The following is a 72,089-nucleotide window of genomic DNA, read 5'->3' as shown; positions in this document are numbered from 1 at the left end:
AGTGTGACAGGGCTTGGCTGACCATAGTGCACAGGGTGGAGTTGGCAAGGCACCCATGGCTGTACTTTCCAGGGTGAAATTGAGTCTGGAAGAGGAGGAGAAGGAATCTGGTGGTAGGAAAGTGTATGAGAATGCCCATTTCCAAATGAAAAACTTGCTTCCAAAAAATGAGTGAGCTAAATGGAATTATTAGCAGAAGGAGCATAGATGACAGCTGTATCTGGAGGTTCTGGGGTGTGGGGTGGGTGAAGATGGCTCCATGCTGCTGTCCTTGGAGTGGTTCTCCCTCATGAAGGAAATACTGCCGTGCTTGCGGAGATCTTACCACAGTGGGTTTAATAGCCGTGAGCCAAGGTGCAGAATTTATACAATATTGAAAAGGAAACTTCTGGGATTTATTCAGGTGCATGCCAGATGTTGCACTGGCAGTGGCCCCTCAAGGAGTGACTCTTGGAAATCAACTGCAGACCCTGGAATCCCACACTCTTTTCCCCAGTTAACCCTTAGAAAACCTCAGGGGCCAATCCTGAGATCATCCTTAGTCAAGAGGCACTGGTCATCATAGTATTTATCCAGTGTTGCTACATGCAGAGCTGTGGCCAAGGTACAACAGGCAACGTGTTGGAATTAGCATAAGTATCTCCGTGTTGTAATCAATTTGTTCACTTTTGAAGTAAGCCCTATATATGGGATATATGGTTGGTGACAACATGAATATTGAAATTCATTTGACTATTTGTAAGGTCTTCTATTTGGAAAAATGTCAAATGTACCCCTGTGTTTTTAAAGTTTGATGTGTGTGGCTGGGGAGCTGGGACTGGAGGCTCACAGGGGGCAGGAACCATGCTTTAAGCCTCCTCTACTCTATCCTACTCAAAGGGCCCAGCGATGGATGCACACAGCAGGCATCTAATGGATGTTTTCTGTTGTGAAGTTCCTTAGGGGATCTCATGGACTGCATGGCTTTTTTCATGTCATGTGACAACTCTGGGGCTCGGGTTCTTATCTGTAAAATGACTTTCCAGAGATGAAGTCTTCCCTTTCCTCTCTATGAAACACACATTAAATCCAAATCTGTCCTACGAAGGCAGCCACCACTGAAGGCAGACTGGGAGGGAGCACAGCTGGACTGGCCGTGAGCAGCTCGTCCACTTTGGCACAGCTGGCCTAGAGTGCTCCTTCTGTGCTGTCCTCATTTTATTTGGATGTGAGTCATTCAGCATGGTCCCCGTCCAGCCAAAATTACTACAAGGCAGGGATCCACTTGAAAACTAGCATCACTGACCACAGGAGAGGACATGGCACTATGACCTCAGCAAAGCCCCCGAACCTTAATGTTTTGGATAATGTTTGGAACAAGTATTTGCCTTCAAGAGATACATAGGCCAGAATAAAGTTCAGAGGATGCTCAGGTATTTGAAATAGCAAGTAAAATAATCATTAGAATTGGAAAACCAAAAAAGGATTCTGTAACCAAAGAAAATTCTTTACCATGTAACATTTATCAAGGCAAAGCTATCTGAGGCTGGAAAGTTCTGGTATGTTGTGGCATAAAGCCCTTGTGGCAAAATCAGAGTGTATCACATCTATGGTTTTGTCTGTCCAGAACAGCACTTCTTGTCTTTCAGGTAAAATGTTTACTCCTCCTGTTTACTTGTTTGCTGAGGTTGGAACTATCAACCATCATTCTCTGATACCCTGCACCCCGGTGGGCACCTGACCCAGGCTGACCCAGTCAGAGTTCTCTATGAGGATTGTAGCTGGAATCAATGTGGAGGGTCCTGTTTCCTCACTGGTCCCAGTATTGTGAAGAGGCAAGCCCCACGGTTCCAGAAGAAGCCATTACCCCAGCTTCACTCTGACAGTCGGCCAGGGAAAACGAGGCAAGCACCAGAGAGAAGCGGATGCAGGAAGCAGAGGACCAGTCCCTGGTCATTCTTAGGGCCAGCTCCACATCCCTACCTACACTGCTTAGGGCTTTGGTTTCTGTTTTCATCTCTCCTATTTTTAAAGTCTCTTTCTTTTAATTGCAAATGAAAGGCTGCAGATGTAGTGCATTTATAAGAGAAAGCAGCCTTAGTATGTACGTTTGTACACACCTTCCTCAGAGGTGCTGGAGCAGGTGCTTGCGATTTATTGTGTTCCTCAGTGTCTAGTTTGTTCTGCCTCTGGCACAACTTGTGACTCTGACCTAGGAAGGCTGGAGGAGAAAAGTTAAGTGGGTTTGCTTAGGGAGAAAAGAATGGTGAACACTTTTTTTGTGAACGAAAATTTTTTTGAAAAGGAGTTTGGAGAAAAGAGATTTTATTCCGGTGTACAGTTTGCAAACTGGGGACATGCAGCCTTCAGTGTAAAAACTAAGATGTGTATCAGAGAGCAAAGGGAGAGCTCTGGTTTTCTAGTGAAAGTTTCTGCCCAAGTTCCCAATCAGGTTCACCTATGCAAATAAACCTTGATTGGTCAATGCAACTGAGTCCTGATTGGTTGAGGCAGCTGAATCATGATTGGTTGAGGAAGGGCTCAGCCTCAATCAAGTCCCAAAGCTGAACATAAGTGTCGGTTTTCAGGGAACTCAAAATGTGTGTGTGTGACTTCTAGTCAGCAAATAGCTACTTGGCTTTATTTTAAATTTGGGCCCAGTTAGCCCTTTGGAATCCATCTTTATGGATTAGCTCTTTCAGGTTCACATTTAGTCACATCTTCTAATGAAACAAACGGTCTCTAGAACATATGCATTTGAGCACTCCAATACTCGAGTATCCAAGGAAGGTGAACCAACCCAGGAGTCCTGTAAATAGCCATCCTTCCAGGTCAGCACATATTGGAGGTGCAGCTTCAGAAGAAGGCTAGAACTGCCTTTACCCAGAACAGTGAGTGAGCTTTGATAAAAATGAAGAAATCATGACAAGAGAAAATATTGCCTCGATTGTGTCAGATTAACCAAAACCATTAATGTCAGAACTTGATGGAACAATCACCCATCATTTTAAGCAAAACGTGAGTCTACTTTGGTGGCTTCCCCATAGGCCCAGAGGGTGCTGAATGCGGATCTTATCATTCATGTCCTTGAACAGGGAGCATTTCTTGTAAGATTTCCAACTGGCAGATATGGAGGGGAAGAGGACATTCAGCAAATTATCTCCAAGAAACTAAGGACAGAAGTGATCCACCCACACCTGATTCTTAGCCCTTAATCTCCTAGATTCCTGAGATCTGAATCAATAAATATTTGAGGCTATGGTCATTTTTTAGAACTTTTGTTTAAGCAACTTGTTTAAAGTTCAAGAAAGAAGCAAAGAGAATATTTCCCTGTTAATGAGAATTCATATTAAAGATTTTGAAGGCTTTCCACTGCTTACAGAGTAAACTCAGGACATTTCAGGAGGACCTGAGAGGTCTTCCATGGTGCTGCTTCTTACAATCCCCAGCTGTATCTTCTTGTTAAATTTTATCTGTTTCCTGTTCTGCCCCTACCTCCTTTTGAGGGTTTACACTTTAGAATACAGCAAAATAGGAAAATTCTCTGCTGATAGTTGAAATATGAAGTAGTATAAGCACTTCAGAGGGCAATTTGGCTATCATCTAGTAAAGTTCAACTTTATGAGATACTCTAAGACTTACCCATTTCTCTTCCAAAAATAAGCCTGAGAGAAACCTCCACCTTGAACAAGGAGGAAAGTATGAGAATGACCACTGAAGCTTTTAAAAAGTACTCTAAAATACAATCAATTCTGGCTCTTGGTCAAACTCAGCCTGATGCCTGGGGGCATATTTTAACTACTACACTGTTGTTAAAATAAATACACTAAATATACTTATTTTAGCATAGATGAATTTCTAACATCTAATGTTGGGAAATAAAAGCAAGTTGAAAATATTATGAATAAAATAATTCCTTATTCATGTAAACTTTAAAAAATAGAAAGCAACACCATATACAATGGTTACATACACATGTTATAAATTTTAAAATATGATTTGAAAAGATGTGAACCACCTTCAAGACAGAGGTCAGAGGTCTTTTGGGGTGAGAGAAGCCAGTGAGATGAGGGAAAGTTACTGTATCAGCTAACATTGTACTTTTTTAATGTTCTAAACAAATATGGCACCATTATTTTGAATATTAGTTTGAAAAATGTAAATGGTGTTATGAGTGTTTGTAATAATCAAAAAACTATTTAAAATTTTTGAAACATTTGATAATTCTAAAAAAACTGTAAAAGAACTAAATAGATTTAATATAACATCAAATAGAAAAAGGCAGTGGTTGCAATATTAATATAAAAATATAGAATTAAGCCGGGCGCGGTGGCTCAAGCCTGTAATCCCAGCACTTTGGGAGGCCGAGGCGGGTGGATCACGAGGTCAGGAGATCGAGACCATCCTGGCTAACATGGTGAAACCCCGTCTCTAATAAAAATACAAAAAACTAGCCGGGCGAGGTGGCGGGCGCCTGTAGTCCCAGCTACTCGGAGGCTGAGGCGGGAGAATGGCGTGAACCCGGGAGGCGGAGCTTGCAGTGAGCCGAGATTGCGCCACCGCACTCCAGCCTGGGTGACACAGCGAGACTCCGTCTCAAAAAAAAAAAAAAAAAAAAAAAAAAATATAGAATTAAAAGTTTAAATGCTAAATGGAAAAACACTTTCATTTTGTTTCCACCTCCTATTTTAATTTGTATCTTCTCTGGCTAGAATTTTATTAGTTCTTTAACCTTTTATTATATTGTATGTGTTTTTATATATCAGCTCAAATCCTTTGTAGAATGAGGCAAAGTATAAATGAACAAACAAGACATCCAACCCTTTTCATATCGGAATAATTGAAGCAAGTCTGATGTTAGTCCTAATGCTTTTGAAGTGTGTTATGTAACTTCTACTATCATTTTGGTTGTTTGAATGATATAGAAAGGATCATTGTCCATCCTGGCTAATGGATAAATCTTTCCAGACACTTAGGATACAGTCAGCAAACCTTTTATCTAAAAATGGTAAATGTTTAGGCTTTACCAGCAGGAAGGTCTCTGTGCAACTTGATGCTGCTGTTGTAGTAGGAAAGTGGCCATAGATAATATGTAAAAGGATGGCTGTGGCTGTTTACTAATATAGCTTTATTTACAAAACCAGGCATCAGGCTGAGTTTGACCAAGAGCCAGAATTTGCCACCTCTGACTTAGCACACAGGACCCTCCAAGGGATTTTACAAGCCATTCTGAGGAATATTTTGGGTCTTGTGCTCAAGGAAATGGCTTCTTCAAGGACTGCACAAGATAAATTATAGCCTCAGTTCTTTGCTTTACATGGGCAAGAGCTTTGACCTCCAAAACTGGGTGAAATGAGACATTTGCTTGTATTTATTTCTATGTTAAGCAACTCTTCATATGTATAATTTTCATTTTCCCCATTGAGAAAAGTATATCATAATTTCCAGAGAATTCAAACTTTCTTTTCAGTTTTTAAATCTGTGACTTGGATACATCTCAGAGAAATTCTGCCCAAGAACCAATGGAGACCAAGCTGGAGATGAGAAGACACATCAACAGTGATTTACCCAAGATGGGATTTATTTAGTAATACCAACTGCCAGTCCTTCCCATACAGACTCCTATGGGGCAGACAGATAGGAAGACAGCAAGCCACTCACGAACGTGAATAGAAGGGGAGAAATGCTCGTTCATTCCTTGTTTCTTTCATTCATCTGGCCAATATTTACTGAGCACTTACTGTGGTCCAAACCATGTTGGGCATTGAGGACATGAAGCAAAAAAGACAGTAATTGTCTTTCCCTTATAGGATTTACACCAGTATCTCTGCTCTGGAGATTTGGATAGAGAGTGTCAAATATGAAAATATGCCAGGGGGCTCATTTAGCTAGCAGTTTTTACCCAGATTAATGGCTGATCAGAAAAGAAAGGCCAAAGTACAATTCGGCTAGCATACACATAAGCCAGAAACGTAACAATTCAAAGTCATCTGGTGGACATGAACACCAAAATGTGAGGATTCGAGCATACTAACTAAATTGTTAATCTTAGTGTAGAAACTCCTTCTATCTGGAATTCAAGGAGAACTTTTACTTAAATGTTAGTAGCAGTACTTTTATGATTATTGCTTAATGTATTAGTATACCAGCTGACCTCAGGCAATTTGGTCACGCAAAACTCTTCAGGCTTTGTTTTGTTTTGTTTTGTTTTGTTTTTGTGGTAGAAAATGGCAGCTTTTAAAGAGGTGAGAGGTGGATGAGTATTGACTTCTCTCCCTACAACTTGGCTAGTAGGCTCTAAGGAGAGCTAATTTCCAAGAAAACGCTGACACACATCCAGCTCTTTTCAATTAAGGAGTTATTATCAAGCAAGCACAGAAGCAGCTCATACAACTTGTTCTGTGAGCTCACTGAAGTCTCAGCCTTCCGTCCTGTTAGGTGCTCAGACCTTGCTTGGAAGGTCACTTGAGGTAGCCACCCACAATTCCACAGAGGGGCTTCTGCTAACCGTGTGGGCAGCTTCACGCAGGCAGAGCCCTGGGGATTCCTGACTGGACATAGAACCACAAAAAGATCAAGCTTCAGGCAAAATCACCAAATATCATTGATCCTTTGGTTGTTTTTACCCTGTTATAATACAGGGGAGTATTTCCATAATATTTTAGCCAACCCACATACTTTGATTATCTTCAGTTTCACCAAAAGAGGACACTTTTTGAGCATGTATCAGCTTATTAATAAGCCACAAGTTTCACCCAAATCTGCATGCTAATCAGACAAGCCACAGTTAGATATAGATAACAGAAGCTCGGCAATACTTGTTCCAGCAAAGGGGTTTCCTCTCTCACCTGAGGCAAGTGTGCCTGCCTGGTTGAATTCTGTGAGGGCCTGAGTTTTAGCTCAACCCAAGTAACAGGCATGTAATCCCACAGTGTCTGTGCTGCTGCAGCATTTAAAGTAAATTGCAGATGATAAAATAGTCAAGGAAACACTATTATTACTTATTAATAATAAAATTAGTATTAGTTACTATTATGGATTACTATTTATGTTTTAGCTACTTATTTACATAAGTACTGATAACTTGGGGAAAATTGTATTTTATTTTAAGTGAAAGTGAGAAGATAGGGCATAATAGTAACCAAATGAAAGGAAATAACCATTAAGAAACCCTTCACACAGAGTTAGATAGATAGATTGGTAGATAGATTGATTTACTGATAGATGATAGACAGATAGATCTCACTAAGTAAATATGGGTCCTAGGCAGGGTAGTTTGCAGTGGCTGTATCTAAAATATGACAGCACTAAATATTAATAGAGGTATCATCTTCATAGGTCTACTGGGAACAATGGAAAATCTGAACCTAAAGCCACCTCCTGTTAGTCAATCTTTGTCCTATAGCAAAATCTGAAAAAGCATAACCAGACAAATAAATAGTGTGATGAGTTCTTGTTGTGTGTTCAATGCTTTGCCTCCACCACCTCATCAGTCTGTTCCACAGCTTCGCATGGCTGGCAGGCACCTCGGTGCCCACGGAGGAGTTGGGCAGGTACTGAGCAATCTGCCAGGCCATCCAGTTGGTGAACGGCTGAGCTGGATTACAACCTGGTCCATGTGACCCTAAGCCCACAGTCTTTCTACTCTACAACACTGAGTTTCTGATGATTCTTGGCAAGTAAGAGGACCGTCAAGCTCACCCAGCTTTTCCGAGGCCATGTGTGGGTGTTGACCATGACATGCATGTTTCTGTGATGCGTATTGTTCCTGTAGATGTTCCAGGTGTGTTTGCAGGTCCCCTTACCATGTGAACTGGTCCCAAGGCCAGCTCCATGTCCTCCCAGAGTCATGGGTATTTGAACTTAGAATATGGTAAACCCTCAACGTTTCTTAAGAGATCAGTCAATTAGCAAGTTTGCCATAGATCTTTTTGTTCTCTCTCCTTAAATTCTCGTTTCTAAGCCCTTTCTCACAGGGAATGAGCTCATTATTTCTGGGAAGATTGAAATTTACTATTTTTTATTACGAACTTTCTCAACTTCCTTTATTTCCAGTTCAGATTCTATTATTACTGACCCCTTCTTTGCCTGCCATATTTGAGGATTAAGTACCTCTTTCTTTGTCATAGTGAACTCTTTGCCTTTGAACTCAGCTTTCTTTCCTTTTAAGAACCATGGTCTATTTGTATTAGCATTTATTCTTCAATCTTCATTTTTCTTTTGGATCCTTCTCCTTGACCCTCAAAAGATGATGGCCCCTGATATAAAGCAGGATTCTTTCTACCCTGTGACTTCCTTCCCTGTTTTCCCCTCTCTAGTCTTTCTGTCCCTACACATTTTGCTGTCACCCTTCCTGAGGGCTGGTGCTGCATCTCACTTACTCTTGATCCTCCACCCTCCCATCCCTGCTCAGGTAATCAAATTTAGACTGAAGATACTCAATAGGCAACTTTGCTTTTGTGCTTCCTTGAATTTAGCTTTTGTGTTATATCAACTTTTAAAAGTGGGTTTGGACAGCTCCAAAAGGGATGGCATATGTATGGCTTGTTCACTGCTGTAGAGTCAGCATATAGTAAATGTGTGGTCAACTTTTGTTGAATAACATTGTATTCTTGTAATTTTCTATTTGTGTGTTTCCCCTATCTTTGCATTATGAGTTTCTTGAATATGGGGGCAATATTTTATTTACCTGTATATTTCCAGCACTTGGCAACCACAACCCACCAGGTGCCCGGGGAGCTCTATACATGTATATTAAGAACTCTATATGCCCTTTTAGATGTGTTGATTTCCACCTATACATTAGTCTAGTTGCTGCTTCAAAAAAGAAATTCGCTTGGCAAAACTTGTTGTTAATGAACACATATTGAGTCTTATACAAAAGTACTTTCTTTACTGATACACTATTTGTTTTAAAAAAAAAATCACATTATAAAGGCATCCTTCTAAATGACTCCTAATATTCTCTCACAAAAATACACCATCACGGGTGCAGCAAACCACTATGTCATGTGTATACCTACGTAACAAACCTGCACATTCTGAACATGTATTCCAGAACGTAAAGTATAATGAAAAAATACACTATCACTAATTTAATGCCTATTGTTGAGCATTGAGATTGCTTTAAATTTCTCTTGGTTTTAAAATCACAGTCATGAATATCCTTTACATAAATCCTTGACAATCTCTGATTGTTTCTTTAGAATACACTGCTTAAGGGTGACTTATTTCATCAAGGAGCACTAAAGTTTTAAGGATAGAAACATTGTATCAATTTACATTCTCATCAGCAGAGAATGAGAATGTGCATTAGAATGTACCTTTACTTTGGTTTATTTTTAATCACTAGTGTAATAATTCGTTGATTTTAAATAAGCAATTTTATTATTTTAATCAGCAGAAATTGTTGAATAAAAGACCGGATAAGAAATGAAAAGAAAAATCATCAAAGTCAGACTGAAAAACAACTAAACTGTTCCAAATATGTGAATAGTTGGTATTGGGAAACAGTATTCCCTGATTGCTTTTCTCATTTGGTTCAACTGCTGCTGGTGGTGATTGCTTTTCTCATTTGGTTCAACTGCTGCACATGGCTCCTGGAGAGCAGAACTTTCCTGCTTTACTCTCTTCTGAATTCACAACACTGACATCATACTTGACAACTGGTAGGCACTCAGTAAGTACTTGTTTAGTGAATGAATTAATGAAGGAGAGTAATAAGGAGGCCTGTGTCCCTTCTTCCTCTCTCTAGATCCCAGTCTGGGCCCTGGGAATCACAGACAGGGAGAGTCAGACATCATGTTTTGTGCTTTCAAAGCTGCTTATAAACCTGAAGTGTGGCCGACTGCTCTTCCCTGTGGCCAGCTCAGGCCATGAGTGGGCATCATCACAGAGGAGGCCACAGGACACTTGCTCCAGTGTGTGGTGGCTGAGCCTGCATAGGAATGCAGAGCACCTGGAGTCGTGCCTGCAGGGACACATGGTGTACATTTAAAATTAGAAATAAAGAGCTAAACATGTACTATAAATTAAACAACAACAACAATTTGAGCACCAGACAGAATTTCTGTCTGGTGACAGAAAATAATTTCTATTACAGAAATTTATAGACAAGAGGAATCTGTGTACTGGAGAAGAGGAACTGAGATTGATCCCAGAAATATGGCCTGGTACACAGTAGATAATGTACACATACACACACAGACACACACACGTACACACATACACACTTGCACATGCGTGTACACATGCTGAATCAATGGCTGCCTAAGTGATGGATGAATGGTAATGTCTAGATAGAAACACAGAAGGAGAATCACACAGTCCTCACCCACAAAGGGCAGAGTCTTGATGCTGGGTGCTTTTACAGTCACCCCTCAAATGGAAGTTAAATGTTGCACTGCTAGTCTGAGTCAAGATCAAGACTGAAATCACCATGGCAGCATTTCCATCCCCACCACCACTAACCATCACAGACACATTCACGGCCACGCTACTGTAGATTCATCCATGCATCCCATGGCATGACAGGTGCCTGGGGGTGGCCGCATAGACCAGCAGCCCCACCACCAGCCCCGGCTAGATCTCTCCACTCCTCCGTGCTTCCAGCTCCAGCTGTCTTGCTGCCACGGTACTGGGCAGTCCCACCTGGAAGTCATTTTCACTGAGGGATGAGGGGAGGGGTGGGGCTGGCCATGTTGTCTTAAGACGCACATCCCATGGGACACTTGGGGTTGGCTTCTGCCATAAGCCCTCTTCCCACTCTGTACAACACTATCCACTGGCATTCAGTTTGAGGAGCTAGGACCTTTTACCTCTCTCTCTCTCTCTCTCTCTCTCTCTCTTTAGTGTGATGTGCCTTTCAGCCCCTCCTGGCTGGGTTAATGGGGGCGTATGTTACCTCAGGACCTTGGAGAGAATGGCACTACAGAGAAGATCACAGGGAACAGACGAGGACCTCATACACAACGCCTGTGTTTGTGTTTCTCATTTGGCATGGTTCTGGGCTACTACTGCAGGCAGAATGGAGTGCATTTTCTGTTGTGGTTGTCAGATATGAGCTGAATACTAGGAACAGAGGAGAGAAAGAAACATCTTATCTTCTTGCAGACAAATCACACCAGAGGGGGATCTAGGCAGCTGCTACCTTTTCTTTGTTTTTCAAATTACTTAATCAAATTTATGTTAAATTTCTTTAAATTCATTCCATTTAAAGCTTCCAAAGCAGGTTGAAAAAGGGAAATTTGTGCGGGAAAGGGCCTTGAATTGAGTTAGAAATGGGAAAATGTGTCCCAGGCCCCCACCCTAAGCTTACTTGAGATGGGTGGATTTCAAATGCATTCCCAGAAGCAAACCTTTGGAAAAATCCATGCTCTGCAAACAGGTCTCCTAGACACAGCTCTGACACTGACCATCTTCCACCTGGCAAATAACATGTTCTGAAGGTTTCTGGGCACCACTTCCATGGATGGCTGTAAGGGAAGGGAAGCAACAGCAGTAACAGAGGACTCCAGCAAATGGGAAGAGGGAATATGAGATGCCTTGACCTTGGAGCTCACAAAGCATGTTGAGAATGTAAGAAGCAGAGAAGGAATCAGAAGATGTGAATCACATAGGAAAGGGAGATGTAGACATGAGGCTAGAAGTGGAGTAGGCTTCTGAAAAATGTCAGCTGTGGTGTTGGTGAAATGAGGCGGGCCTAGGAGCAGCAGAGCCTCCAACTGAAATGTATCCTGGGCTACAGCTGTCAATCATAGGTCCACATTACTGCAGTGGCACCAATGAAGTGAAAGAAGAGGGAAAAGCACCACGTGCCATGATTGGCCACGATTATTTGTCTCTATTGAGACAAGAACAACCACAACACAGGACTGGGTGAGAATTCACCAAGATGATCCAGGCAAAACACTAAAGTCAATACCTAACTCACAAACTCCTCCAGCAATTTCCAAGCACAGTGTCAGTGTCCGAGCACTCATTCATTTATTCACTCAACAAGCAGTTACTCATGGCCCATTGTGTGCCAGGCACCATTTGAATTAGCTGGGCAGTGTATTGGACTGAATGTTTGTGTCCTTTCAAATTTCATATGTTGAAATCCTAACTCTCAATGTGCTAGTATTCAAAGGTGAGGCCTTTGGGAGGTGATGATGTCATGTGGTGGTTAATACTAAGTGTCAACTTGATTGGATTGAAGGATGCAAAGTGTTGTTTCTGGGTGTGTCTGTAAAGGTGTTGCTAGAGGAGATTAACATTTGAGTCAGTAGACTGGGAGACACAGGCCTACCCTCAATCTGGGTGGACGCCATCCAATCAACTGGCAGTGCAGCTAGAAAAAAGCAGGTGGAAGAAGGTGGAATACACTGGCTTGCTGAGTCTTCTGGTTTTGGTCTTTCTCCCATGTTGGATGCTTCATGCCCTTGAACATCAGACTCCAGATTCTTTGGCCTTTGGACTCTTGGACTTATACCAGTGGTTTGCGAGGGGCTCTTGGGGCTTTGGCCACAGATGGCTTTGCACTGTTGGCTTCCCTACTTTTGAGGCTTTGGGGCTTGGACTCAGCCACTACTGGCTTCCTCGCTCCTCAGCTTGCAGACGGCCTATCATGAGACTCCACCTTGTGATCATGTGAGTCAATTCTCCCTAATAAACTCTCCTTCATATATGCATATATCATTAGTTCTGTCCTTCTGAAGAACCCTGACTAATACAGGTCATGAGAATAGAGCCCCCATGAGTGGGGTTAGTGCCTTTATGAGACCAGAATGAAATTGGATCCTTATCTTATCCATGTATGTGATAAAGGGCTAATACCCAAAATTTATAAGAAACTCTTATAACTCAACTGCAGAAAATAAAATAGCTTGATTAAAAATGGACCAAAGTCAAGACCATCTTGGCTAACATGGTGAAACCCCATCTCTACTAAAAATACAAAAACATTAGCCAAGAGTGGTGGCAGACACCTGTAGTCCCAGCTACTCGGGAGGCTGAGACAGGAGAATGGCATGAACCTGGGAGGCGGAGCTTGCAGTGAGCTGGGATTGCACTACTGCACTCCAGCCTGGGTGACAGAGTAAGACTCCATTTCGAAAACAACACCACCAACAACAAAAAGCAAAAATAGACCAAGGACCCAAACAGACATTTCTCCAAAAAAGACACAAAAACAGCCAACAAGTATATGAAAAGGTGTTCAAGATTACTAATCATAAGGGAAATGCAAATTAAAATCACTATGAGATATTATGTCATATCTCTGACTATCTTTGAAATAGCCAAGTTGTAAGAATGGCTATTATCAGAAAGACAAGAGGTAATAAATGTTGGCCAGGGTATGGATAAAGCCCCAGTACATGGCTGGTGGAAGTGTGGATTGGTACAGCCATTATGGAAAACAGCATAGAGGTTCCTAAAGAAATTAAAAACAGAGCTGCCATAATACCCAGCAAGCCCTCTTCTGGGTATATATCCAAAGGAGACGACATCACCATCTTCTAAGGGTATCAACATTCCCATGTTTATTGCAGCATTATGTACACAACCTAAATGCCCATCAATAGAGGAATGGATAAGGAAAATGTGATATATATACACACATAGGGATATTATTCAGCCTTTAAAAAGGAGATCCTGCCATTTCCCACAACATAGATGGACCTGGAGGACATTGTGCCAAGTAAAATAAGCCAGACACAGAAAGAAAAATATGGCATGATCTCACTTATAGATGGAATATTTTTTAAAGGCTCAAATACACAGAGAATGAAACAGTAGTTACCACAGGTGGTGGTAGGAGCCGGGTGGGGGTAGAGGAAATGGGAAGATATAAGTGAAAAGATATAAAATAGCAGATATGTAACATGGCATGTCTCAGGACCTAATGCACATCCTGGGGACTAAAGTTAATAACACTGCATTGCATTAGAGATTTTTGTTAAGTAAGTAGATTTTTGCTGCTCTTGCCACAAAAAAGTAACTGAGATGACATGTTAAACTACTTCACTATTGTAACCATTTTACTGCCCCTATCCCATAACATCATGTTCTAAGCCCCAAATATGCACAACAAAATTTATTTAGAAGAAGCAGCAGCAGCAGTGGCCAGAGAGCTAGCTAGCTAACTTTCTTTGTGCCATGGAAGATACAGTGAGAAATTGGCAGTTTGCTTCCTGGGAGAGGGCCCTCAACAGAACTGGACCAAATAAAACATACATGTCAGGAAATAAAATGTGCTATGAATGAAAGTGAAGTAGAAGGGAGAAGAAGTGGTGGGAAGCTCTACAGGACAGGTCATCTGAGATGCCACAGGGCAGTGCCATTTGTGCAGAGACCAGCATGAATGGAGGGGCTCCTAGAGATGGAGGATTCCAGGCAGAGGGAGCAGCCCTGCAAAGTCCCGGGGGAGGCAAGTCTGATGTCCTTCAGGAGTGGCAGGGGGGCAGGTCCTGGGGAAGTGGAGGGAGACAAGGTCTGAGAAGTCAGTGTGGCTTCTCAGAGGTTGATGTGATATTTAGGGACCTGGTGGCCACTGTAAGGACATTCGGTTTTATTCTATAGCGAAGCTGGAAGTTATTGAAAAGTTTGGGCTGTGATATCACATATCCTGACTTCTGTTTTCAGAGGAGCAGTTTGGCTGCTGCATGGACATCAACATGCAGGTGGGTGAGGGGACCTGGAGGGAGAAGCAGAGGCACCTGCCATTGTCCAGGCAAAGGTGGTAAAAGTGATGGCACCTGGTGAAAGCAGGCAGCATTTCCTGCTGTATTTTGGATGAGGAGGGCGAGGGAAAATGTTAAAGAGACCCTCAGAAGTGGAAAATGCTGGGCATGGTGGCTTACGCCTGTAATCCCAGCACTTTGGAAAGCGGAAGCGGGCAGATCACCTGAGGTCAGGAGTTTGAGACCAGCCTGGCCAACACTGCAAAACCCCGTCTCTACTAAAAATACAACAATTATCTGGGTGTGGTGGCAGGTGCCTATAATCCCAGCTACTTGGGAGGCTGAGGCAGGAGAATCGCTTAAACCCGGGAGAGATCGCGCCACTGCACTTCAGCCTGAGCAACAGAGCCAGACTCCGTCTCAAAATAAATACATACATAAATAAAGTGGAAATGTCGTTTATTGAGATGAGTAATCCCGAAGGTGTGGCGGGTTTAGGATCTGGCAGTAATACTCCTATGTTAACAGCCAGGTACTAGAGTGGAACTCGCCCTTCCAAGGCTTCTTTGTGTTATTCCAGAGCTGGGCATGGTGAAAGGTGGCAAGTTACTGCTTCCTTCCCTCTCAGCCTCTGTAATTAGCACCTTCATTCCAAAACATTACTGTATATTTGACTTGCCAGGAGAAATGGTTAAAAACAGATTCCAGGGGCCAGCAGAAATTCCCATTCAGTAGACCTGGGGAGGTATCCAGAAGTTGAGTGGTTTTTATTTTATTATGATGATGATGTAAAACAGGGTGTTGCTGTGTTGCCCAGGCTGAAGTGCAGTGACACAATCATAGTTCACTGCAGCCTTGAACTCGCAGGCTCAACCTTTCCTCTTGTCTCAACCTGCTGAGTAGCTGGAACTACAGGCATGAGCCACCATGCCTGGCTAATTTTCTTTTCTAAGTTTCTTAGAGACAAGGTCTCACTGTGTTGTCCAGGCTGGTCTGGAACTCCTGGCCTCAAGTGATCCTCCTGCTTCGTCCTCCCAAACTGCTGGGATTACTCATGAGCCACCATGCTTGGCCTTTGAGTGTTTTTTAGCAACCACCCAGGGGAAGCTGATGCAGAAATCCATGGACCACACTCTGAGAAGTCCCATCAAGGAGGGGATGCTCCTGATGGTTTTGCTGTTGTCAAAAACAACCTGAAGGACACACGTCTCCTGGGCTGCTAAGGTGACCCCATCAGCCATCAGCCAGTCTCTCCTGAATCACCTCTGACAGACAAAAATCCCACAGGCAATGAGATCCTGTGTAAGAAAGGAATACATAGATGCAGTCTGGGTCAATGCCTGGAACATATCCTTCCAGGCCTCGTGCAAGTATGTGGAGCTGGTGGGAACAAGCCTTGCAGCACCTCCCCATTGTTAACCTACCAAAGTGCCAAGCCAAGAGAGGAGTAATCATGGAGTTTGTTGATTGACATATACTGAAGACGTCCTCCAGGGTCTCTTAGATAACTGTTCTAAACTTTTTCTAATCAGCAGGTACTTGAAGGTTGTGGAGCATAAGAAAAACCTCTAATAAGGCCCTTTTATTATCCACATATCAACCAAGATGAGTGCAGCAATAATCACATCTGGTAAACCATATGTAACCAGTGACATTGCATGGGATGGTTGTAAGTACAAAAACAGTTTCAACTCTAACCAGACAGTGGAACTGTGCATCATTTAGGCAGTTCTCATACACAGACATTCTTCCTCTGACCTGATCCTGTATATTAGAAAATGCTATATATGCAATGCGTGTTCCATAGCAATGCATGAGTGATGCTCATTAAAAATACAGATTCTCAGGCTCTAGGTTGGATGTTTTGAACATGTGAAAATTCTAGAGGCTCTGTAATTTTAAACCAGCTTCCCTGCAGTGCCAGACTTAGGCACTACTGATGTAGGTTTTTTCTAGATGCTGTACTTAAGACATGACTTAGAAAATATAGCATCCAGCTTTGGATATATAAATGCTATTGTCTAATCTTTTATAAGAAGGTGGTTCATGTTGGAGGATGACTTAAACGCATCCAGCAATTGCTCCTCTAGCTACCCCTTCCTTATCAAGATGAGATGACACCATGGATCACTGCATGGACTATTTTGTAATTTAATTGTCATAAAGAGGTAATTACATGATTTGTATCAATATAAAAGTCTCTCAAGGTAGTAGCAGAATATGCTATGGAATCTCCAGATCAGATCACTGTGGGCATCAACTTCAGTGTAATTCTCCAGGCTTGTAAGCTGGTATGAGTCATAATCTTTAACCGTAAGAAACCAAGGCTGAATTATCTACAGCAACATTGGGAGGCCAGCGCCTTAGAAAAGACTGGGTTCAAATTATGAGTAAAAGGAGGCAAAGATAGTTTTGGAACTGCATGAACTGTAGACAACAATAATAGTTTCTTGGTAAAACTGTACAAACTCCTTTTTTGGAGGGTACATGGTTCTAGAATAAAACACTTCTATGACTCATTAGCACCTGGCATTTAAGAGACAAACACAGTTTCAGAATGTGAAATCGCCATGGTAATGCTCTTCACAACATACTGGCTCAGGCTGAGAATGGCACAGACTTAACTTTCTGGAAGATAAGCCTCCTGCTGTTGACATGGAAAGCCTCCGAGCATCTTTACTTGGGAGGTTGTAAAGATGATTAGAAATGTCTGCTGTTCCTGGAAGTGAAGCATCGCCTGAAGCTCTCCACGTGCCTTTTGGAGGCGACCAGGTATGCACTGCATAGAGTTTGCCTTGGGATGCAGAACATTACCAACCTCAGCACCTGTGCAGGGGTGCTGGGCATTCCTAGTTCCCATGTTCCTCTCCACTCTGCCTCCACCCCTCACCATACCCCCTCAGTAACTGATTCTGATGCCAGACTCGCTGGAGTCTTTCTGAAGCTCTCATTTCACTGATCCACTTCAGACATAATACTTTACATTTTAAAGAGTTTTGAATTGTTATTCATACCTGAATAAACAACCTTCTTGATCTTTAAATGTTGGAGAATGCTGCAGCTTGGCTCTGGGCCTTCTCTCTTTCTATTCTCTTGCTTCATGACCTCATGCATTCTTATAGCTTCAATTACCAACTATGTGAATCTTTCCTGAATTTTATTCTAACTGCCAACCTAATATTTCCACTTTTCCAAGCTCCTGAAATTGAACATATCTCATTACAAGAACAGCTGTAGGGTTTTCTACAGGAAAGTTGTGGTTCATAGCTACATCAGACTTTCCAATGACGTCCTCTGGGTAGTCTTTGTCCTAACAAAGAATAACAGAATCTTGGGAGGAAAATTGTGGGTGGGAATGCCCTGATGATGGATTCTCTAATCATGCATATGTCACCCAAGTTAACTTCCATCTTGCCATCAAGCTGGGATTTGGTGCCTGTGGAAATATTAAGAGTATCTGGAGCCACCTCCTCAAAATCACCATGCTTCTTTTGCCTCTTAGAATAATCTACAGAAATGGCAATGAAAATGAGAGTAGATGCATAAACAGAAAAAGTTCTGGCGAGAGTTCCAGGTACCTTACATGGAAGCAGCTGGGTAAACAGTGATTTTGAGGCATTAACACATCATATTTGTACAGCAATGAGAGTTTTGAAAAACATTCATCCTTCACACTCAAAGTGAAGCCAGACATAACATTTACTAAAAAGCAAGAGTCTAGTACAGTGTTGGAGATGCATTCTGCCTCGCCCAAATTTCCAAATGTTTGCTCCAGTATTCTTTACAAACATCTCAAGGAAACTTCAACAGCTTTTCAGCTTGTTTAATGTGAATGAAAGCGAATATCCCTATGTTCTGGAAAAAGCAAAAACCCTGTCTTTCCAGCCACTTGGCCTGATGGAAGTATAAAGGCAGGTGAGTAAATTCTTAAATTTCATATTCAAATGTCTTGATGTCATTCTATGAAGAGAGTTATAATTAACACATTTGTAAGTCAACCGATGAACTTGGTTTCTTCAGGTCATAGGTTGGAGCTTGGAATTCTCACCCAAGTTTTAGTTCTGAGGTTTCATATGTTTTCTGTTAGGAAATCATCTAGAAATGTAAAAGTGCAACTTTCCTTCAACACCGTGCTGGGCTTTATTCTGCTTTGGGAAGGTGAGAGCTGTTCTGGGGAAGAGCTGGTTAGGACAGGAAGGGTGGGGAAGAAGGGCAGGGAGGGCACTATGGAGAGTTTTACTTAGACATGGGTTTCAACCAAATGACAGGACTCTGAACTATTTGAAGATCATTCTTTCCTCCAACCTTCATCCTAATTAAACAACATTTTCTGTTCCTCTTTCTCCTTTAGGCTTTTTGTATGCAGCAAAGCTGTGCATGATGTCTCTGATTTTAAATGTTTCACCCAAAATGTAATACGACTATGTTTATTTTTTTCTCTCTTACATGAGGGAAGTATTTCCATAAGACCTGAGAAACAAGACATAATTTGGGGACACAAAGGCAGATGAAGACTCATTGCTCATTCTTTTTTTCTCCACTCCCTGAAATAGACAGTCCTTCCCTTCTGATCCAAATCCTATTCATTGTGTCATATCTAACTAAAATGGCACCTTTCCTAAGAGTACTTGTTATTTGTGACTCCAGGACGTTCTATCAGCCGTTGTTGTGGATATCCTTCCCCACACATTTCAGAGCTCCAAGTACAGCACAGCGGCGGCATTTCACGCTCCCTGGAACCTGTGAGGTGGGTGCCACATCGTCTTCACTTTTTGGATGTGAAAGCTGAAGCTCAGAGGTCCTGTCACCAGTCTATGTGTCAAGGCTGTACACATCAGTAAGTGAACAGCCAGGGTCTGCGGCCCCACTGTCCAGCTTCAGGGGGGTCCACTCTGAAACTCTCTGCAGTGCTCTGTCCTCCATCGTAACCTCACTCACGGATTCCTTTAAGACCTATTCCTTTATCTTCAACTAAACCATGAAGCACTTGATGACAGCTTTTGTCTTGTACTTGTTTTTGCATCTGGATAGCCACTTCACAAAAGAATACCTGCAGGAGTCTATCATACACGCACTGATTGAGATAGATCATGTGAGGATATGTAAAACCAGAGACTCGAAAAATAGCAAGCTGAACTTTTAGGTAAGGTAGTCATTCTATGGCTTATTGGTGGTAGTTTATATTAATGGTTGTTAGAATCATGTTGTTTCCAAGCAAATAACACAATAAGAAAACAATCCAGTAATACCCCTTAGCTTTGTGAAGGTGTTATGATCAGTTTTATGTAAGACCACACTGTAGTAAGTTATGGAGGGGTTGTCCAGACACTCCCATATGAGTAGTGTCAAAACACATACTCACCCCCACCCTAAGTCGCTGCCTTGGGTCCCATCCAGCAATGACCGTGAGTGCCCCAACACCTGAGCCCACAGATGCTCCTATTTCAGAACCCACCCATGTCAGGGAAGTCCCCTGTCTCCCAGAGGTTCTTTCAGTCTAGACAGTTCTAGGGCACGGTTCTTTCCCAGGATGGGCACTGTGGGCATATAAGTATGGGGAGGGAGAGTGGTCACTATTTGTATGTGTGGAATTGGCCACCTGAGAGAATCTGAGAAGGGTCTGAAAAAGTCTCTTCACATCCAGTTATTATGGAGCAGTAATGCAGGCAAAACTGTCCCTGGAATCAGTTCATGGTATAACCCAAGTGTCACAAAGAAAGGATCAGGGCAGAGAAAATGAGTTTTGTTGGAGCCTGGGGTGAGTGGGAAGAGCAACTGGGAGATGAGCAACACAGGATGGGGCGGGGGCTGGAGGAGAGAGAGTGGGAGGGCGCTGGCCCAGGAGAGATGACCACACCAGACTATGTGGACCCCACCCGAGGCACAGCCCTAGGAGGACTTGCAGCAAGGGGAGTTGGTGTCCCCATTTCAGGAAGGCTCCCTTGACAGGTAGGGAATGTGGACTTTCCGTAGAGTAATGCTCTGTTCGCCACTTGTCCAAATAGTAATAAATCACCAGTAAATTCCTGGTGCTGTTTGGAAGGCTTGGACTTCAAAGCCCCAAATTCACAAACAGGAACCTTTCATTAACTCTGGAAAAGGAATTTCACTTTATTTCAATTTGTGTATTTTGGTTATTTAGTGGAAGCATATATTACTGACCAACATGACATTCCGTTTTGAATCAAGTGCCTTTTATTCTAGAGCCATCAGACATTGAAATTATGTGTTTAAATGCTTGACCAGCCTTCATCTGTACCAAATGTTTGAACTTGCTTTTATAAAAGATGAGACAACTTTGCTTTTTAGTTTCTTTTTTTTTTAAAGCTGGTTTTAGTCACGAGATACTGTAAGACCAAAAAACCCCTCAGAGCTGTAACATTTTGATTTTCCTGCAGTTCAAAGTACTACCTTTCTCCGTTAAATAATTTAAAGCATCTTTTTTTGAGAGAAGGAAATAAAAGCAAGATCTAATCTGGAATTGAATGCCTTGTGGTGTGTTGTTTTGCTGGGGCCCGTCGCCTAATTCTGTCTTTATTTCTCCTCTTTTCCTCCCTTCTCAGCTACGCTTGGGTATCCAATGTCAGAATTATTTCTTTCATCAGACCCATGCAAATGGAATAATATTCTCTCTGCTGAACGTCACTGTTGCTTGGACCTCTTAAAGTTAAGGTCAAACATCCCTTTTTGTTTTCATTAAGAAGCACTGCATCACACAGAGAAAATATTAAACACTGATCTTTAACAAGAGCACTGAAAAGCAAATCGGGATCGATCTTATTTTCAGCTGGGACAACCATTTCCTTCAGGCTTGACCTGAGGATCAGATGTTTGACTCTTCTAGGAATCAAGGTGAAGATGGATAAACATGCAAGTTTGAAAGACAGCAGGAACAAGGCAATCCAACTTGTATTTTCTGTAAGCTGGCGGCAGAACATTTAACTGCCAGCTCCTGACAAGGTTTGGAAAACTCATCAGTGGGAAAGCAGCCAAAACACTGCTCAAGCATGGGTGGTCACCAGCAGCAAAGGAGGGAAAGCAAGCCAGAAAGAAAGAAGGAAAAAAAGAGAGAGTCTTTATATAAGTGCTTTCCCATGATGTTCTAGCTATCTGCTTTCCTGAAGCAGTGTAACTGTCACCATCCTGCTGAAAGCTCAAATCAAGGTGAGGCGATGAGGAAGCATTTCATATTAATAACTGCATAAAACAGAGACAACACATTATCATCTATGCAGGCTTGGCTGGGCTGGTGTGCACCTCACTTCCTAGTTTCAAGAATAGAATGCTCACACTGCATCCTATATCATGCCTACCAAACCTTGTGGTCAGATAAATTTTAATATCAATCTGGGGGAAAACTACTTTCCACTATTGAAATTTTGGTTTTGGTTTTGTTTGTTTGTTTGTTTGTTTTACTGTTAGACTGTGCATAAACACAGAGACCAAGATAACAGTAAGCAATACAAATGTCAACCAACTCAACAGCTGAAACAGCTAAACCTAATACCCTGTAGAAGCACTCACATACATCACCAGTTTAAGAATTTTGTGAGAAATAGAGCACATTTTTTAAAGTAAGAGATGAGTTCTCTATTAAGTTAATCATGATAATAGCATTGATATACTTTAGGTATTTTTCATATAGGTAGTCTGCAAACACCTTCCTCTTTGATTAGTAATTTTTTTATTAGTGAGATGCATGGTCATCAAAAAATATGTGTAGATGTTTGCCTCCCTTGAGAGCTGGCCAATTGCTCTTGCAAGGCAGGCCAGTTCAAGGCCATTTGGATCTCGGGCACTACAAGGGGCAGCTCTATTTTGTGACAGGATCATTCCCTGCACTGGCAACAGAAATAAAGCTTAAAGGTGAATCTCCCAAGTGAACATTTATCTTTGTACTCAAAGAGCTGCTTTTTCATGATGACTGCCTCAGAGACTTTTTTTTAAATGAAGCTCTCTGCTTTGCCTCTGTTACCAAAATCCAAGGTTCTATGACAACCTCATGCTTATAAAGTTTCCTATGTCTTCTGTAATATGTCTGTGATTCTGTGAGCCATGCCTCCCTCTCACTGTACCTGGCCCACTTATAAGGATGCAACTGAGTGTCCTGTCTTCATTTAGAGGGCAGCAAGACCAATGCTCATCTTCAAACCATGAGCAGTCTCACTTCATAAGACTGTCTGCTCTATAGGCCCTGGGCAGGATGCAGAACATGTTCCCAGAGGCGTATCTTTGTCTTTGTCTGCAAACTCACAACGTTCAAACTTGAGACTCAGGAATGGCGTCTATTTCAGGATGCTATACCTGGTGACATTACTGGGTCACTGGATTTGCTCAACATACTATCTACTTGTATGACTGAATTGGTCCCATTTTTGCACAGATGTGGCTTCTAGAAACTTACAATATTTTTGAGTCATTCCATTGCTTTGGGTGCTACACATCTTGAAAGGAAAAAGCTGCACAGGTCAAGTATAACTGTTAGCATTTGACTGCTGCTTTTGCATCAATTTCAAGTGTTCACCATGGTAAGTTGATATGTTTCTAACATGTGATATTGCTTCACCATTGAAGCTATATTTTTTTCTTACATTGTTCGTTCAGTAATAACATATTTACCTGATATTGGAACTAGAACACAGGCTCCGGTTTAAGTCATATGGTAATGACTGGCTTTTGGTTTTTAATTGTACAATCTAAGTTAATAGCAAATCTCCTTTGTATTTGTGTATGTGTCTGTGTGTTTATATAATAATTAATGCCACATATTGCAGCTCTTTTGTTAAGAAGACCGCGGTCCACATACCAGTGGGGGAAAAAGGAAGAGAACATTACAAGCATGGAGATCATCAGAGAATCCTTGATTTGGGTCCTAGTTTTGGTTCTTGTTCCCTGTACGACTTTGGAAAAGTTATGTTGCCTGCCTTATACAGATTGGTTTAAGGATTGAGCAAGATAATCCATGTTAAAATTTAGCCCAATGTGAAAGTGAAAATATTAGAAAGTGATAGCTAATATTAAGAAGTGTTATATAATTATTGTTTTTGTTACGAAATGAAGTTCTTATTCCTGTATATGAATGTGCACATTTCCAGATGTTCAGTAAAACCATGTCTCAATGCAAACTTCTTTTGGAGGCTTCCAGCTAGGGATCTTTAAGACACTATTAAAGCAAAATGTTCTGCTTCTATGTCTTCTGGCAATTTTTACACAATATAAAAATATGAATAAAAGTAAGTTAAATAATGTGTTTCTTAACACATCCTTTCAAAAATGATAAAGTAACTCCTTAAGCACTTTCATAACCTTTAAATGCAGTGAAACCAATATTCTTCTCTAGCAAACAGACAGGAACAAGAGCAAGGTATCATAGAGAAAAATGCTTTGCTTAAAAACCAGAAGAATTGAGTCCAAGCCTTTTCTTGGTCTCTGACTAGCTGTGTGATTTGAAGCAAATTAGTTCTCCAAGTCAAGCTTTTTTTTTTTTTTTTTTTTTTTTTTAAAATCTGCAAAATAGGAGAAAACATCCCCATATCCTAGGAATGCTGTGAGGGCTGAGATATGCGTTGCACAATCACCTTTCTTATACTATGGAGAAAAGGCATTGTTGAAGCTGAAGGCAATTTCAGGTGGTTTATTCAAAAAATATTTTTGTGGTAGCCTCATCTTTCTAATGACATACACCCTCACAGGGTGATGACAAAGCATGAATGACAATGTGAGCCACTCACGCTGATGTACTTCAAGGGAAATCCTCTCATGACTTTATTACTTTCACAGTCTCTACCCCCTCAAGCCTCAGACAAGCTGTTAATGATTATTAAACTCACACTCTCCTTATATCTTTTTGGATTGCAAAAATATTTAGTATCGTGATTTGTGGTCAGGATTCTCTTGATTACAAATAACAGAAAACCCACTGGAGGAATTTTGGAAATAAAAGGAAGGAGAGATTTGGTTACCAGGATATGGGGGCTCTTGGAAGCAGAGGACCAGGGAGCCCCTTGATCCTCCCCACTGCAATGAACCACAGTCCTCCTCTCTGATTGGAGCCCAGAATATTCTCTCTTCTGTCTCTTAGCCTTCCTTCACTCCAGGAGGGCTTTTTATTCTTCATCATTGCAGATGAGCCTTCGATTTCCCACCTGGTGAAGAGAAAAAGATCCTGCATTCTTTTTCCAAAATTATATACCCTGCAGTCAAATACAGCCAAGTTAAAACTAAGCTCTTTTAGTCGCCATTTCTGGTAGTTTCAAATGGAAGAGGCTCATTGGCCCAGCTTGGGTCAGGTGCTTTTGTCTGGTCCAATCAGTGTGGCCAGAGAGGTACAGAGGGTCTCACTTTATAAACGTGGTTGCCTCCACTGTAACCACGTGGTTGAAGATCTGGAATTTGGAGTTTGACTCTAAAACTTTACCTACCTGTAGTCGAGATGGTCTAAGCATGCTATGGCTGTGGAAGGACAAACACAACTTCCTGTGATTCTGTCCATTTGCTTTTTACAAAGCAGAGCCCCACACTCAGCACTGAGATAGGGAGAGTTTTGACGTTGTAGTTTTCCATGAATATTGGAGTTAACTTTCTCATACTAAAGTATATTTGCTGTCCCAAAGCCATGCAATGGGGTAATTAGGTCAAATGACAGGAGAAAATAGTTTGACTTTTCTAAGTAAGAAGAAATTTTTGTTAAGTAACTCACAAGTTTAAAAGGATTGTACCTACTTACAGTTTGCTATGTACAAACTATAAACAGTTTAATACGTACAAAAAGCTTGATTTTGTAACATAGACATGTTCTTTTTGTAAAAAAGAGTGAAAGTTCTTTGCATCACTGTGGAAAAAGACATTATTTCATTCATACATACTGTGTACTAGAGCACAGTAGAAAATTATACTTTTGGATAATGAAAAATAGAAAGCATACAATATAAAATCATATGGTTCAGAATTTCATGGGCATCGTGAAAATGCTACATGGAAAGCAGAACATTAAGCTTTTTATCATATGTGCAGTGTTCTGAAAGCAAACAAGCGACAGCACAGAGTAAAATTAAATGATTGCTTGTTGAACATGATGTGTGTATTCAGGTGTGAAGCATGGCTACTTATGGAGGAGTTTTGTCATTTTGCCCATTTTTAGTTGACTAACTTAAATCAATATGTAGTATTTTGGTTAAAGCCTGATGAATGTTTTCTCCTTGTTCAAATCAAATGAAACCTGGATCCTCTGGCCCAGTTGTGAGTATGAACATGGATTTATTCTCTCTTTATCTTTTCATATAGGAGATAGCAGTTCATAAATCTAGTGTCTCAATCTTAGAGATACTTTGAGAATAATGAGATTATCTTTAAGACACCTCCACTCATTTAACTGTTGCTGAATCACTTTTTTTTGACCAAGGGTTTGGTTTCTTTTTCTGATGGAATGTTATGCATTTGTATGTTCATCTTCATTCTCCATTTAAAAAAAAAACAAAATAAAAAACAAAATAAAAACACACACACAAAACAAAATATCTCACAAGGTTTGGTGTCCATAATTCCAAATGGTTTCTTGATCTCGAAGGACTTCAGGCAACCTGAAAGGAGCCCTTGGATCAGGGACAGTGCACACCTCCCCTGCTGTGGGAAACTGTAGAAGAGTACAGTCTGTGGTTAAACCAGTGGCCAAAGCTTGATTAATTCCATACAGTCCACAGAATGAGAACTCAAACACCATGGAAATTTACAGAAGGTACAGAGACCTGGGCTAAGCAGAAATGATACCATTTTTTCCCCTATTCATCAGGAGTTAGAGTCTTGTGTAGAAACCCTGCAGATGACCATTGTTGCTCCATCGCTAACGGGGTGGACCAGTGATGTGCATCGACCACTTCTACTTGGATTATCCACGTGGATGTTCTCAACCCTGCCAACAAGTCCCAGAGGAGATTGGGCTTCACATGAGGGAAAATGCAGTTGTCACCTTTCAGTTATAATATCTTAACCATCAAATTATCAATACAGTATTAATAATGATGTTAATTACACATATGTGTGGCAAAATTCTGTCCACACACTTACCAATTACTTTTACAACAGCTCTAAAAGCGGATGTTATTGTTTTTATATTGCACAATATGAATCTGAATCTCATGGAAGTTAAATAATTTTCCAATGGCTCTAACTAGTAAATAGTAGAGTCAGAATTTAACGTAAATCCACCTAAATGTAAAGTTTGTATTTTTCTCACTGTGATATATTTTCTAGTTTTCTAAGCCACAATCTCTTGAAAATTAAAATATTATTTATATACCATAAATTACCCTTTTAAAGTGTACAATTTCATGGTTTTCGGTATACTGCAAATTTGCACACCATCACCACTCTCTAATTCCAGAACATTTCATAATCCTCTGAAAGAAACTCAATACCCACTACCAGGCACTCTCCACTCCCCCTCCCCATAACCCCTGGAAACCACTCATCCACTTTCTACCTCTATAGATTTGCCTATTCTGGGTATTTCATATACATGTAATCATATGATATCTGGCTTCTCTCACTTAGCATGTTTTCAAAGTTAATCCAAGTCGCAGCATGTTTTAGTACTTTATCTGTTTTATGACTGAATAATGTTCCCTCGTGTGGTGATGGTTACAACACATTTTTTTTTATCCACTCATCAGCTGATGAACTTTTTTCTATTATGAATAATGCTATGAATATTGTGTATAAGTCTTTGTTTGAATACCTTTTTTCAATTTGGGGAGGTATATGCATAGGTATATTTTCTTATTTTAATAAAATAAATCTTACGTTTCAGAAATTCAAATGTGGGTTTTAATTCAGAAAATATTTATTGATTGTCCACTAATAACAAGCATGTGGCTAAGCATCATAGGTCAGAGAAAGAGAAATAAAAAGGCCCCCTGCCTTCCAGTGAGTCCCACCCTCTCATAGTCTTATGGCTGTGAGTGGCAGGTGTGTGCACATGCACGCTCTTCTTTTCCCTGAGAAAAAAATAACTTGACGTGTAGACAAGTCTGAAATTGGCTTATCAACAATGATTTGGGAGCTGCCAGATTGTGGTACAATTTTGACACTATCTTTTCAAAGAGATCTGAATCAGACTGTGTCATTAACCTCACAGGCCTTTAGCCATGAAAAAAAGTATCTTCATCCAAAGCAATGAATAGACAAATTAAATTTTATTAGGAGTTTAATGATTCATAATTTATTACTTGTTTGGCAGTCACTTAGTTCAACAATTCATTCATTCATCTATTCAGTATACGTGCTCACCCTGGCACTGTGCTAGGTGCTGGAGAGGTAACGTAGAAAGGGAGGAGCCTGGAGTTCCTGTTCTCTCAGAGCTTTCAGCCTGGAAACGGATGCAGTCAAGCAAACAGGGGATTGTAATGGAGTGTGATTGAGGCTTTGGTAGGGAAATACAGGATGTTAGTAAACCGCAAAGGAGAAACCTCTTACCTTGATTAGGAGAAGCAAGAAGACGTTCCTGGAGGAGTGATGCCCAAGCTAGACCTGAAGAATGAGTTAGTTTAGCAAAGAATTTATAGGAACTCATGAACAGTGTTTCAGGAAGAAAAAAACCACATCTATGCAGGACTGCACTTTTGTTGAACTGAAGACAGTTTATTGAGACCAAAGTTCACAAGACCCTGAGGATGAGAAATGGGACAGAAAATGGTACCTGGAGCAGATCATTCAAATGCCTTAAGCTTTGCTATGGGTACTGGAATTTATTCTAAAGGAAGCAGGGAGACATATAAAACTATATGCAACTAAGTGAGATGATCAGATTTGCTGCGGGCTTCAATATGGATAATAATTGGAGACTGGAAGCAGAGGGACAAGTTCAGAGCCTGTTGCATTAAGCTACAGATGAGGGATTGTGTCCTGAACCAGGGAGTTGGCTATGGATACGGAGAGAATTTGACAGATATCTGCTACATAGGATGTAGGATCTGCAAGACTTGGTGGTTGGTAAAGGAACTGGAAGGCATGAAGGAGGGAGAAGGAGGAGTCGGAGGAGGCCCCCAGATTTCTGGACCCTCCCATATTCCCTCAGCCCTTGTCATTTGGTGCTTGCCAGCCCAACTTTGAACTGCCAGCATTTGCATGTCTTTCCTTGAGGGGCTGCCAGGCTTAAGTTTAACAGAATTAACACCCCCAAGGAGGAACTCTCAAGAAGAGAGTTGACAGATAAATACCCCACTTCCCTCACTTTCTGGGTGGGTCAATGCTAAGGCATGTTCTGTGTGGTCTCCCAGACTTCTCCATAGGGTGAACCCCAGTTGTCCACAAAAGGGACTGGCTTGATATGCACTTTTTATTGGCTGCTTTTTCTTCCCTATCTCACTTCTTTACTCCCTTATTGGTGTATTCTAGAGTGGCCTCCCAAATAAACTACTTTCTTGCACATCCTTTTCTAAGCATCTTCTTTTAGGGAACCCAATCTAAGGTATCTGCGTTGTAAACATGGATAGAAGACCAGTCATAAAGTTAGGGAATGCCCAGGGAGTGACCTGTGTGTGTTGATGGTGGTAGTGATGGTGGGTGAAGTTAAAAGAAGTGGAATCAAGTATCAAAAAACCAGTTCTGTAAGCACGGAGGCTGAGATTCCAGGGGACATGGAAGTGAAGGTGTCATCTGGGCAGTTGGTCTGAAGTACAGAAGAGAGGGCTCAGCTGGAGGTGATGACTGGGGATTTATGGAAAGAACAGGTGGGGGCAGGGTGCCAAGGACAGATCCTTGAGTAAAACTGCCACTCAACAGGGAGGGAAAGAGTTGTTCACTAAGGAGATGGAGAGGGAGTGGCCAGAAATAAAAGGAAAACCAGGACGGGGGGTGGCACCCAAAGATGAGCATCTCCAGGTACATGTTATAGTGACTCATTTAAACTATCAGCTCCACAGGCTTCTCCCGGCACCTCCGTGGACTCTGTAGGTTCCATCCCTACATCTCAATGCTTATCACAGTTCATCCTTTCCTGGAACGTAGTCTTTGTTTTCTGGTTCTGCTACAGAATCAGGAAATACAATGTTACCACACTGTAAATTTGTAGAAAATCCATAATACTTGTGCAGCTTCCTGCCTTTCATTTTCCTCCTCCGATAACTGAAAGAACATGAGAATTACAATAATAAATTTCCTCTGATGAGTTACTTGCTAGTTAATGCACATCAATCAAGAAAACATAACCTTTACTTCTTTTATTTTTTAATATTCATGTTTATTTACTTTTACATTTTTAATTTATCTTGTCTGAAAAATATAGCTCAAAGGTTCAATATCAATAGCAATGAAAAACACAAAGTTCGCTCTCAGTCCTTTCCTGCCCTGGTTTGAAATGTGAGCTTTATCATTTTTGGAATTTTTATACAAGCTTTTGTTTGCTTTCAGTTTCTTCTTTGTCAACCACTTACAAAAAAAAAAAAAAAAAAAAAAAAAAGACAACTTTTTGTGCATTTTCTTTTCCCGATGAAAGGTACGGTGCTTCTGTGAACATGCAGAGAGAACTCTGCAGCTCCTGTGCTCCATCTGCCTTTGTCGGGTGGGCTGTTTGTAGCTCCTCTGGCTCCTGCAGGACACAGGACTTCTCTAGAGCAGAGCTCCACGTTTGTTTTTAAAATCCCAGATGTGTTCAATTTTCTTTTTTAATTTCTCTTGTTTTGTGCATTTAGGCTTATTTTTGTGCTGTTGTTGGCGTGGTCTGCGCATTTTCTCCCTTTTAGCGGCTGTGGCAACCTTTTTCTTTACTTCATAGCATGCTGTGCAATTGCTTTTGCTAATGTTCTGTGGCCACTGAGGGGCAGAAGTGATTGGTGTGAATATGGGTAGGGTCAAGTAGTGGAAGCATTTTCTTATACACTTGACATTTTAAATCACAGAAAGAGAGCTCAGAGAGACACTTGCAGAAAGGGCACTTGTTTAAATGTGCACTGAACAGGCAGATTCCAGAGTCACACAGCTCAGGTATAAAAACCGGTTCACTCACAAGTAAAAACCCTGGGAAGTTGTTTGACTTCTCTGTTCTATGGTTTCTGCATTTGTAGAAACAAGTAACCCCTTCCTAATAGTGAGACAGAGGAGAAAAGATTGATTTAAACTACATGAAATTGCCAGCATTCATCCCTTTTGGCCTGGAAGAATGGCAGTTTCATATGGATCTGCCTAATCATACAGAATTCTTGACCTTCGTAGCTGCTGTCAGGATAAAAGTTAACCTTGAGAGCCAGGCCTCTTTACTCATAAACCAAGTCCAGCATGCCTTGAAGCCTACAAATGCAGAGCCATCTCCCCCTCTCTTCCTCCACTCTTCCCTGACCCCTCCACTCCTCCCTCTCCCTCCTCCTGCTCCACCCCTCCCCCATGCTTCTTTCCTCCCTCCTCCACTCCCCCTACTTCTCTTGTCCTCCTCACCCACTCCTCCCAAAGGCCTTGACCCCAAAAGGTTTCAGTTAACTCTCTAGAAACTAGGTCCCATCTCTGATCTGTTCCTTGGAGCCTTTTCTGGGCCCCTGGTCCTCAGATTCCTTATCTGCCAGATGGAAACTTCACACCAACTTTCTGGTGTGCTGTGAGGGTGAAATGAGGGGAAGAGCGAAAGGTTTCAAGTCATAATGTGGGCACTTCCCTTACACCCAGGCCTCCGTAGCAACCACACATGGAAGCTGACCCACTGAGCCTTGGAACCAGGAGGGACACAGGACACTTGTCCTGGCCCAGGCAGTGGGCCCAGGGGAGGGTTCTCATTTCCCTACTGATTATCTTATATCATCACTTGTTCTGTGTAGCCTTAAGTAACCCATTTATGACCTTTGAACCTAAACATCTTCACCCATTAATTGAAGAAATTGGGAAGCCCCTTTCATCTTTATTCAGTGATTTGAATTATTAGTAAATTGTAAAACGCATAAGCATACAAAGGAAATGTTATCGAATGTTCATTACAGCATTATTTTCAGTAATAAAACAAGGAAAACGATTTAAATGATAGATTGTGGTAGATTTATGACAGAATATTGTACATCTCTTAAATCATATTTTATAAGAATGTGTAATAAACATCTTTATCACTTTAAAGCAAAATAAAACAGATCCACAAAATACAATAGGTAATTTTATTTCCAACTCTGTAGATATAGATGTGAATAAAGAAATAGAGGTGTGGCAATAAATAATGAAGAATTACAATAATACACATAAAAATATTAGATATCATCATTGTCATGTAGTAGAAGTGAGTGGTTTAATTATTCCTTACTATTTTTATGTATTTCATAAATTTTCTACAGTGAGTATACATATATATAACAGCGCATATATATATATATATTCCAGCACATGTCATTATGTCATTTAAAATACATAGAAAAAGTGAACACCAATAGCCCATAAGGATTTGTCTTCTTAATTTTCAAACATCACCATTAATTATTTCGTTGCATTATGGCCACACCTTCATCTTTCAGGAGTGGGAAAGGTGATTGGGGGTAAGTGAACACTGTAAAGTTGGAGGAGAAGCTCTCTTTGTCCGTCTCAGCAGCTTACTCAGCCCCATAAAGTAGTAGTTAAAAACAAGACTTGGTCTTTCTGGTGTCTGGATGTGACACATACTGTACTGCTGAAATAACAAAATCCATCTTTTTTTTTTCTTCTGGTATTCATAAAATAGAAATTAATTCAGGTAGTCTCACCCTGAAGTTTTGGAGAGAAAATTTAAGTGAGTTCTCACATCACTACTGTGTCATTGCATTATGTGAAAATGTACCCCCAGTGCTCCTCCTTTTCCCCATCTGAGCAGTTTCTCTTGGCTGTACTTTTCCTGATGGTCAGGATCATTTTTTCTCACTCTTTCCTTAGTTCCTCTGCTCTCTCCTTCCATCCACTGAGTACCATGCACTGCCAAAGTCCACCCACCTCCATTTGCCTAAAGTCTTTAGACGCTGAGTGGGTCCTCGCTGGGCAAGCCATCTGCATCACTCTTGATGGAAAACAAACACAGCCAAACAATGGGTATTTGGTTGTTTTCTAGGACTCATTCTTTTTCTACAAAAATAGCCCACCGAGGAGGCTGGTCAGGTGCTTTAAGGACTTTGTGGCTGCTCTGGTCCATCCGGGTTCAGGTGTGGACTTCAGTAGTTATTCAGAAACTTGTTGTTGTTGATTTCTCTCAGGTGAAGGGACACTGCCCAGTCCAAATGAAGGCTTCTTAGGCTTTTGAACCTGGGGATGTAGCATCAGAGACTTCTGACCTCAGAGTTAGTTTGGCATTTACCGGCAGTGGCCTAAGACCCTCTGCCTGATCCACCCCTTCAAAACCAAATATTAGACAGGCAATGAATGGTTGCAGGTATTTCTGGACTGCCCTGGTAGTATTGTGCTAAAAAAAAAAGGAGACTTCAAACCATAGGATTAATATGGCCTCTGATATTTAACTAGTGGGTGAGTTAATGTGGACATTTAAATGTGTGTGTATCTTTACATTATGCACAGTATTACGCATCTACGAAAATGATCGTTTGCTCCAGCCAAAAACCAAGTGATCCAATTTGAGGCATGACTCACTGGACCTACACCATGATACTCTGTTAAGCCCCCTTCTAATCATGAGACAACTTAGCACCTTTTCAAAGACCTTGGGAATTCACAACTGCGGTTGGATTAACCACACATAATACAAGCAGTTCCCAGTTTTCCACAGGGTTATTGTGCAGTACCTTGAATTGCCATTAGAGGTCATCAGTAGTCAACTCGCTGAGAGGCGGCCCCCACAGTGCCAACATTTGGAAGTCTAGAACATTCCTTAGGAAAATGTGTCTCTCGTTTTAGTGTTCTCACCTATAATATTAGTAGGTCTATCAGTAACTTCAGCTTCCTTGATTTTTACATTTAAGGCTTACTTCTAAGACATTATATTCAGGACTCAACGATCTACTAAGATGCTAGATTTTCATTAAGAGACCCATTGGTGCTGATAAGGGAACGTGTGTCCAAAAAAGCAGCTCAAAGTGGAATCTCTGATAGGGCCTGAGGGGATCCCGGCCATAAAATCCATAATACAACACTGATCAATAACAAGGATGAGCACTATCGTTTTAAATGCCTCATGGAACACCTGTGATGTACACGACTCTACAGCCACTGAAATAATTGTGAAAGGAGGCCACAAATGTATTGACATGAGAAGATACCCATGCTATACTGTTAAGTGAGAAAACTAGTTGAAAGAAAATCCTGTAAACTATGATCTCATTATGTATATACCTACACATATATCTTTTTACTATAGATTTTTAGAGTCCAGAATCTAACAGTAATTATGTTAGGGAAATGAGGATGTGTTGGGTTTCTAAAGTTGCTCAATGCCTCTGTATGCGTTAGACTTTTTGCAATTGTGTATTTCTTTCATAATTAAAAACATTTCCTTTTTAGATGATGGAGAAAGTGTCACCTTTCTGATGACTTTTCTGGGACCTCCCGGAGGTCTGGGCTCCTTCCCTGTGTCCCTGGATAATAAGCCTTACCTCTGCTACACCTCCACTCATGTGGCATTCTAATTGTTCCGTAATTTGGTCTCCCCAAATGAAGTCCAAGGAACTCAAGGTCATGGTCTGAGTCCCACCCGCTACTGTGGCTCCAGCACCCATCATACTTGCCGACAGGTAAATGTTCTAACCTTTATCTGCTGAATGAAGGAATGCCACATGGGATGTGTGAAAGTTAATCCACCCCTTCCAGGTTTGGTGTGTGAGCCAACCATGGAGGTGCCAATGGGGGCAGCTCTTCTTTCCCCTACAAACCCTCTCTGAAGTCTCCCCGTGGAAGATTCATTCACAGAGACGACAGTGTGGGAGTGATTACTCTGGGAGCCTCTCTGTGCGTGGGAGGTGCAGGGGTCATGGGGGTGACTGCTGTAGTGGGCAGGCCCAGGTCCAGTGCATATGGGACATGGCTCGAGTTGGCTTTCATCTCTGGGCTTCACACTTACAAAGGCTGGCTCCCTTATCTCAGCAGTCCTCAGCTTTCACCACGTCCTCCTGATACTTCAGATCTTTATGTGAGCTTAAAACACTGTGTTACCTGCTGGGGGTGCAGTTGGGGTCTGCCCATCACTACTCCTGCTTCAGAGGGCAACAGCCAACAGACCCAAGAATGGCAGTATACCAGTGAGTCCATAATCCTACAACTCCACTAATAGGGGTTTGTGCAAAGAAAACAATCTATACATTGATACAAGTGACACCATTGAGAAAAACATCAGGAATTGCCTAAATGTCTATCAATAGGGCTCTGAATAACTAAATCAGGCTCCGGAATACATTGAAGTATTCCCGGGCAGGATAAAAATGAGGACTGTGAGAATCGTGTGAGAATCACCAGGAAGTTTGTTCAAAGCAGACTCTCAGCGTATCTGGGGTGCAAGATGCTGATTGTATAGAATGAAGAGTCTAGGAACCTTCATTTTAAAAATGTGTCTTGGGCAGTTTTACTGTATACGTCATGGGAACCCATCTTTGGGAAACACTAGTGCAGCTGTGAATTAACTGATGTAGAACAGTAGGCATGCCAGAAAAAAAAAAAAAAAATCTACAGTCTGCAAATGCACAGAAAGCAAGTATCTAAACGATTACAGGTCCAAATTTTTATTGCTGGTTGAGTATTAGTGGAGAATCTTTACGACTAATTCATTTATATATACTTTTTGGCTTATCTGTGTTTTGTAATTTTAACAAGAAGCTAGGATGACTTATGTAAAAATGAAACGATGAAATCTAAAACAAAAATCACTGTCTTACTTGTCTGGTGGGCATTTGTAGCAAGCCAGATAGGCCTGAGGGAGGTGGAGGCAGGGCAGGGGACTCTCACCTCCTCACTGCTCTCCAGTGGAGAGCTGGAGTCTGGGCGAGGGATGGTCTCTGACTCTACTTCCTGAAAACATAGTGGTCCCCAAGCTGGACATGGAGCTTCTGCTATTATTCACTTTTAGAAGTGACCTTTTTCCTGGGCCACAGAAAAATCAAATCAGTAGATTTTTCTCAATGTTTTTCTGTTTCTGTCCTGTAATTTTAAAAATAATTGAACACTTCCTAAATGGAATCTACATAAGATGGTATCTGATTTAACATGGAATTGTATATTCAGCTATTGTAAGCTTGACCCATCCAGTATTTCCACATGATTCACACACCACAAAGAATGCACAGACCATCCAGATTCTCTCACATTGGAGCCATTCGAGAAGCACCAGTACAACAGAAAGAGCAAAAACCAAAATCAAACATGAATTCCAACCTCAATTTTGTCTGAGTGACATGGGAACACAGGTGCACTTAACCTTTCTGAGTCTGTTTTACCTCCATATACACAAGTGTAATTATGGATAGTCCAAAGGGCCGGGCGCTCGTCAGAATGAAAAGTGCTGGTGCCAAGCTCTCAGCAGCATCTCTGATACTGAGTGCGAACACGGTAACTGCTAGGTCCACTCCTTGTCCTGGAGGTTGGGCCCTGTCCCCTGCAAGGACAGAACCTCTGCTGTGCTGAAGTTCGCCTCAGCGACACACGTGCCTGGCCTTGGTGCTCTGCTCAGCAGCTGTCCACAGTCCAAACTCCCTGCCACACACCCCCAGCCCTCCCGGCCATTCCCAACCTCCTCACCTGCTTATTTTCATTTGCCCCCTCCTGTTTATCTAGTCTGGGTGGCTTCCGCTATTGGCCTCTGCTGTCCACACCTCCCTGTCCTTGGCCTCAGAATGTTATTTATTGAACAGGGAAAGAAAAGGAAGTACTTCTATGTTGGTCTCTCTTGGGGCCCCTAAATGCTTGATATAGGGAAGAATTGGGGGAAAACACATCATTTCTGATTTTCCCAGGGAAACGCACCTTGCAGTCTGGGGCAGTGCTGGACACAGGGGACATGTTGATTGACCCTAAGGGTGTCTCCAGCACCCCGCGTGGATACAGAAGCACAGGTGCCCCTTTGGTGGATTAAATGCCAGCTGCTGAGAAATACACACACACACACACACACACGCGCGCGCGAAAGAAAAGAAAAAGAGAAAGTGCAGGATGTGATTAAGAGCCATGTTGGTTACCAAGGTGTTTTCTCTTCATAGCAAAGTACCTTTGGTTACCAGAGAAGACAAGAGAGGCACGAAGTCACAGTCCACGTGCTTGAAGGATCTTAAGGCATTGATGTGACCTCGTCTGCAAAGTTGACAAAGAAGGAGCCATGGGAACCTCAGAGCAGCCAGGGTGACTTCAGGAAGGGGCATGGGTGGGAGGCTTAAGAGATGGCACAGGGCATGGGCAGGAGATGGGGCAGGTCTGTGCATGCCCAGGAGGGGATTTGACCTTGGCTCAGGATGTCATAAAGAGCTCGTGAAGACCATGGCAGTGCCGGAACGAATGGGCACTGGGGAAGCTCTTTGGCCTTGACAATTTGATTTGGAGAGCACCAGTATTACCACAAGAGTTAAAATCCACCTTATGAAAGTGGAGTGTTGTTATTATTTGCAGTTGACACAGAGTAAAGAGTGCTTTCTTAAAATGTCCATCCATTGGTCCGGAAACCAAACCTAATGCCCTATCAAAACCCCCGTGCACCATAACTAATCCTTAGGCTGATCATTCATGGAGCACTGATTATTGTTTCTGCATAATTTGGACGTTAATGTAGAATATTAGTCCTGCTTTACTTTAATAGAAAAGACCACTGCAGTCTTCCCTCTGTCATGTTATTCAATACTCTACTGTTTGCTCTTATTCTTTTCGATGCTCAGTTTTTCTAAGGAGTCAGAGCTTACCTGCACCAGGTAATCCCTCCAAAGCCAGTAAGAAACACGCAGTAAATACACAGCAGTCTAAAAAACAAAAACAAACAACAAACAACAAAAAAACCAGGGCAACAAGTCAGAGATCAGCTTTCCTTCAGTGATTAAAATCTAGGCAGGGGTTTTATTGTTTTAGATGAGCAGAAAAGTTGGGGGAAACTATCTGTCATCAGACCCCAAACCTCACTGTCACCAGGAGTGAATATTCCCACCCTTTCCTCCTAAGTGTGTCTCTGAGCCCTTCCTTAGGGTCTGGTCAAAAATATGACAAATCAATTCATACCAAGGTGTTGTTCTCTCTGTTAAGGATGCCACTACTTGACTGAAAGGGAACAAAGGTAGAGGGAACACTTCCAGGGTGTCATGACACCAGTGGAAGGTCACTTGGCCACCTGGCCAGCCAGCTGTCTTAAGGGCAGCCCATGGCCAGGCCCTCAGAGATCCCGCCTCTTACTAAGGCCCTAAGATGCTTGGCTGTGGGAGACATTGCCCATTTCTACCTCAGTAGATGCGTGTCAGACCACCAGACCCTCCCTACCTCTGCCTTTTTAGTGGATAGGTAAAGTACGCTCTTTCCCAAAGCTTCCTTCGTAAAGGGGAGAGCAAGCAGGGGTGTTTCACCCAGGCCAGGGGGCTGCCTGGGGCGCCTAGCCCGCCAGATCCACACCCGTTCTCCTGAACAGCATTTCTACCAGTGTCTTCTGAGGCTGCAACTGCAGCTTTCCGTCACGCATTCTTTTCTGTATCTTAGTAATTCTGATTTGGTTCCAGCCCTGAGTCTTGGCCAGACAGTCAAGCTGGCTTTTTAAGGTCACTGAAGATGCCTGATCTCACTCCATTGGGGGTTGACTCAACTGGCTAAATATGCAGAGTTCCAAGGTCAAGACAGGGAACAGTATCTCCAGGGGAATTATTGCAGGACCAGGCCATTCAGGTAGAGGAGCTTTTCAGGATTGCCATGGTAGCTGACCATGAGACTCTGACCCACGTGGCTTTTTTCATATCTCGTCTTCCATGTCCATGTATAATCATTCACTTGGCAGTCAACAACCCACTGCAATCGAAAACACTACTGCTACAACCCCTAAAACGACAGGAAGCAAACCAACTCACTGTGTTCTTACTGAATGCCAGAGACTGTGCTAAGCCTTCACATGGACTGTCTCACTTATTTAGCATCATGTACACACTTGGCCTCATTTAAAAGGTAAAGAGACCGAGGCCCAGAAAAGTTCTGTAACTCACCCAAGGTCACACAGCACTCAAGGACTGGCTTTAGGATTTGAAGCAGCTTATCTAACTTCAAAGTTTTTGAACTTTGCTCTATGTTCTTTGAAAGGTGGAATCATACAAATCACAATTAGAGCTGAAGATGGGGAAAATGAAGTCTCAGAGAGTTTAGTGACTTGTTGTCCAAAGTCACATGGCGAGATCTGCTAAAGTTAGTTTTCTTTCATACCCTGGCAAGCTGGACTAAATTGCATTGAAAATGCCCCTGGCTCTGCAGCCCCCATCCCCACCCCACTGCCAGAGGCCAGAAGGAGGTGCAGTCGTCACCCAGCTGCGGTCCCACATTGCTTTCTATGAAGGCAGAAACTAGGACTTGTCCCCTGCAAAAGGCTAAGAGCCAGAGTGGGAAATTTAGTGTGGAACTTCTCTGCCTTTTCATTTATTTTATGAATTTGTTAACCATTCTCTTGAGAAACTGCATTGTTTTTAAACTGCAGGTTTTCTTTAGCTTTGGAGACCAAGTCACATAATGATGCTGACCTAGTCAGCACAGACCACGTGGAATAGCAGAGCCTTTGAATGCATTTGTGTGTAATGATTACTATACACACAGCTTTCTTTATGTATTATTAACATTATCAGTAATGGCAGCCTAATGCTGATTTCCTGTCGAATCTTTTCATAATGGTATTTAAGTAAAAATATTATAATTGGGTTGTTATTTACTGTCCTTAGAATGAAGAGGAGTAACATTTAACCATCATGTAACTTTTCAAAATAGAAGTCTACTTTTCAAATATTATTTGTTTCTTAGTTTTTCCACTGGAAAGAGCATTAAATAAACTGTATTCCAAAAAATGGAATTAAGTTAAATAAGCATATCTTCAATTGGTGCCACTAAATGATCCTTAAATCAAATCTTGAATTGACCCTTTCTTGAAGACAGGGAAAAGCAAATTTGTGGCTTGCCTGTGAACTCTCCAAGGCTTCTTTCTGCCAAGCAGGCTGGGGATTCCCACAGTGCCCTAGCATATGGAGGGTTTGTTGGGCTGCTTGTCAGCAGCTATTGTTCTCTTTCAATACCTGTTTCTAAGAAAGCGAGAACACTGTCTGGTTCCACAGAAGTTACCAAAAGTAACAGAATACACTGTAGGTTGTCTAAGCTTCCTCAGGCATTGCAAGCCTGATATTCAAACCCCTCTGTGTTTTGATCTTTCTGGATTTTCTCCTCTTCTCTTCGCCAAGGAACCAGTCCAAACCCTTAATCTTTCTAACTCAAGAGAAAGTCATAGAGGCAGCATCAAAATTGAACGTCTAAATTGAGACTGAGAGCAGGAAGACATCTAGGGTTTTAAGAGTGGTGAGGACTTATAGTTCACTCCCTTCTTGGCCCCTGGGACCAGAGGATGACAGGACTTTTGGAAGCCAGAGCATGATTGTGGGGGCACCTCAGAAGGTTGGACTTGGGCCCTAGGGTTCAAGCTGGCCAAGCTCTCAGCATGGCAGGACCTCCAGACTTCAAGAGGTGCACTGGTGGTAGGAATCACAAAGGTGACCACCGTAATCTGCAGACAGAGGGGACCTACAAATATTTTGCTGAGGATGATATTTCTGCAATCTTTGTACAGACCTGAGGAGTGCAAAGAGAGCCCAGCAATGGCTTTCACTGGGTTTCTTGCCGGCCAATCTCAGGCATCCCAAAGTCACATTTAATTTAACTGAAAAAAAGAAAATTAAGTTCCAGGACTTGATTTTCATTCCCGAGTTTATGGACAAAGATTCATGCTCACCCCACACGGATGTGTGATCAGTTTTGGATCATTTCAGGTCTTGGTAGGAAATTGACTTTTACTCCAAAAGTTTTAACCAAAGAGAATTTAATGATGTGACTCTTTACTAAAGTGTGTGCACAGCTGAGAAAATCAAGAAGGAAGGTTGAAGCATGCAGAGACAAGCAACATGGAGAAGCTGTTACTTACCCGACATTTTCTTGCTGGTTGCAGCCTGAGGCCACTCTCGGCCACTGGAGGCCACCCTCAGTGGCTTTCTCTCTGACATGGCCATGTCTTTAAGGCTAACAGAAGAGTCCCTCTCTTTTTGCAGTGTGCCAAGGTGGAGTGTTGTGTAATGTAACCTGACCACAGGAGTAACATCCCATCATATTTACAGGTCTCACTCACATTGGGGAGCAGAGAGGGTCACACAGGGTGCACCTTGGAATTCTACCTACATGGCCCCCAAGAAGTCTGGAGCTTATATCAGTGACTTCAGGATGAGAGAAGAAAATGACTCTTCCTCTCAAATTAGGAAATCTCAGTAAAGAATTCTGATTGGCTCAGATACGGCTGCAGTCCCCTGATCTGTGGCCATGAGGGCAGAACTGTTGCAAGAAGAAATAGGGTAAAACCAATTGTCTTTACACTGGGGAACACCGAATCACCCAGATTCTTTAGAACTTTTAGAGCTAAACTCAACATGATGAAACAAAACACATCAACTGCCTATGGAAGGAGGGAACGGAAGCAGCAGTGGGCAGAGGGAGAATGGGATCTGGGAGGCTTGCACAGGGTCAGTCTTGGCCAATAAAGCCATCAGTGATGGGCTACTATGGTCCTTCTTAGTTGACTCAAGTTGGGCCGAGATGGCCAGTCCCTGATACTCCCAGAGTGACCAGTCATTACACATGGGTTGCTGGAAAAGGATATGGTTTGGGGCAAAGTGTTTCTCTGAGCCCTTCCCCTACCCTGAAACTCCTGAGATCTGAAGGGTGTCTGCCTCCAGCGCTCTTAGCAGGTAGGACCACAAGACCTTCCCTAATGGGGGATATGGGTGGTGCATTGTGGTCCCCACCACAGACCCTCAGGTTTATTCCTCCATGAATTTGCAGAGAGACCACCCTATGCAGAACCTTAACATCTCTTCTCCACTCTCTTGTCTCCTGGGCTCCCACCCTACCCAACAAATGCTAAATCTCTTCTGTTATCATGTGAAACCACAGTTCAAAAACTCTATGGCCCCCAGTTTCCCAGGGTTCAAGTTCCTAAATCTTAGCTAAACTGGGAGACCCTTTACAATCTGACCCCCAACAAATATTTCCAGGATTTTCTTCAATTTTATATATCAACTGACTTCTTCACAATATCAAGTTTCTGTTCTCTAAGCCCTCTTTTCCTCATCTTCTCTGCTTTTTGACATTTTCCCTTTTCATCTCATCCTCCTTCACCATATACTACTATGAAAATCCTACTCATCTTTCAGGGTTCTGCCATAAAATCTTTCCTCCACTGAACTATTATGGGCCAGAGTAATCTCATCCTCCCCAGAAATATGAAATCCATATCTTGGGCAACGTTAATTCTGTGTTCCCGACTTAATGCCATGGATCCTAGGCTATCAGTTTCGGCGTATATTCTTAGTATGGGTCTTCCTGAGAGCAGGCCTGAGACAAGAACATGGGCAGGTGACCTCTTCTGGGAGGTGAGATGGGGAATGCAGTAGATTGAAGTGCAGAGGAGGGAGGGAGGGATGAAGGAGAGTAAGGAGAACAAGGAGAAAGGCCCGTGATGCATGTGTGACTGAGCAAATTACAGCGTGGGCACCAGGGCTGGCTGCATTCCACCCAGGAAACTCTGAGGAGCCTCATAGACTCATCTCAGGGTTGCCCAGCAGAGGACAGGGAGCCTGGGGCCTTGACCTGGTGACTCCCATCCACCACCTGTTGTTCTCAGGGGTGTTAGTGCCATTGACCTGCCAAGTCACTCATGTCTATGAAGGAGCAAGTCAGAGAAAACCCTCAGGCAGAGAACACAGGAAGGCACTTGCAGTAGGCAGCCGTTGGTGTACTAGGAATGTGGACGGCAGAGCAGGTGGACTGGGAGGGGGCTGGCAGGGTGCAGGTGTCAGCCGTGCCTGCCCCACTTTTCCTAGAGACTATAATCCTCAAATTCATTCTTGCTACATTCCCCCACAACACTTGGTTTTTTACCTAACAGGCACACACACACACACACAAAAAAACCAAAACCACTCACCAATGTTGGATGCACACCTAGGGGCCAGAAAAATGCCTCTTAAGCCAGGGGTCTCTCAACTTTTTCTTCCTTAGTAGTGTCCATGGCTCCATGGACACTCGGCTCCATGTCACTACTTTCAGCTGACTTAGCTCCTGACTCTTTGACCAACCTTTTCACTGCTCCATCGTAAGTTTTGATTCCTCTTCTCTGCTCATATATGTCACCATCCCTTGCAGTGATCCTGGCCACCTTTCATCAAAACATGGTTATTGATTGAGTTACTATTCATCCATTAAGCTGGCTTTTACTAAGGCCTACTTGGGGCCAGGCCTTGTTCCAAGAGTGAGAACACAACGTTCACAGGGTTTAACTTCTATTGTTAACAAATCAACAAACAGAAACACAGTATAATGGCTGGGCGTGTTGGCTCGTGCCTGTAATCTCAGCACTTTGGGAGGCTGAGGTGGGCGGATCCCCTGAGGTCAGGAGTTCGAGACCAGCCTGACCAATATGGTGAAATCCCGTCTCTACTAAAAGTAAAAAATTAGCCGGGCATGGTGGCACATGGCTGTAATCCCAGCTACTTGAGACGCTGAGGCAGAAGAATTGCTTGAACCTGGGAGGCAGAGGTTGTGGTGAGCCAAGAGATCATGCCATTGCAATCCAGCCTGGGCAACAAGAGTGAAACTCCATCTCAAAAAGAGGGAAAGGGAGAAAGAGAGAGAGAGAGAGAAAGAAAGAAAAAAGGAGGGAGGAAAGAAAAGAAAGAAAGAAAGAAAGAAAGAAAGAAAGAAAGAAAGAAAGAAAGAAAGAAAGAAAGAAAGAAAGAAAGAAAGAAAGAAAGAAAGAAAGAAAAGAAAGAAAGAAAAGATGTCAATGATAGCATAAAAGAGATTAAGAATTTTTTTTTTTTTAAAGGGGGAAGATAGGCTATTATTGATGGAGTGGCTAGGCAAGGTGTCTCTAAGGGTTTAATATTTGAGTAGAGAACTACCTCCACCTTTAGTTGAGAAAACTGAGGTTTAGGGAGCGACGTGTCTAAGGTCATACTGTGATAGTTGAAATTGGCTGCTAAGCCGTTTCACCAAAGTCCCAACCTACAAAAGCTATCCTGAGACCTAGGAGGGTGGAGAGGGACAGATAGGTAGAGGTTCAAGTTATCTCTTGTAATGAAGGAAAGGGAGAATTTTCTCCTCTCGGTGTCTTCAGAGAACATATGTCTCTTAATAATTTACTGCTCATGTTTAAGATCAGGAAGCATTCACAAGTTTCAAATGATGAAAGAATTGATCATTTAACAGTAAGCTCACCTGCTATTAAAAACAGGAAGGAGAAGGAGGAGGAGCAGGGAAAGGAGCAGAAATCAATACTTGTCGTGGATGCCAGACCTCACAATTGAGTTGATGGAAGAAGTGCTCCCATTGGCCAAGGTAACGGGCGTAATATGAACACTGACTTCCTCTCCATATGCCATATTCTGGTATTTGTGGCCTCAAATGTTAGCACAAGAGAAGTCCTTTAAATTTCCAAGCTTCCTGGTTATATGATATTGATTAGGTTTTTTATATTTTATGTCCTGTAATTTCATTTTCAGGCTCATAAACTATAAAACACCAAACCAAGGCTGTTTCATATATGAGACTTTTCAAAACCTTAAAAATAATCCTGGTTTTGTATTCAGCATCATTTTCCACTAGCTATACCATCTTATGTTGAAAAACCTTTTCAGATGGTTTTGTTGGATGCTTTCTTCAGCTCCTGTATGGCCTATGCATGTCCATCTGGAGTTCAGGCTTCCCATCCCATCGCCCATTGATAAGTTAAGTGAGGACACACCAGGTCTGTTTTGAGTTTATAAATAAATGTGTGAAGCAAGTTCAATTCATTAACAACTTGTGCTGAACTTTAATTTTTACTAGCACTGGATGTTTTGTTTGCCTTTCCCCACCAGGGAGAATCACATTTCAAAAAGTGAAAGAGAGAGATAGGAGAAAACAGGCCCAAGAGGCCGGCTCTTCCTATGGAGAACGGGCTTGTGCTCTTCATGGCGACATTTGCCAATCCCTGTAAATGCTACCCCAAGCAAATCAGGAGACACCAGCAGATAGCTTATGGGGAGAGGTAGGCTAGGAGAGGCTAGTGCCCGAGGAGGAGGGGAAGGGAGTTTTCCTATCTGCACTTCTATTTGTTGTTAGCTCCTGTATCCACGTGGTGCAAGGGTAATATTCTGTGGTTTGTCTCAGGTCGACCCCCTGAGCTTGTGGGCCGTCAGCAGGGTCCCTGAGAGATCCAGCCCTGGGCCTCACGTGGTCGTGGTTACACACTTTCCCAGGTGTGCAGAGAGACATCTGTATCCCACTAGGAGTGGGACACCTGGGCTAGACTGCTCAGCCACTGAACAGAGACCAGAGGCAAAGTCCTGTCTTTCAGGTTCTGCTCTCACCTTCGAGAAAGACTTGTCTTTGAGGTTTCAGCAAACCAGGGGGATCCCAACCTCCAGGAAGGCAACAGAAGCTGCCTGCTCCCTGGCACACGGAGCCTCCGAGCCCTCCGCTGATGACATATGAGCTGCTGACAGTATTGCCAATGTCTGAATTAAAGTTTATGTACTGACACACGGGGTGAAGAGAGAATTTTAGAGTCAGGATGTGAAAGTTCTTTTTCTTTCCACATTGGAGGTAATTATAGGCAAGTCTTGCTTACAGCAGCCAGGAGGGCCCAGTGCAAGCAGCGCTGTTTACTGCAGTTCCAGGTGAACTTCTTGCTGAGAGCTCTTCATTTTCATAATGGATGTAACTAAATCAATTAACAAACAGAATCTAAATCGTGCCTGTTACTCAGGCTGAGGAGTTGTGCCTGACCCGTCCTCCCTCAACTCCTTATGCAAGCTATCCTGGGATCTGACTTGTTATCACTTCCTATTTGCCCCATGTTTTTGGCCTCCCTGCAGCTTTCCTGTCGTTTCTGCACCTGTCCTCCCTGAGGACTGGAATGGCCTCCTGCTGATGTGTCTGTCCATTGTCTGTCCACGGGGAGCTTTAAAGTAGGAATGTCTAAGTCCACCCCAGTGATTCAATATAATCGGTCTCAGGTGTGACCTGGGCAGTTTTAAAAAATCCACTCAGTGATTGAAATGCACGGCCAGGGTTAGGAACCATGGAACTAGAACCCACATCCCTGTTTTCAGTTGGTGCCTCCTCCACCAACCAAACTGTGAGAGTCTTGTTTAATGTTACCTCCTCCAGGAGCCTTCCAGCTCACCCAGACCAAACCTGTTTCCAAATCCTGCCTTTCATGTTCCTTCTTACAACATTGCAATTGAATATTCACAAATGCCATTTGTTGTTTAATAGTGATTTTTGTGTCGGGGATCACACCCACCATGTTAATTGCTGGAGTTTTCTATGGCCCGTGGAGCACCCAGCACATGGTGGGCATTGCGCAGGAGGATGCAGCCTATCCCGGGTAGCAGAGGCTGAAGACTCGCTTTGTGGCCTTGTCCTGGGGCATGTTTCTAAGTAACAGAAAGACACTTGTGGGCTATGTGACCATGAACAGGTTATTTGTGAAACTGGAGTTGAGGACAGGGAAAGAGCTATGAAGGGAAGAAGGTCTGGGCAAGGAGGAAGAGGAGGCTAAACCACCTGCTAGTGAGATGATGCACTGGAAAGAGGGTAAACTTAGAACCATAAGCTATGAGTCCAAGGAGCAGCAGCCACAGTGCACTTGCTTTAATATGAAAATGACATTTCAATATTGAGTAATAGTGGCTGCTACAGAAAATGTGTCTTGTCTCTACCCCATACATATCACCTCTATTGGCACTGCAGCCATTTTCAACAGGCATGCTCTTTAAAGACTGTACATTCCACAGGGCTGCTAAGGTGCACAGGGAGAAGGAGTGGGCTGTTTTTCAAAGGGCAGCTGGAATTGTAATTTAAATTTGAAGCTCTATACTCAGAAAGACATGGGTTCAAATCTTGTCTCCACCAGACACTTCCTGTTGGCTTTGAGCAAATTACTTAATCTTTTTAAGCATCTGCTTCCTTTCTCATCCATAAATTGAACAATTTTAGCAGCTCTCCTGGAGAGCTCCTTGGGAGAATTCTTTGAATCGGCCCCCTTAAGAGGACTTTATCCCACTGCCTGGCACGTAGTAAATCTTCAATAAATGTTTAGCAGTTTAAAACAGGGAAAAGCCAAAGCAAAGCACAACAGCTTTTTAAAATTCTGATGTGGTTGATCATGGCAGCAGGCAAGTACAGCTGGGAAGTACGAGCCAATGTTCCTGGTCATGTTTCTGATTAGGAATGGCAGTTCTGCTATCGCAGTTGAAAGGAGAGCGAATCTGGGGGTGTGGTCTCCAACCTGCCAGTCTTCTTTCTCTGGATCCTGCCTTGGAGGGGTTCAAATAGATCAAAAGGAATGTCTCTTGCAGCATTCGATGAAATCTCTTGACTCCCTTTGTTTCTTCCCATCTCCTGTCTTTTATCTCTGCTCCCACCTTTCAGCAGCCCTGCACGCAGGGGAAGGAATCAACTGCTCCCTGTCAGTTGATTCAGAGGCTGCAAGATGCAGTCTGCAAGATGTAAATATTCTGGATTCAAAGCAGGCTAACGTTATATTTAAAGTGAAAAGTCAGTTATTTTGGAAGGAAAAACCAAACTCATTTACATATTGTGCTTACAGACACCAACATTTAGACTCTTTCTAACTACAAAGGTTTATCTATGTAGTTATCACCTGCACTATACCATTTAAGCAGGGAGAAAAGGGGCCAAATTCCAGATACAAGTATTTTGAGGGAGGGATCACAGCGCTTGTGCCACCCTTTCTGTAGCAAATGCCAGGAGCATGACCTGTAGGAATTAGAGAGCATGAATATTGTGTTCAGGAGAGCATATATGTGCTTGTGTGTCTGTGTCTGCTTGTGTGCAAGGATGCATGTATGAGTGAATGTGTGCATGCATATGCATGTGTGTGCATTTCTGTGGGTGAATGCATAATATGCATGGCTATGTTAGGCCTGGGTTGCCCCAGACACACAACCTGAGGCCCAGATTCAAGAGCAAGAAGTTTAGTTGAAAGATAACCCCAGACATTTCTGATCAGAGAGAGAGAATCCTGTGAGATAGGGCAGAAAGCTACAAAAGGTCTGGCAACAAGCACTGTGGGTAGTGGAAGCCGAGTTCCTCTGGGGAGCTTTGGGAGACAATGTAGACTACACTAAAGAGTGGTATTTCTAGGGCTGGGCGCGGTGGCTCACACCTGTAATCCCAACACTTCGGGAGGCCGAGGCAGGTAGATCACCTAAGGTCAGGAGTTGGAGACAAACCTGACCAACATGGTAAAACCCTGTCTCTTCTAAAAATATAAAAATTAGCTGGGCATGATGGTGGGTGCCTGTAATCACAGCTACTTGGGAGGCTGAGACAGGAGAATCGTTTGAACCTGGGAGGTGGAGGTTGCAGTGAGCCGCAATCACTCCATTGCACTCTAGCCTGGGCGACAAGAGGGAAACTTCATCTCAAACAAACAAACAAACAAACAAACAAAAAAGTGATATTTCTCTATAAACTTTCTGTTTGTCATTGCCTTATGGCCTAGAAATAAGCCTCCAGGCAGAGACCCAGGCCATAGCAGCCATCCCTCGTCAGCACGTAGAAGTGAGTACCCAGGGGAAGCAGCATCTTCTACAAGGTTCAAGTAGATGTCTTGTGAGTTGAGTGCCACCCAAATGTTTCCTAGACACATGCAAAAATAGTAACCAGGAGAAGACATCTGGCCCTGCAAATGGGACAGTCAGATAATGTGCACAGAATGAGACTGCCTGGGTCTTTCCCGCATCAGTAATCTGTCTTTATTCTTCTTAATCCAGACTCCTTTTTATTCCTGAGTCCATCGGATATATAACTCTGGTTTTATAGCTAAAACAAAACAAAACAAAACAAAAAAACTCCCAATTTAACATCATAGTGGGGAGTAGCCTTACTTTGTGCTGAATGCTATCACGTTGTTTTTGCTTTGTTTTGTTTCTGTTTTTGAAACCAAGACTTCATAACCAAAGCCTTCAAAAAGAAATGCCAGCAGATCACAGGGAGAGAACAGGAGGGAGACCTCAGTGGCCACGAGGGGCAGGAAATGTAGCTTTCCCATGGACTGCTCCAGTGGGGCCTAGGCGGTGGCCTCCTGGGACCCTGTAGACTCATATTACCCCCCCACCCCCCACCACCCCCCAGCAGCTGCACTCATTGCCTGTACTGCCCTGGCTGACTTGAAGATGTTGCCCTCCATTCCACGACTTGCTATGGTTTGATCTGCAGTTTCGTACTATTAGCCTTTCTAAGTCTTGCATGAAATAAAGCCAGATGAACTCTTCACAAGAGTTTGTGGGGGAAACAATGTTTACTTATATTTTTCTAGGATTTGAGGAAGATTTAATAGCTTTCTTTTTGTAATTAACATACAGTAAAATTGACTTCTTTTTGGTGTACAGTTCCATGAGCATAAATGCACGTATAGATCCCTGTAACCCCTAGCACAACTAGAATGCGGCATAACAACTTTTAAACACTTCTTCTATCTCAGTTAAACAGGTATTGTTTTCCTTTTCATTTATTTTATCATACTTTAGGAAAATATCTAACTAGCATAATGAACCTGTCTTTGTCCTGATCTTACCACTTAGGAACCTAATAAATATAGTTAAAGTAAAAACTAATAAACAAAAGTATAAGCATGATTTAGATGTGGTAACATTTATGGAGATGGGAGACAAGCGAGTGAAGTCTTGTAAGTGACATTCTCTCCACCTTGTCCAAGGTCAAAATGATCCAGCCCGTGCTGGCGGTGGTCTGGGTTGGGGAGTTGTGGGGATGAGAGGTGCTCCCCTCTGGTACGGCGGGAGTTTAGTATGTCAGAGTCAGATGGCTGATAAACCTGTGCACCCAGCTTCAGTTCCAGAGGAAGCCAATGAAAATTGGGACACAATGTGTTGCAGAATGAGACACAGCCGCCAACAAGGGCTGCTTCAGCAGCGCCTCTCATGCAAAACCAGGTTGTTATGTGACTTGAAAAGCATGACACTAACAGAAAGCGTCATTCATCTTACGAGTTATGGTTGGCTGTAAAATAGAATGAAGAATTATTTTCCTTTGAAAGACAAAATGTTTATCTTCTAATTCTTTGGTATTCTTTCTTTTGGCCTTTTAAATTCAAATTCCCATCCTTCCTTCACCTAAGCTTTACATTTAAAATTCTAATTCAAAATAAGAAGAAAGTTGAGGCTTTCTGTTTTTACTGTCTTTGACTGAAATGGTCCACATCAGAAACATTAAATTATTGAGCCACACTTCCTTAGGCTGTGATATTAAAAAAAAAAAAAAAAAAAATCCAGCTGGTCAAACTCCACCTGTGGTTGCTCTATTACTTGTAGGAAGTTCTGCAAAGCAAATGCAGAAAGCTTTAAGCCAAAAGGCATGAGGGCTGTGCTCAACCCAGCTTGGCCACTGAATTCTCTTTTGTCCTTATGAAAGTCCCTGCCTAGACCAGCATTGCACTTTCCTGGTTTGTAGAATGAAGATTGGACTAGATAATTTTTTAAAGATCTTTTCCATCACTAAGAGTGCATGATCAGGTATTATGCTCAGACTCTTTGCTTTCTTGCTTCCAGTGTTAAATAGCAGGAAACATTTGTGAGTCACTTTCTGCATAGAGAACTGTGGAGTATGCCTTATGTGCGTGACTCATTTAGTCCTCAGTGTTAGCCTGCAAAAGAGGCATTCTTTCCTCTAGTTTGAAATGGAGAAATTAAGGCTCTGAGAAGTTAAGTTGGGCCCTCTAAATCATATACCCCTTAAGGGATGAGGGCAGACGGAATTAAAGCCCAGGCCGCATGTTTATATCCACTCTGCTTACTGCCACTCCTTGTCTTTCAAGGACACATATCATAAAGGAAATGACATTCCAAGGCCAGGGACCCCAGGATCATTTATTTTTCTAAGGTGCCACAGGCAACTAATGTACTTTGGGTTTAGAATGAACTCCTTGGGAGTAGCCCCCATGTGAGGGGGAAATTATTCCAAGTTGATATGCTCCATGTGCAAATGTCACGTCCACAGCCTCTTCCCTAAGGGAGCAGCTCTCTGAACCTTCAGCTGACTAAAAATCCAAGGGGAATGGTTGGTGCTTGGGTTTGTTCAGTTTGGGAATCAGGTAAAAGGAACACAAAGACCAAGGATTGTTTCACAAATAGAAAGCATTCAAGTGGGACAGAGCCTTCATTCTCCCATACATACTGTCAGGAATGAATGGGGAATGGATTGCACGGGGCAGCCTCTTTGCCAAGTTCCCTCTGACTCCCACCATCTGAGAAGGGTTTGCAGTAACTCTCAACACAGAACATGGAGAATCAGGGAATGAAGTGTTCCCACTGAGTGTTCTTGGGAATGAGGTTAGCTGGTACATTTTTGCTGTTGTTTCAACACCTGCTGTTAATGTGATTAGAGCCCAAATATATTTATTCAGGTTATGAGAAACATAAATATAATTCCATTTTTATAAAGGAGAATATAGACATATACCATATTTTATTGGCATTTATAAAATGCCATCAATTATTAGAATAATTATAATTTTATGTGCCACTAAAGGAAAAATGCTAGCAATTAAATTTTATACAATTATTTCTTATTACTTAGAATTTTTATTTTGTAATTAGTGAGTTTTTAAAGATTTTTTAGACATAGATTTTATCATATATCACTTTTTGATGTGTGGGCAAGTGTAAATATAAGTTAATTAAATAGATTGATGCTTTTTGAAAACCTGTTTGCCTTCTGAGTTTGACTTTTCGGGATCACTTTTTGACTCAGAGACATGAATGTTCTCGTGTGGTTGGTTGGTTTGTTTTCCACACAGTATCATCCCGTGTGCCACTGAGAATACTGGGGAGACAGCATTTCTTCAAAGAATCTTTCATTCTTGTCTTCAATTTTTCTTCTAACCAAAGACATTTATTCTACAACTTTGCAGAGCATGTTCAGGAATGATGATTGTATCTTTACTACTGCCTGCCTGACCAGAATTGTAGAATGCATTCCAATTTCAGAGGTAGTAAATGACTTTCAAAAATGAGCACTGACACAGCATGTAGGAGTGTAAATAACTTGGCAGAGTCTTTCTCTATGACAATCTGTCCCATCAAGTGCCCGAAAACATCTGGAGCTCCTGTTTTCCTTGAAGATCTGATGCCTCAACCTCACCCTAGCACTTTACACTATTATCTTCCTGATCTGGTCCCCACTCCAATTCTTTTATCCAGACCTTTGCACATGCTTCATTTTGCTAGAATAATGTCCCTTCCTCCCACCCACCCTCAACTCACAGAGACTTCTGTTGCCTCCCCAATACCCATTTGTCATTAACTCTGATGCCTTACCCTGGAGTCCAACTTCATTTCCAATGCCTGCAATGGATGCCTCTCCTACCGCTCACATTCCTCCATAACACTACGGTGTGATTGGTCAATGACCTGTCTTATTCACCACTGGTCAAGTAGGCTCTGACAGAGAAAGTATTCATCATGTTTGTCTACCATGATGGCACACAGGGTGTAGGCTCTCAAAAATATTTATTAACAATTTTAGATGTCATTTGTGATGTTTTAAAGTATTTGTTTTAAATATATGTGAGCATAATAAATATAATAAATATGACATACATAATAGAAATAAATAGTACATAATAAACACTTATGTATGTATAGAAAAATACATACTCAGCAACAAAAGAACAGGCAGTCTCCTTCCGCTAACTCCTCCCTGCCCCTGTCTCACTTTTCAATACTGTTTTTAGTTAACATTGTTGCTTTCTGATTTGTTTATTTTTTCACTTTCTGTGATGTAAATATTTCCACCATGGCCAATCTCAAGCTTCCAGTGGTTTAACAAATGACTCATTAAATTCTTGAATTTTAACAAAGGTAGACAAAAATCCACTGAGAGATATCTCAATGCCTTCTTTCTCCTTGCTTCTTCCTCACAATGCTCGATAATTATAGTACTTTTAGTATTTTTTCTTTCTGTTTACCATGAAAGCCTTTAAAAATATTCCTATGCCTTTATCCTTAATTTTATTAATGCCTTATTTCTTATCAGTAACTTGACACAGATGTCTCCCGCGCAAGAAAAGGCTATTTCCTGTCCTTCCCTCTAGCTTTCCACATCTCCTTTGCCAAGGATTTCTATTAGCTCTAAAATTCTACATGATCAAAGTCATTAGTGTTTACCTTCTATTTTGTACTAACATGAAAATTAATTTTCATGTTTTGTTCATAGTTATGATTAAAATCATGCCACTTTTTAATTTGCTTTCTATTTGGAGAATGACTTTTATTTAGTTTTTGTGTGTGTGTTTGCCCTGGAGTTTTTAATTGCTATTCTTGCTTCTTGTTGGCAAAAGAATAACCATCCTTTCAAGTTGTTCCATCTTCTCATCTTCTTGGTCAGAGAATCCTTATGTGGCGTACCTTCCTCTCTTCTTGTTTACCTGAGATGTTCCCTCTTAGCGCCTGTGTCCTTCAGACCCAAAGCTGCTGACATCTTGATCTCTGACTTTTAGCCTGTTGTTTAAGCCTCCCAGTCTATGGTACTTTGCTATGGCAGCCCTAACAAACTAATAAAGAACTATTACAAGTGGTGCTGCTAGGAGCATTTTTATATATGTCTTTTAGTGACCATTTGTATAGATTTCTGCTAAGAAATGCACAATTCTCAGGAGTGAAGTTGTTATGTCAAAGAGTATGCATATGATCAGCATAAGTAGACATCAGAAAGGTTTCCAAAGTGATTGTATTAATTTATGTTTCCCTGAGTCCTTCCAGACAAGTACTTAGCCTAAAGCCTCCCCACACACAGCCTATACTTCTGTCCCTCTCTTTCTAACTTCTTCCTGCCGTGGTTCTTCATTGCTGGGTGCTCTGAAAGCCCCTCTGTGCCATCCTACAATCAGATTTGTCCTGGTTTTCTATGTTTGGACTTTTTTTCCATGCTTTTTTTTTTCACTGATTGCCTTACTCCTGGGATAACTATTTCCTTTCATCAAAGCTGACCTATCCTGACTTCAGCTAGGTGACAGTAACTATAATCAGATAAATTATTCAGTACAAATGAGATAGACTTATAAAGTAGTTATGACCTTATCCATGGGTAATAATTACGTCCCGTTAAAGTTTAGAAATACTGGGCAGTCTTTGGAGCTTTCCCATATGAGACACTTTCATGATTCTTAAAGTCATGACGAGCAGGGCAGCTGACTGTTCTGGGAATGAGGTCACTTTTGGGCATGGAGTGAGAATTCATAGACTTTCACTTCTCCCAGCTCTGAATGTCTTCTTCACCTCTATAAACACATTCATCTTCATGCTTCATTTTACCAGGTTTCATGCCGACATTTATTCAGATGTCCAAGAGGCTTAAGACAGAGTATGATGCTATTAACACCACCAAAAGAAAAAATCCAAGCTGCAGAAGGCAATGTTACTCATATTCCTTACAAATCCAGACAATTACAATCCCAAATATGTGTGAGTCAATTCCTGGGATAAAGGAAAGCCTATAAGGTAAGAGATAGCTTTCAGAAAAGCCTTTTACCTCTGGGAGCAGTACTTGATGGATGACTCAAGAAAACCCTACAGAATAAGAATCAAGAGTATACAAATCTCAGATAACACAGCAGAGACAGCTAGTTAGCATGTGGGGCAAGGAATGTGAAACTGAACTGGTGCAGGCCCTGCATGAGGGTACATGGCAATGGGCTTCACACTTCCACCCTCTTAGACTCCCACAAAGCCACGCACTGGTACTCTCCCTTTACTAAGGAGGAAACCAAACTTCAGAAGAGTTAAGTCACCTGTTCCAGATCACACATCCCTAACTTGTGATGCTGGGACATGAACCTAGGCCTATCTTGCTCTGAAAGCCCTGCCCCTTTCACTCTAAGCATCCACTGATATGCAAAAGGACTTGAGGAAAGAGACACTGAAATAAACATGGTGCAGTTAGAAGGAAATAAATGTAAAATCATTTACTTTGGTTTAAAAATACGTGATTGTACAACTGCAGGACAGGGACATTCTGAAGTAGCTTGCATTTTTAATATAAGCCCTCAAAATGTCACAGCCACCAATTAAAAACTAGTATTGTCATCTCAGCCAATTTGGAGCAGTATATTCATAAAACTATATTCTCTCCTAAGTAGTATAAAATAATGTTTTGACATGGAAGATCTGTCACAAACCTTGCTTCCAACACATACGAGCCATGTGACTTTGGGGTAAGTACTTCTGCTTGGTGATACCCAGCTTACTAATCTAGAGAATGGGGATAATCATAGCTCCTAATTCAATGTTGATGAAGACCAAAGAGCTCAATGTGTAGCACGGTGTGTGGCATGTACGGCTAAATTTTCTCAGCTAAACATTTGCTGGTGTTATCATCCCCTCTGCAGTTCTGTACCTAGTTCCAAAGTCTACACGTTAAGAATTAAGAATGCCTCTGTGTTGCCTGGAGGAGAAGGTAAGCAGAGTTTGCACCTGGTTCTCATCTCAGTGACTCTGAAGAGCAGATAAAGCCTGCCAAGTTAAAGGCCAGGAGAAAAGATTTTTTTTTCTTCCATCATTTAACAATTTTGTTTGAGTACCATCTACATGCCAGTCATGTTTTAGACACTGTGAATAAAACGGTGAAGGCCTTGGTACCTGAAGTCAAGGGACTTCCATCCCAATGGAGGAAACAAGCAGAGAACAGCCAAATAGAGAAAATGAATAAAATGATTGCCTAGAATGATGGAAGTGTTACGAAGAAGCAAATCACAGGCTGAGATAGAGATGGTAAAGGGGTGAATTGCATTAGGCAGAGTAGCTACAGAGGACTGTTTGAAGAGGTTGCAATTAATCAGAGATGTGAAGGCTAAAACACAGGTAGAAAGTGCGCTCGGCAGAAGTAACAGTGTGGTCAGAGGCTCCAGTGAAAGAATGCTTGGGCTGATCAGGAAGATGAGAGAAGAATGGACACATGCATGAGACCAGGGAGCAGTCTCAAATGGGGTTGAGAAGATCTGACAATGCCTGTGGCATGGCAAGGAGTTTGGATTTTATTTTCAAGGCCATGGAAAGTCATTGAAAGGCTTTAAGTGGAGGCCAATGTAAGCTGGCAACAAACCTGACATGGAGCCTGGATCTGGAGGAGCATGTAGTAGAACCTTGAGATAATTTGTTCTAGAGAGGACATGGACCTGGACAAGGGTGATGGCAGTGGAGATGGGGAGGATAGATGGATCTCAGACATGTTTTGGAAGGAAAATTTACAGGAAATATCAGACTGTCCAACTATGGCTAGGATCCTCCCTGAATGTCCTAGTCGAAGGATGGATAATCATTTGATAACTGGTGAAAAGCTATAGCCAGAAAGATTATTAGAATTTATCTGGTGTCAATCAGTCTAGGATTATTGAATATCTGAAATTCCATATGAATTGCTCACTTTGGATAGATAGAAAAATTATTTCATGTTAATGACATTAGACTCATATATTAAATTATCATATAGGAATGGTTTTGGGCTGAGCACTGTGGCTCATGCCTGTAAGCCCAGCACTTCAGGAGGTTGAAACAGGCAGATTGCTTGAGCCCAGGAGTTCAAGACCAGCCTGAGCAACATAGCGAAATCCTATCTCTACAAAAAATACAAAAATTAGCCAGGCGTGTGGTGGCACATGCCTGTAGTCCCAGCTACTCAGTAGGCTGAGGTGGGAGGGTCACCTGAGCCTGGAAGGTGGAGGTTTTAGTGAGTCATGATCATACCACTGAATTCCAGCCTGTGTACCCAGTCTCAAACAACAACAAAAAACAACTTAATTTTTAAAAAATAGAAATACTTTTGGATTAATTAATTAGGACCAATCTAATATGGTACCTCACAGACCTGCCGGAGGAAAAAAGTTCAGTCCGTAGATTATTATTCAGGTAGACCTGCCCTTCATGGGAGAAGGCTCTAGAACTTCTCGGAGTTATGAGCACCTGAGAAGGGGATGCAGAAAAGGGGAAATATGCTATGCAGGAACCTCATGACAAGGTCCGGCCCTGGGTTTTCCCTCGTGTGACATCCATGAAAAGTCATATTTTGGCCACTGTCTAACTCTTGGGTCAGAGCAAGAAGAGGGTCTTAGACCAGGGGTTTTGCAGATTAGAAGCTCTTGAGGAACTTCCAAAACAAAAACAAAACCATACCCAGGCAGTACTCAAGGAAGGGGAAGGGGGGATAAACTGTGTATAAAAGTGATTGTAATGCCCTCAAGGTTGAGAAACACATTACAAAGCTTTTGACACTGTCCTACTCTATTGTTTTATTGAGAGACTGCTATGGGCTTTAAATAAAACAATTTTTATGCCCCCACAAAATTTTTATGCTCCCACAAAATTCATACGTTAAAATCTTCAGCCCCAAGGTGATGGTATTAGGAGGTGGGCTTTTGGGAGGTGATTCGGTCATGACGGTGGGGCCTCATGAATGGGATTAGTACCCTTACGAAAGAGACCCCAGAGAACTCATTTGTTGTTTCTACCATATGAGAACATAGCAAAAAGATGCAATCTATGAAGCGGGAATTGGGCCCACACCAGACATTGGACCTGCCGGCCTCTGGATCTTGGACTTCCCAGCCTCCAGAACTGTGATAAATACATTTTCATTGTTTATTAGCCCCGAGGTTATGGTATTTTGATGTAGCAGCCAAGAACAGACTAACCCTTTCTCTTCTAAAACTGGCAGGTATTCACTTAAACAATATGCACATATAGTAAAGGCAGGAGAAGTTTCACAAAATGAAGTAAGTGTATAAAAGTGAAGAGACAGTGTCTTGTCTTCTTTGCGCTGGCCATGGATTCATGCCAGCTGTGCCTGTAATTTTCTCTCTCCCGATGCACTCAGAGTAACTGTTCAGTGGCTGGACGAGGTGGCCAGTGCCCGAGTGCGACACAGATGCCCCATTCACTGTACTCCCAGGGCAGCTCTGCCTTGCCTTTAGTCTGATCTTTATTTGTAGTCTTAAAAATTTTCCATTTCAACTTTTAGTCAGTAGATTCTCCGACTTCAACTCCTCTCAGATGAGGATGGTGATGAGGAAGAAAAATACCTACCTGAGCTTTGCAAACATTTTTAGCAAACCCACACAGAGAGATGGTAGAGTCTACAGCACATAGCTAAGCCCTTTGTCAATACGAGGCCTGGCTCCAAGTGCACACTGCTTGGCTCGTGATCAAAATGGCTTCATCTTATTAGAAATCTCCAAGGCTTACAGAGTCAAAACTTGGACATTTACTGTACACATTAACAGAACTTATTCCACAGGCTCATAATAAATCTTTATAACCACATATGGCCCAGTTATAAATATCAGCTGGGAAGGGCAATAAAAGCACAGCGCACAGAAAGGTCTCTGCCCAGCTTGGAAGCACTTTAGACTTTATTAATTTACCTATTTTATCGAACTGTAACATTTCAGATGGTAGAGGGAACTTAATTCACTATCGGAGTAAACTGGAGAAAGTAATAAAACACTAAAATCTCTACAAGAAAAATAATACAACAATTAGTCACTTAGTTCATTCAAGTCAGGTTACAGTTCTTCAGACAAAATGAAACACAGGAAATTCCCCATGAATTGTAAATTATTTCTTCATGCCAGGCAGGTAGTAGTGGTAGGTTTCATTCCATTTGTTGTGGTTCTGATACCTCCCTCTTGAAACAAATGAAAGGTTGAGTTAGAGCTTCATCCACTTGGAAATGGAAGAAACATAATAAAGGAAAAAAGAATAGCTGTTCCTTCGACTCATCTCAGACACCCCAGCATCAATGCCAGGCCCGGGCTACCTTTCCGATTTTCTACAAACAGTGTTGCTGGGCAATACTGGTGGCATGCTGTATGCATGAGGGGCCTGTTCAGTAGTCTCCACTGGGGGGTTGCCTTCTCTGTCCCAGGCTCTGACTTTGTGTACCTGTTTGTGTCTATTTACACACGAAGAGTGGGAAACTAGACTATTTAGTCCCAAAGTCACACACACAGTTTCAAACCTGAGAGGCCCGTCTCAATTTTAAATATTGTTTGGAAACACTGTAATTGCTGACATTACAGGTTTAATCATTGCTTTCTTTTGGTTGGAAAGTGATGGCTGTATTTTGTATCAACCCCTTTCTACAGCAGTTTCTCTCCTTTCTGCACCATTTCAAAACAATAACTTAAGTGTCACCTTGACACAAATAGGTTTTGTGTCAGAAAACTTTTTTAGATTTAAGAGAAAAAAAATTCTCAAATACCAAAGATTTAAATTTTAATTAAATTGGTCATTATTCAAAATTACCACTCCACTTTTACTTTCTAACATTCTTTTACTGGAGAACAATAAATACAGGTACTTACGTTCCATTGTTCATCTTTAAGATTGCTAAATGGCTCTAAAGAACTTTCCTTTGACTTTTTAACTCACTCTCACAGCCTTGTTTTCTTGGGGCATATTTGCAGCTGAGTGGAAGGTAGGATTTGGGGGCTTGGGAAAATCAGAGTTTAAAATCTGGCTTTGGGAGCTAAACCCACAGAATTGCTCGATTACACAAATTACATTAACTCTAGATTAGATACATATAGAAGATATTTCATATCTTCTGCTTCTAAGGATATAAAATTATAGCCAGATAGGAGAAATAAGTTTTAGTGATCTCTAGCACTGCAGGATGACTATAGGTAACAGTAACATATTATATAGTTTTAAATAGCTAGAAGGAAGAAATTGAATATTCCCAAAACAAAGAAATGATAAATGATGATGCATATGCTAATTACTCTGATCTGCTCACTATGCATTATATGTTTCAAAACATCACATCCATGCATACACACAATTATTTATCAATTTGTAAAAATTCAGTTAATTCTAAAAAATAGAATAAATTTAAAAATCACTTTTCCTGTAGCATGTATGAGACTCCTAAATTTATATTGCCCATGAAGTGAATAATCATTCAAAACTATAAAAAATAAATGTAAATATAACATGCATTCAGGCTTAGCATATTTTGGTAGCTTCCGAAATGTTTATATTAGTTTTTAAAAATTCAGGAGTCAATGAGTTTTCAAAAGTATAAATTTCTGGAGAAGTTTTAAAGAAAGTAAGAAATATATTGCTTTGTTTGCTTCTCTCAGAGATATGTTTAAAATTATTTTCTTTGTAATTTGGGAATATTGTAGTATTTTAAACTATGTTTGACTCAATAGCTAAAAACTAGTATATGTAGTATGAAATATATGTAGTGTTTTAGGGGAAAAGACTACATATATTTTACCAGTATTAGGTATGTGCTAGAATATTTTCTATTTCTTATATCAAGAATATGCATTCTTAATGCAGAAATAGAAGTTTTCATTTACATTAAAATTAACTATCCAAATACCATCCTGTAGGTCTTTTTGTGTTATAGTGATTCTGTTACCATGTCTTCTCAGAAAAACTGATCCATTTTTTTTTCATGTGGGCACAGCTTACATTTCAGGAAGTTAAGGGTGAACATTAACAAAAGTAAAATATAATGCCACATATCATTCCTAGTTACAGCTTACAAGCATTGATACAAACTATGTGTTTAAGAAACACTATGCCTAAACTTTGACGTAGTCTTACAGCATTTTTAGGTAAATAAAAATTATTCCAAGACAGTCATTACGAAGCAAAATTATTAAAGATACCCTTACTATTTCTGAAATTCCTGCACTTGTGGGCACTTGTTATACAGTTTATATATTCATTCAAAGAGCGCTCTGTGGTGTATAAGTTAACACCAGACATTCTGGAGTTCTTCAAGCAGAATTTGTGGAAATTGAAACTATTATGAACCGTAATGACATATTATACATTGTACACACACTGTATTTCTATATAGATATTGTTGAAGGTCAACACTGGTCATTTAATCTTCAAGTTATATCATCATTTTTAAAATAATCCAGTTACAGTTTCAACTGGTAGATTTTCTTCTAAGTTAAATACCTATTACATACCACTTCATCCTATTATAGACCACCCTCCACCCCTTTTATCCTGCAGGAGTTTAAACGAACAAATTCTCAAAGCCTTTCCTAGTCAGGTTGCAACTGAGCCAAGCTTCTTTCAGAGATCGGGCTGCAGTTTAGGTAGGATTGCAGCCTGTGTCAAAAAATCAAGATACACATGGAGAAGAATGAGCCGTTACTCACAGTTCGCAGATTTCGACAATGTCTTAAGAAAGAAGACGTTTCCCTAACCTGGAACTTCCTGGATGGGGCGGTTTTAAGACAGGCTTGAAGAGGTGTAATAACAACATAGATAACCCATGCTACCACGGTATCATTATGGACGATAAGGCAAAATAAAACACAAACCTTTGCTAACAGGACTCTCAAGCCTGCATTTTAGAACTGGTGGCATTTCGCTCTTTGGAAATCTACTCAGGCACTTAGGTCAGTTCATAAACAATCTTCCTGGATTTCAGACAGAGGCATTTTCTTCAAAGCCGTGATTAGGTGAATCTTTGACTTTCACTTGGGCTTCACATAGCAAATCTGTGTCAAGATCTTTTGAAAACATTTTTACTAAATTAGAATCCCACTTTAATGTATCGTATCAGATAATCATCTCTCTATTGCCAAAGAAAACACCTGCAGAATCATGGCAAAGTTCTGTTAAGGAAAGAGAATCTCAAGAAAGATAAGGAGCCAGGAAGAAACTGAGCACCAACCTGTGCATTTTGTTGTGACCTATGAATCAGTTCTGTAGATTTCATCTTTTTTTTTTTTTTTTTCTTTTTGGCTCCCAAGAAATAAAATTTAAGTGTACAGCACACGGCTCGAAGGACAGGCACAGAAATACCTGTTGGCTGACTGATTTAGGGCAAAACTTTGAACATGTTTTCAACTCAAACTCCAAATTAACTCCCGGCTGGGGGAGGGATTCTGTGAGTTCAGATATTGGAACAGCCAGTTTTATAGACAGTTGGAGACCAGGCTTTTGCCCCCAGTGTCAGTTAACTTTTTTTTTTTTCTGGATGGAGGAATGTTTATATTAAGTTCTATTCCTCTCTGAATAAGTACTCCCCTCTCAGAAGCCAGCCCAGTTGGAGAGAGACTCCTAAAAGTAGCACTAGTGTAAAACATATGTGCTAAAAATAAGCAGCCCTTTCAGCACCGTGTTCGCCGGAGCCGGTTCAATTTTAAATGCACTTTTATTCTCCAGATCCAAAGCCTTCAATGGGGGGAAGTCAGGGATGAAACCAGGGAATGTTAGAAAAACAGAAGAAAGAATGTGAAATTAACATGCCTGTTACTGGAGAGATGAGGGGCCGGGGCATGGAGTGGTCCTTGGGGAAAACTTTGAGGCACCATAGATTTGCAGGAGATAGCTCTTGCTTAGAATTATATCCCCATAGCCTACACTAGGAGTCACGTCCATAGGAGGCACTTAACAAATATTTATTAAATTGAAATAAATTGATAATAAATCAGGTGAATATTTTTATTGATTTATTAACTCACCTATCCACTCTCTTATGAATAAAAAGTGGGTACTAATGCATATCTAATACAGGATACATAGAATAACTTAGAAGTAAAAGACACAGTTCTTGTGTCCAAAAGAAAGCTCTAGGAGGTGAGAGTGAATGCATGAGAGAAAAGTCACCATGTATAGTGGCCTTCCGTCAACTTGCTGCAGGAGGTGATGTGAGCAGAGTCCTAAGGACTCCTAGAGATAGTCTGGGAATATTTTGCAATTGCTAAAACACAGGACGGCTGTGAAAAAGCAGATTGCAAGTTTCTCTGTTTGAGAGAGAGGATCACCTGAAAAGTTCACAGAACTTTGCCTCGTTACTTTAATCTCAAACTTGGCTACCACCCATGGAAATTATCAGCAAAGCTTCGAATAACTGAGATTGTTATTTATTGGTTTTGGATGTGTCCAGGGTGTGGGGATATTTCAAACTCTCCATAACACTTATGCACAGAAAAGTTTGAGAATACCATCCGGTTTTCAGCTGATCCAAAGTCGATGACTGTTTATTCTCCTCCATCTCTTATTTTTCCTACATTTTTTTCGTAAAAAACAAGACGGCTTGTACTTTCTATCACTTTGGCAGGTATACTGTAAGGATTTATGAAGGGTAAAAGTGCTTAAAATACTTTGTGTATTGGCAAGGAGTGGGGTGGAATTCTGCCTAAATAATTTGCTATTCAATCTTTTATCTTCCCAAACCGAAACAGGTTCTGAATAGCTCTTCTTACCCCTCTTTAAATCATTTATAAAAGAAGATGCAAGTGCATGTATGTGGATTTTAAAATATAAATCTCTAGCTTGCAATTAGCACCCAACTCATGCCAGCAAACAAAACGAAACATTTGTTTTGTCAACTAATCAGCAATCCCAAAATGAGCAGCCTTTTCCTGATGGTGTTCATGAAATGCAGAATTAACACACACAGATGCTGGAAGCCTCAGCCAGACTTTTGACTTGGCCCAAACAGGCCTGGCTGCTGGCCACAGTGGTATATCAGTTGAAGTCTGCAGAGACTAGCTGCCAGTTACACCACTGTGCAGACAGAATCTAACTGATTTGTTCAATGAAAGGTTATATTTGGAAACATTCTGCCCTGCTTCGGCTGCCAAGCATGCGGACATGGCCCAGTCAAGCCTGGGTATGGGAGGAAGCCCACCTTATGGAACACAGGTGTTGTCTGGCTGCCACTACCTGCTCAGATCAGAGCCAGGGGCCAGCAAGGGCTCAGCGTAGATGATATGACCTGTGTTCTGCAATCTGGAAGCTCCTGTATCTGGTGCTGAAAGATCCGGTCCTAAGACATGTCAACTCCACACCTACTTTTCTTGCAATATTTTGGGGCACAATTCCCTGACCACCTACTGACTTTGAGGTTTGTCAGCCACACAGCAGAATTAAAAAAAGGCACATAAGACATGAATTAGCATGGTGTGAAAAGAAAAGTCAGTAAAAAGGGCCCGGGCATGAGGAGGTATGAAAATGAAAACATGTTCTGCAAGAAAAGGGGTTTTTGATATGCTGAGACACAATTGCTGGGGCAATTTAAATTCCCGTCTTTTACCAAGCAGCTACCCTGATTTTTATTGCACTTCGCTGTTTAAAGAATTCCACAAACCTCACTCCTTTAACTCTGACAGTCTTCAGCTGACATCATGTGAAACTGCAGCAATTAATGGCAGCAAATTATGTTTTTAAATGCAAACATTGATATTAAGCTCTTCAGCAAAGTGCTTTCAATCACGTTTACATTGAAATCTGTCCTTACCTTCATATCTGGATGCTTCTAGCGACGCTCACTTACTCCTAGTGCAAGAGAAGGAGGAGAACTTATACGCATTCTGCATCTGGAAACTGTTCCTTGGATCAAGGTTTACAATATCCAGCCCCAAACTGATGCTCTTCGGGAGACGTTCTCCTGAACCAGAGAGCAAGAGGGAGCCTGGCAGCATTGGCTGGCAGGGGTCTGCCTCTGCTTTCGCCACCTGACCCACTCACGGCTAAGCTGCCACAACAACTGCAGAATTGATGGGGGAGAAGCGCTCTTTCTCCTAATCCCACCACACCCACCTACACCTGGACATTTAAATGAGACACTTACAAAGGGAAACAGAATGGCTTCTGTAAAACTTAAACCAGAGATAAAAGTACATGAAATGGCTTGTCCACACATGTAGTAAAATAAAACAAAAATCTGCCAGCAGGCAGTCAGAAAGCTGAACTATTTTGTGACTTGTATTTACATTGACACATGGTTTATTTTTTCTTATTAGAAAAATGAAATAATACATGTTAGACTTTGGAAAGTATAAAAAATTCATTACAAGGAAGTAGAAAATTATCTATAATGCTTCCCTTAAGATAATCACTATGGCTGTTTTTGATATGTTTACTTCTATGTATAGATTTGTAAGCTAAAATTCATATTGTACATGCAATTTTGAATCTAGTTCCATTTTCCTCTTTTCCTAATTATAAATATGGTTTATTTTCTGTACAAAAGTGAATCACTGGAGAAGAGAAAGTATAAAATTAAGTCTGTCCTATAATTCCACCCCCTCCTATAACCGTCAATGAAGGTTTAGTGCTTATTCTGACAATTATTTTTCTCTTTTCCAGACATACATATACGCGAAATTTTTATCTTGGGATCTTTGTGTGTCACGAAGTGTGTTTGGGGAATACTGTGCTAATGGTGACATAATGAATCAGAAATGCTTTAAAATTAGGCAAATCCTCCCCCTACTGAGTTGGTTCCTGCAGTTAGATTATTTCACATCTTTTGCTGTTACAAAGCTTCCTTCTGGGCAGACCCTTTTTATCGTTTGCCTCATTGCTGATGGTTTTCCTGGATATAAAGTCTTTGAAGAAGAATTAGAAATCAGAGGATAAGAGTTTTGATATATGTTACAAAGCTTGATACATATTACGAGCTCTTTCACACATATAAGCCCTTTCTACATTAAGCATATACATTTCATTGCAATCTTAACCAATTTATAATCTTTTAATTTAGTTAAGAATTTTTTGACATTCCAGGTAGTCAAATCTTCCCATTACTTTTTCATTGTGATTTTTTTTATGGTTGGAAAGTCCTTCACCAAAAGGAGACAAATTAGACTTTCAGGTATTTTTGTTTTTATTTTTAAATTTTAGTTTCACTTTTTTGATTTAACTCCTTGATCTAGGTGGAATGTATTTAACATGTCATACAACATGAGAATGTTTTATTTTTCCAAATAGGTAAGTCATCTTTGAATAACATCATATTCCTTGACAGGCAATGGTTCCTCTAACACACATTCATTCCAGAGCTCCCATTTCTGGTGGGTTGATCCACCATTTATGCATCAATGCTACGCTGTTCTGCTTTTTGTAGTTTAGAGTATAGTAGGTAAGCAGGTGGGTACTAAACTTAGAGAATGCTATGCTCAAGTCCATCACTGAGTTGGTGAGCTGGTGAAAAGGTGCTCAAACTCTCTGGCCTCTTGAAAAACGGGTAGTTACAGCCTCCTCCGCATAAGGTTGTTGAAAGAGGGGAAATAGGAAAACTCACCAAAGGCAGAGAACAGTATTTGTTACAGGTCAATTACAAAGAGTAGCTACTGTTACTATGATTCCTGTTACATCTCATATCTGCAAGGAGGGGGCATACCCAGCGTTTTTTGTTTTTGTTTTTGCTTTTTAAGTCCTGGCTATTTTTGCCTGTTATTTTTCCAGAAAACTCTCTTTAATACTCTCAAAAGAAATTTTATCAGATTTTGATTAAAAGTATTAAACTGTGACATTTTTTCATGAAAATTTGACATTGTACCATATTATATTATCCTTGGTACCACATGATATGTCTAATTACTAAGATTTTATAATCTTCAGGTAAATTTCATATTTTATATTTTGCCTTTGCACACTGATTCTTAAAATTGTTCCTTGTTTTTTGGGAACTTTTTTGGTCATGTGATTCATATTTGCTTTTGAATTACACCATTGAACAAATTATCGCTTGCACTTGAAAAGCTATGTAACTTTGCTATATTTGATTGCTACTTAGCAACATTACCTTATGTTAATATTAGGTCTAAACTTTTAACTGATTTGACAGACTTTCTGAAAATTCAGTTATATCATCTGCAAATAATAGTAACTGTGACTCTCCTTACAGAATCAGCTATTATGTCCAGAACAACAGTGAAAACAGTAGTGCTGGAAGTCATCCTGGGGTTATTAGAGTAGTAGTTTCTTCACGTTCTACCACTGCCACACGCTGAGTGGTCCTGCATTTCCGCTCCCCTGTGTCTCAGTTTCTTCATCTATTTAAGGCAAATAATAATAGCACATATTGCTGAGTACTGATTAATCCTTCCTGTAACTCCTCATTGTGTCTGCCTGCACCTTCTCTCGTTCTTTCTCATTTTTACCAAATTGACATTTTTCTGCCACCTGGATTTCTTTCCTGTCTTTTTCACTGCTGGTTTCTCATTTGGTCCTTATTCTCAGGGCCAGTGTTTACTGTCTCTTGGAAACTGCTCACTTTTTCTGTCTCGTAGAAGAACAGGTAGTTGCCTGTCCATACTGCTGAGCTGGGAGCTTTCTGCAGAGGCTTTAGTTCAAGGTTGGGGATTGAGAGGAAGAACTGAAACCTCTTTGTGGTTTGGGACATTCAAAATTGCGGCATTTTGCAAAGATCTTCATTACAGGAATTATAGAAAAACATGGTCTGTCTTTGGACACAGTGATTTTAGGGACCATCAAATACAAGTTGTGAAGAGTTAGCAGAGGATTTTTAGTCATAATACTTTCACATTTTAATATCCTAGACACCAAACAATAGCTGTGATTACTGTATCATTCACAAATATTTCTCCTCTTCAGCCATTTCTACTAATTTATCTCTGGAAACAAGATAAATTGGAACTTATTTGAGCATTCTGGTCTTAGTTTGAGGCCACATACAGCCGTCTTCATGGTTTATCACTGTGATTCTCATCTCATGGGAAACAAGAGTTATGTAGCAATCTGCTGCACGATTAATTCCACCCCGACGTCTCTTCTCTTCAATTCAGCAATGCCTCCATGGTGCATCAGTCCATCAATCAAGTATATAATAAAGAGATATGGCAGCAAATTGGATGAAGCTGAGATATGGATATAATAATAACCTTATTATCAGATTTTATGTTTAAGCATAAAAGTATATTCTTAGATGAAAAGACTCAAAAGTCACAAAAAATTCCTCTGGGCAACTTGCTTTAAACTGGGGGTGGTTGACATATGTAGAGGCTGTTGGGGTTTGGTGGGGAAGACTGGACATGGAGGCCCTTGAGGCCAGGCAAGGGAATATGACAATTATCCCAAAGGCAGTCCTGTGCTGTGCTGAGAAGCAGTGGCAGCTGGGCTCCCTGGCTTCCACACTTACTGTCTGCATGACACCAGGCAAATTACTTATTTTTTTCTGTGCCTCAGTGTCCACATTTGTAAAATGGGGACTATAATAGCATACATAGGGTTATTACAAGAATTAAAGGCATCAATGTCTGTAAAATACTGAGGCTAATGACTGGCACAGGGTCAGTGTCAAGTAAGTGCTGTTTTAAAACTTCAAATGAGGCTGCTGGATGCTGTATGGCTTGGGGACAGGACATGGTGAGGACATTTCAGGGCTAAGAGAAGCCTGTAAGATTTTTCATGTTACCCACACTAGGCCTGCGGGTACATCTCCAAAACAAACAGAAAACAGCCTGCTGCCAGGAACACGGACGTTTCACAGCAAGAAGAAATGAGCAGACAAGGCAGGAAGAAGATGAGAGGAGAAATACCAGGAAAACACTTTTCTTGACTTTATTTGCTAAAAGTGGAAGTCTAAAAGAAATATCTGTGAAAGGAGAGAATTCCACTAAATATGGAAGTACATAATTTATATAGAATGAGCTACAGGAAAAAATATCTCCCTTTGCTGAATAAAAACGTATTCTACTTAGTCAACAATTATTTCAGCAATGAAGTAAAATATGACCTCATAATATTTATCTTTTCTATAATTTTTGAGATGACAAATACATTCATCATAATTAAACTATGAATCTAATTTTTCCTAATTCAACAACAACAAATATAAGTAGCCCAATTAAAAAACGGGCAGGTGAGATGAGATGCATTCAGGTGCAGATATTAATCCACTGTATATTTCAAAATAGCTAGAAGATAATTATGTGAATGTTCCTAGTATAAAGTATTTAAGATAACGAATATTCCAGTTACTCTGACTTGATTATATAAGCGTATCAAATTATCATATGAATTCTGAAAATATGTACATCTGCTGCGTATCAATTTTGAAAATGGGTAAAAGACTTAAACAGAGATATCCCCAAAGCAGATCTACAAATGGCCAATAAGCACATGAAAAGATGCTCAGTGTCGCTAATCATGAGGGAAATGCAAATTAAAATCACAAGATACCACCTCAAACCCATTAGGATGTCTAGTATTAAAATAAAAGCATAAAAAACAAATAGTGGTGAGGATGTGGAGAAAGTGGAACCTTCTCATATTACTGGTAGGAAATATAATACGGTACGGTTGCTGTGGAAAACAGTACCGTGGGTCTTCAAAAATTAAATGTTAAATTACCAGATGATCCAGCATTTCCACTTCTTGGCATATACCTGAAAGAATTGAAAATGGGAACTTGAACAGACATTTGCACTCCCATGTTCATAGCAGCATTATTCGTAATAGCCAAAAGGAGGAAGCCACTGAAAGGTTTATCAACAGATGAGTAAATAAAGTGCGGTATGTCTATACAATGGAATATTATTCAGAATTAAAAAGGAAGGAAAATTGGATGCATACAATAACATGGAAGAACCTTGAGAGCATTATGCTAAGTGAAATAAGCCAGACACAAACTGGACAAATACTGTAGGATTCCTCTTATATGAGGTACCTGGAGTACTCAGATTTGTAAAAACAGAAAGTAGAATGGTGGTTGCCAGAGGCCAGGGGAGGGAGAATAAGGAGATACTGTCTAATGGGTATGGAGCTTCAGTTTTAAAAGATGAAAAAGTTCTAGAGATGGATAGTAAGGATGATTGCATAACAATGTGAATGTGCTTAATGCCACTTAACTGTACATTCAAGAATGGTTAAAATGGTCAATTTTATGTTATGTGTATTTTACCACATACAAAACATTCTCTACACTTTGACAGACCTTGACTGCCACATGCCTGGCTGACATTCTTGTAAATGTTCTGCTGTCTTCACATGGATCTTGCTATTAGGAATTTTCCTCCTAGTGAGCAAAAGGTTAAGGAGATGGCAACTGGGGATATCGAGAAATGTGTTAACAAATGAGCTCTTCGAAAGCATTGAGTTTACCCCACATTGGCGCTCCTGCTCTTAAATAGTTTGACTGATTAACTTATCTGCCTTCAGAATGATCTACTTTATAAACTTCTGATTGTTATGTATAAAATTTGTAAAATTTCCAGTACTATTTGCTTACATTTTGCCTTACTGTTTGGAGTTTTTTGGGGAGGGGAATAAACTGGTGCCAAAATATAAAGAAAGAATAACTGGAAATTATTAATAATTTCAATGCACAATAAGGAGAGTTAAAATATATCTAAAATGAATAGATTTTTCTTAGTTTGCTCATCCTGACGCAAGGCGTCTCCGTTTAGAAATATAAGCCCACTTTTCATCAATTTCAAAAGTTGTCAAAGCATGTTTATAGATCTTGTATAAGAAAAGTAGCATTTTTACAGACAAATCTTTCTTCTTAAAAAAAAAATCAAAATGTAGCACTTAAATTGAGCTTGAAATCCAGCCTTGACTTAAATATTACCCCAATGAGCAATTGCAGGTACATTTCCTTCTCTGGTACAGTTAACGAATCTTGGAAGGTCACAGAGTTAGCAGGGCTTTTTGGGGAAATGCCTCAACCTTCCCCCTCCCACCCCCACCCCACCCAGGGAAAGACCAGAGGAGACTGTTTTCCCCTTTTGCGTATTCCACCTTTTAAAAGATAATTTCCTTTCCAACACTGAAAGCAGAGTAGTCATAGCAGGGATTAGGGAAGCTCTACTTCATGCTTTGAAACATTAAAACTTCCTATGTGATTCAAAATTCCAACTCTGACTTTTGGATTTTTAATAGGAACAGTAACTGCTAACTTGAGTTGAACAGGTGCTTTGTGGAAATGTGAAGCCCTGGAAGCCTCCAGAGACATCAGGGACAGAGTGGCTTCCCCCACCCATGTAAACGAAATGCAGACACAACATGAACTGTTTCTGTCCTTCTACATTTCTACTTTGGAGTGAGGGGGTGGAGAAGGTTCATGTAGAAGGGTGGAGATTGGGAAAATTTTAATTCAGTAATATAAAAATGTTATTTGGAAAATAGATGGATGAATTCAGCAAAACAGAAAAAAAAAAAGATACAGAAGGATGTTTTCTTTTGCTTTGCAGAAGCTCTTTAGTTTAATTAGATCCCGTTTGTCAATTTTGGCTTTTGTTGCCATTGCTTTTGGTGTTTTAGTCATGAACTAACTCTTTGCCCACGCCTATGTCCTGAATGGTATTGCCTAGGTTTTCTTCTAGGGTTTTTATGGTTTTAGGGCTAACATTTAAGTCTTTAATCCATCTTGAGTTAATTTTTGTATAAAGTGTAAGGAGGGGATCCAGTTTCAGTTTTCTGCATATGGCTAGCCAGTTTTCCCAACACCATTTATTAAATAGGGAATCCCTTCCCCATTGCTTGCTTTTGTCAGGTTTTTCAAAGATCAGATGGTTGTAGATGTATGGCATTATTTCTGAGGCCTCTGTTCCATTCCATTGGTCTATATATCTGTTTCGGTACCAGTACCATGCTGTTTTGGTTACTGTAGCCTTGTAGTATAGTTTGAAATCAGGTAGCATGATGCCTCCAGCTTTGTTCTTTTTGCTTAGGGTTGTCTTGGCTATGCAGGCTCGTTTTTGGTTCTATATGAACTTTAAGGTAGTTTTTTCCAATTCTGTGAAGAAAGTCATTGGTAGCTTGATGGGGATAGCACTGAATCTATAAATTACTTTGGGCAATATGACCATTTTCAAGATCATTAGAGTGAACAGGCAACCTACAGAATGGGAGAAAATTTTTGCAATCTCTTCATCTGGCACAGGGCTAATATCCAGAATCTACAAAGAACTTAAACAAATTTACAAGAGAAAAACAAACAACCCAGTCAAAAAGTGGGCAAAGGATATGAACAGACACTTCTCAAAAGAAGACATTTATGCAGCCAACAAACATATAAAAAAAGCTCATCATCATTGGTCATTAGAGAAATGCAAATCAAAACCACAATGAGATAACATGTCACACCAGTTAGAATGGCGATCATTAAAAAGTCAGGGAACAACAGATGCTGCAGAGGATGTGGAGAAATAGGAATGTTTTTACACTGTTGGTGGGAGTGTAAATTAGTTCAACCATTGTGGAAGACAGTGTGGCAATTCCTCAAGGATCTAGAACTAGAAACAGCATTTGACCTAGCAATCCCATTACTGGGTATATACCCAAAAGATTATAAATCATTCTACTATAAAGACACATGCACACGTATGTTTATTGCGGCACTGTCCACAATAGCAAAGACTTAGAACCAACCCAAATGCTCATCAATGATAGACTGGATAAAGAAAATGTGGCACATATATACCATGGAATACTAGACAGCCATAAAAAAGGATGA

This window comes from Theropithecus gelada, chromosome 10 (genome assembly GCF_003255815.1).
Source record: "Theropithecus gelada isolate Dixy chromosome 10, Tgel_1.0, whole genome shotgun sequence".
Lineage (NCBI taxonomy): Eukaryota > Metazoa > Chordata > Mammalia > Primates > Cercopithecidae > Theropithecus > Theropithecus gelada.
The sequence above is the reverse complement of the archived record's forward strand: the minus strand, read 5'-3'. Positions refer to the sequence as shown.